Source organism: Hyperolius riggenbachi, chromosome 3, assembly GCF_040937935.1.
Source record: "Hyperolius riggenbachi isolate aHypRig1 chromosome 3, aHypRig1.pri, whole genome shotgun sequence".
Classification (NCBI taxonomy): domain Eukaryota; kingdom Metazoa; phylum Chordata; class Amphibia; order Anura; family Hyperoliidae; genus Hyperolius; species Hyperolius riggenbachi.
In genome coordinates, this window is record NC_090648.1 from 501940316 (window position 1) to 502012404 (window position 72089).

Below are 72089 nucleotides of genomic sequence, written 5' to 3' on the forward strand. Positions count from 1 at the left end.
ACTAGAGGAATGGAAGTATGAACTGAAGGTGATCCACCCCAAGGAAGCCGAGCCACTCCCAACTTCTCCTGTCGTCTTTCCCTGAGGCGCCTGTCGATTTGGATAACCAGTTGAACCAGCTCCTTGAGAGTACCGGGAAGTCCTACTCTAGCCAGCTCATCTTTAAGTTGCTCACTGAGCCCCATCCTAAATTGATATTTCAGGGCCGCGTCATTCCATTGGGAATCCTCACTCCAATGGCGGAAATCTGTAATATATTCTTCAACCGGCCGTCTCCCTTGTTGGAGAGAAGTGAGAGCTGCCTCGGCAGAAGCTGCACGACCTGGGTCATCATACAACTCGGCAAGTGCTGTGAAGAAAGACTCTACGGTATCTAGAGCAGGGTCTTGTTTATCCCGCAACTGCAATGCCCAGGATTGAGGCTCCCCTTGGAGGAGGGAAATGATGGTTCCGACCTTGATCACTTCCGACGTATAGGTACGGGGCTGTAAAGAAAAAAAAAGTAAACAGGCTCCCTTAAAAACTCGGAACTGTCGGCGATCTCCAGAGAACCGTTCAGGTAAAGGAATTTTAGGTTCTCGCTGTGGAACAGGAATAGGAGCCATAGGTGGTGCTGGAGCAGCTGGAGCCATGCCTCGTACCTGATTCTGTAGCTGGAAACAGTCCTGTTGGACTCCTTGTACTGAAATGCGTAATTCCGCAATCTGACGACATAATTGTTCCATGGGTGATTCTTCTCCAGTGGCATCCATGTTTAAGGCTGTTCGTATCTGTTATGGCGTGATTGATAGGTAACTAGTAGCGTTGGTGGTGCGTTGACCCTTCCACTAGGGAGCAAGGTTTTACCCAGATGCGGAGTCTAGGTGACCACGGGTCTTCACCAAAGAACGACCCGAGGGGGTCGCTTCTGGTCTTCGCTGCCTAGTGCCCTACCAGGTCGCAAACTGGGATCACCTTCTAGTGGTCGAGAGAACGGATCCACGATGTGGAGAAGGTTAGCTGGTCAGAGTTCAATCCGGGTAAAGAGGCAGGCGGCAAGCAGAATGATCAAGATACAGTCCGGGGTCAGAGGCAGGCGGCAGGCAAGCAGAGTTGTCAAGGTTCAATCCGGGGTCAGAGGCAGGCGGCAGGCAAGCAGAGTCGTCAAAGGTTCAATCCGGGGTCAGAGGCAGGCGGCAGGCAGGCAGAGTGGTTCAGGGTACAGTCCAAGGAACAGGGCAGGCAGCAGACAGATGCGGAGTCCAGTAAACAGGCCGAGTCAGAGCGAGTGGCAGGAGATCGAGAATAGTCAGGCGAACCGGGTCAATATCAGGCAGAACAAATCAAAGGCAGGCTTGGCCAGAGGCACCAACAGGATCGGGCGAACCCACTAGCTGTTAGAACGAACAGCACCGAGCCATGGCTGGGGGAGGCCTTTTATACCTAATTCTGGCGCCAAGTTTACCACGCATGCGTGCGCGCATGCGTACTTGCGTATCCCCGCTCTCGCGCATGCGTACATGCGTATCCCCGCTCTCGCGCATGCGTACATATCTATGCGTCCGCGTGCACCGAACCTCGCGCCTGCGCACGCAAGGTCCCATGCCGCCACGCACAAACGTGCGCCCGCCTCCTGCCCCAGTCATCAGACCACGGCCGGCGGCGCGCGCGCGCATGGAGAGAACGGGACGCCAGGACAGCGCGGACAGGTGAGTACAACAGTAGGTGTTTTCTCTAATGATATATATGGTAAATACATGAGGGTGCTTCGTCTCTGGTTCTCTTTAAAGGGATACTGTAGGGGGGTCGGGGGAAAATGAGTTGAACTTACCCGGGGCTTCTAATGGTCCCCCGCAGACATCCTGTGTTGGCGCAGCCACTCCCCAATGCTCCGGCCCCGCCTCCAGTTCACTTCTGGAATTTCTGACTTTAAAGTCAGAAAACCACTGCGCCTGCATTGCTGTGTCCTTGTTCCCGCTGATGTCACCAGGAGTGTACTGCGCAGACACAGACCATACTGGGCCTGCGCTGTGCACTTTTGGTGACATCAGCGGGATCGAGGACACGGCAACGCAGGCGCAGTGGTTTTCTGACTTTAAAGTCAGAAATTCCAGAAGTGAACTGGAGGCGGGGCCAGAGCATCGGTGAGTGGCTGCGCCAACACAGGATGTCTGCGGGGGACCATTAGAAGCCCCGGGTAAGTTCAACTCATTTTTCCCCGGCCCCCCTACAGTATCCCTTTAAGCACACTTAAAGAGAACCTGAACCAAGTGAAATTATTTAAAATACACGTGATGTACCTGCAATTGAATATTACATACTTACCTCGCCGTCAGTTCCTCTCAGAAGCTCGCCATTTTCTTCTAACAACGACTCCTTCCAATTCTGACAATATTCTGACAGGACTGAAATATATTAGTTGTCAGTTATATATCAGTTGCTGTCAGTTATAGATCAGTTGTTGTCAGTTATAACTGAAAGGACAATTGATGTACAAGGAAGTATCCATGTTTCCCTTTGGCTTAAGTGGGCAATATTACATTTTAACAGTGTCCTGACCCGGAATGGAAGCTGTTACAACTTCATCACCCTTTTTAAAATGGAGGACGGAGAATTCCATTGATCACAGTGAACAAATGGGATGCAGGAGAGGAGAAAGAGATTGAGGAGTAGACTACACGGGAGGTAAGCATAGCTCCCAACTGTCCCTCTTTTGGAGGGACAGTCCCTCTTTGGGAGCCGTCTCCCCCTGTCCCTCTTTCCTCCTCATTTGTCCCTCTTTCAGGACTTTGTCCCTCTTTCTATGTAACTATATATATTTCTCTACTAAAAAATGTGTATGATTGACTTTAGACTTTATTCCCATCCTTTAAATTGATATATTACTGATTTTAGAATGTTAATATGAAGGACAATGAACCAGGATAGAAAGGACCAATGTGGTTTGAATTATAAAACAACATTTTTCTTATGAAATCTGTATGAAATGCATGACTAGGGGTGTGACGGGGATGTGATCAGGGGGTGTGGCAGGGGCATGGCTTAATTGTCCCTCTTTCTCATCTCAAAAAGTTGGGAGGTATGGGTAAGTATGACCTGTGTATAGTTATTTTGGCTTTTAATTTTCAGTGCAGGTTAGCTTTAGCTTTAAATATACTAACACTTTAAACAGAATGATACGAAGCAGAGATCAGCAATACGAATTATAATCACGGGGCGATCATACGATACGCAGGTTCCCCTGATGCGTAATCCTTCAGTAAATATAGCAGTACATCTGAGAGGATGTTGGACATTTAGAGCACTTTGATGAGCGGATACATTGTGGAGCAGCATTATTCAGCGGCCACATGTCAGAGATATGATTCCAACGTCCTCGTCACTGAATGATGATGTGCTGGCCGGTTCCTGCAATCAGTGATACTCAGAATATCTGATGGAGGGGAGTGACTCATCAAATTCCAACCATTTATACATTATCTACCTTCATGGAGCGGTGGAAATATAGCACATGTGCTGCATGCATTATATACAGGGACAAATGGCATCGCCAGACATTATATTCATCATAGCGTGAATTTACAGTGGACCTGAACTCTTGCACAGGGCAGAAGGAAAACAGAGAGAAATACACCCTGTATGTATTTAGAGAGTTTAGCCTGGCTAATTCCCCCTCAGGGCCCATTCTCACTAAGGGCGTTTTTTCAAGCGCAGGCGATTTTTCAAAATTGCCCTAAAAACGCTTGTGCAATGATTCCCTAGCTGGGTGGTTCGTTTGCGATCCGTTCAGCAAAGCGCTGCCTGTACCATTTTTGAGGCGATTATGCCTCAATAGAAGGTTTAGGAAAACCGCAAAACGCTCACAAATTCGCTTTGTGCAGCGATCGCGTGAGCGTTTTTAAGAATAAATGTATTGTATTTATTATTTTCCCGGGTCAAAGAGTTCACTCTTCCGACTTGCGTCAGGGAGTGAATTACAAAACCACTCTGGAAAAGCGCTTAGTAAAGCATTTTTACCAGAAACGTAGCGCATAGTGGAGCGCCATGAGAGGGGGAAAAAGCGCACAAAAACGCAAAATGCTTGCGTTTGCATTTTTTTATTTTTAGGTGTGAATAAGGCCTCAGGCCTGGAACCCACTAGAGCATTTTTTTTTTAGCATTTAGGGAGCGCTTTCAATCGCTAGCGTTTCCCTTCAACGCAAGCAAGTAAAAAGAGCAGGAAAGCTGGCACTGCTGCAAGTGTTCAATTTATTGTAGCATACATAAAGTGCAGGCGTGCAACATCTTGCAAAATGGCATAAAAAGTCATCAACATATCCTTGTGAGAGGAGGCGTGGGTGGTGGTGGGTGCTGGGCAATGATGCCTGACGGCCGTTTCGCGCTGGGATAGCGCTTCTACGGAGGCTGCAAAGTTATGGGCAAAGGCTCTGGTTAAATATCCTCCAGAGCCGTCATGTAACATTTATTTCCGGTGGCAGCGCCGCCCATATTTCCGCGTCACGTGTGCGTACGTATTGACGCTTGACGTCATACATACGCTGCACGCGTACGTAATACCGCATGGCGCCAGTGATGTACGCATGTCAATTGGATGCATGCGTACTGCATTATTATGCTTATGGCGCATGCGTCAAAATGGTCACATTGGGAAGGGGAAAACTCCCCCTAGCGGCCAAATTAAGGTAGGGTCCGACTCAGTCATACCTGCACCAGGGTGAAAGAAAGAAAGAAAATGAAAAAGATAAAGGGGGAGAAAAAAAGAGGGGAAAGGAACCAGAAAAAAAATGCAAGAAAAAAACATGTGAGACGAAGTAGAGGTGGATGATCAGGAGATCCTGAAACAGTGAAACAAAGTGCATACTCAAGGTGTCAGTACGTTTGAATCGTGCCCCACAAAAACGCAAATTACTGCTATTAAAGGCACAAGGAAGCCACAAGTCTTCAAAGTGTGCAAAATCAAGAGGGGAGGGAAATGGGAGGTTATGGGAAAGTAAAATTGCCCACTACCCCTGGTGAATTTTCACCATGGGGGCAAACAAGCCATGGATCGAGAGAAGGAGAAGGAGGACCAGCCACCGGTCGTGTTGCCACTCTATACGAATTAACAGCAAAAGTGATCGTATATAGCATATAAGACAATAGACAGACATCAAATAGGACACATCGGAGGAGTCCGAATATGGGGAGGGAAGATACGGCCTCAAGGGTCAAGGAAGCATGACAGATCTGTGTGATCATTAAGGCCCAAAGGTCCCATAGCTTCCGATTGCAGAATCAACATTGCTTCTTCTCTTTTCAATCGTTTCTCCCTGTCTCCACCTCTTGATAATGGTGGGACATGGATAATTCCTGCAAATGTCAGCTTTGTGGGATCATTACTATGGCTCTCTCGCATATGTTGGATCACTCTGGGGGAGCCTTTTCCTGATTTTAGGGAGTTGTAATGTTCTCTGAATCGTTCATTAATTGATCTCGTCCCGCAATCAGGACGTAAAACAAAATAAATGACGATCATGGCAACATTGCCGCAATTTTAACCTGATTTTAATGGATGGGGTCCCCTTCCCCACAGACCTCAAACCTGCAGAGAGCAGAAAGCTTTTTCTCTCCATGCCCAGACTCCTCAAGCATCACTACAGGACACAGGACTTGGAAAGGGGTAAAAAGGCTGGGGGTATAAAAGAGCTGTACACAAGACCCTGCTGAACACTGAATAGGGATTGTCTACAAATCTTTGTCTGCAAAACTTGGTATGATTCCTTGACAGATGCAGTCATTAGAACAAATTTGCAGAGAGCAGAAAGCTTTTTCTCTCCTTGCCCTTTGTTGTCAGTCTCTCAGGGCGGGGTCCCCTGTTGCTTCTGGGCCCCCTGCATCCCTTGCAGGGCTATTGTAGTAGAGACAGATGATCAGCAGTATAGCCAGGCAACTGGTATTGCTTAAAAGGAAATAAATATGGCAGCCTCCATATACCTCTCACTACAGTTACAGTTCTAGCTACAGTTGTCCTTTTACAGCTCTAGCTACAGTTGTCCTTTTACAGCTCTAGCTACAGTTGTCCTTTAACTGTTTCCAGGCTCCAGCAGTGTGCACTGAACAGGAAAAACAGCAACAGAGTTAAGGAATTCCAGGTACTCAAATGATATGCATTTATTTCAGTCACAGAGCTGAATTCCTCTGTTATCAGCTCATTAATTCACTGGCTATCCAGACCAGAACATAGCACTCTGACAGCAGCAAATACTAGAGAATCCAGACTTCTACTCTCTGCCTCCCCCTCCCTTTCTTCCCCCACTCTTCTTTCACTCCTGATTTAAAGGATACCTGAGGTGACATGTGACATGATGAGATAGATATGTGTATATGCATGGGCGGCGCCAGTTGGTGCTTTAGGGTGCTGAAGCACCCCCTAAAATTCCCCAAGCACCCCCTGAGCACCCCCAGCTGCTCGCCGCCCCGCTCTGTCTATTCCTTCTTTAGTGCTACAAGAAAATGGCCACCGATGTCCACAAACGTGGACATCGGTGGCCATTTTCTTGTAGCACTACAGAGGAAGAGGAGGCGGGGAGACGCCTGACGCAAGCGGCGGGAACAGCCATAGAGGTAGCGGCCACCAGCTCAGAAGGTTGTACGAGCGGCAGCCGCTCTGGCTGGGGCAGCATACTACCTACGCTGGGGGCAGATCTACTACCTACACTGGGGAAGCATACTACCTATGCTGGGGGTAGATCTACTACCTACACTGGGGCAGCATATTACCTATGCTGCAGGGGCAAACCCAGGATTTTCAAGGAGGGGATTCCTGAAAGGTCTACCTCAGCCATGCACAATACAGTATAATAATATGGTAGGACATCATGCTGGGTACACATAATGCAATTTTCCATCTGGCCAAAAACAGGATAGATCAGAAGCAGTTTGTATACTGATAATAATGAGGACAGTCGACACTGGTAATGAAGGGGAAAGTGAAGCATTCACACAGCAGGGGCACAGGGCTGGGCTCATACCCAGGGCCGGGCCGAGGCATAGGCTGGAGAGGCTCCAGCCTCAGGGCGCAGTGTAGGAGGGGGGCGCAGAATTCATTCAGCTGTCATTCCTAATTGTGTTTGAAGCAGAAAGAAATAAGAAAAGGGGATACATGGCAGTGACTGCAAGCCAGATAACTAGATATTAAGGTGTTGGGGAGGTTGTGGGCCCTGTGGCGCCTCTTAGTCTAATAGCAATCAGTGTTTGATGGCTCGGGTGGCAGGGATGGAGGGGCGCACTTTGGTGTCTCAGCCTTGGGTGCTGGAGGACTTTGTCCCGGCTCTGCTCATACCTGACTCTGTTAAGTTCCTCAGGGGCGGGGCTGTGAGCTGCAGGATACGTGCAGATATTCTGGTGTCTCAACTTTTGCCTTTCCCCAGACACTGCACCGGCCCTGGTCTGGGGGGATTCTGGGCAGCTGTAATTCCCCCCCCCCCCCCTGCGTTTGCCTATGCGCTGGGGCAGCTATACTACCTACACTGGGGGCAGACCTACTACCTACACTGGGGCAGCATACTAACTACGCTGGGGCAGATCTACTACCTACACTGGGGCAGCACACTACCTACACTGGGACAGCTGTACTACCTGCACTGGGACAGCTGTACTACCTACACTGGGGCAGCTGTATTACTTACACTGGGGCAGCTGTACTACCTACACTGGGGCAGCATACTACCTACACTGGGGCAGCTGTATTACTTACACTGGGGCAGCTGTACTACCTACACTGGGGCAGCATACTACCTACACTGGGGCAGCTGTACTACCTACTCTGGGGCTACATACTACCTACACTGGGGCGGCTGTACTACCTACACTGGGGCAGCTGTACTACCTACACTGGGGCAGCTGTACTACCTACACTGGGGCAACTGTGCTACCTACACTGGGGCGGCTGTACTACCTACACTGGGGTGGCTGTACTACCTACACTGGGGCTGCATACTACCTACACTGGGACAGCTATACTACCTACACTGGGATAGCTGTACTACCGACACTGGGGCAGCTGTACTACCTACACTGGGGCAACTGTGCTACCTACACTGGGGCAGCACACTACCTACAGCTGTACTACCTGCACTGGGACAGCTGTACTACCTACACTGGGGCAGCTGTATTACCTACACTGGGGCAGCATACTACCTACACTGGGGCAGCATACTACCTACACTGGGGCAGCATACTACCTACACTGAGGCGGCTGTACTACCTACACTGGGGCAGCTGTACTACCTACACTGGGGCAACTGTGTTACCTACACTGGTGCAACTGTGCTACCTACACTGGGGGTGGCATACTACCTACACTGGGGGCAGATCTACTACCTACACTGGGGCAGCATACTACCTACACTGGGGTGGCTGTACTACCTACACTGGGGCAGCTGTACTACCTAAACTGGGGCAGCTGTACTACCTACACTGTGGCAACTGTGCTACCTACACTGGGGCGGCTGTACTACCTACACTGGGGGTGGCATACTACCTACACTGGGGGCAGATCTACTACCTACACTGGGGCAGCATACTACCTACACTGGGGTGGCTGTACTACCTACACTGGGGCAGCTGTACTACCTACACTGGGGGTTGCATACTACCTACACTGGGGGCAGATCTACTACCTACACTGGGGCAGCATACTACCTACACTGGGGTGGCTGTACTACCTACACTGGGGCAGCTGTACTACCTAAACTGGGGCAGCTGTACTACCTACACTGTGGCAACTGTGCTACCTACACTGGGGCAACTGCGCTACCCACACTGGGGCAACTGTGCTACCTACACTGGGGGTGGCATACTACCTACGCTGGGGGCAGATCTACTACCGACACTGGGGCAGCATACTACCTACATTGGGGCAGCTATACTACCTACACTGGGTCAGCATACTACCTACACTGTGACAGCTGTACTACCTACGCTGGGGCAGCTGTGCTACCTACACTGGGACTACCTACGCTAGGGGAAGCTATACAGCCTATGCTGGGGAAGCTACTACTTATACTGGGGAACTATACTACCTATAATGGAGCAACTTTTTTACCTATACGCGCTCACTTTCCAGTGCATAGACACACCCCTTTTTGCCCACCCCCCTGGTTTTTAGCCACGCCCCATTTTTTGAGCTTAGTGCGACGCAAGTTTGAAGTTACCCCTAGAAAAGATCAAACACCTGCATAGCACCCCCTAAAAAAAATTCCTGGAGCCTCCACTGTGTGTATGTATAGTGCCAAGCAACCAAATAACTATGCTGTGTTCCTTTTTTTATTTCTCTGTCTGAAAGAGTTAAACATCAGGTATGTAAGTGGCAGTTTCTGAGTCTGAGTCAGACTACAATGTGACCCTCACTGATAAGAAATTACAACTATAAAATACTTTCCTAGCAGAAAATGGCTTCTGAGAGCAGAAAAGAGTTAAAAAGGTTCAATAGTTCATAGATTTTTAGCTCTGACATACTTCAATGAAGGTGTCATTGTGCAAAAACAAAAGTAGATTTAAATATAAAATAAAACTGTGGAATATCTTAAAAAGTCATTTTTTAGGAGAAGGAGGATAGATACAATTGTTTATTTCATTAGTTTCAATAGTATTTTCATTTTGGGTGTCCTTTAACCATTTCAGCTGCCCAGACGTGATCCTCACGTCCAGGCGGCTGTTCTGCTGCAGTCCCCCGTGCTGTTCCCCGGTAGCCCTGTGATCAGTGAATGGGAACATGGTTCCCGATCACCGATCAAAGTCCCCACCGGTGGTTTTTCTGAAAATAAAAAGTTCTTCGTCCTCTTTATGCTTCCGGGAAAACGAGGAGGACATTGAAAAAAAACTCAATGTGGCCATCTTGTGGTCAAATAGTAAAACTACATCTACATGCATTTTTGAAGGCAATTTCCACACATTTTAACATTTAAAATTAACTGTTTATTTCCCACACCCAAAAATTAACCAAATAAAATTTTTAATGGAAAAGAAAAATTACAATTAAAAAAACAAAAAACAAAACATAAATAGTTACCTAACGGTCTGAACTGTTATGCATGTGAAGGGGGTATACTACGAACATTTTTAAAATTATAAGCTTGTAAATAGTGATGGACGCAAAAAGGAAAAAATATACCTTAATTTCCAAATAAAATATTGGCGCCATACATTGTGATAGAGACAAAATTTAAATGGTGTCATAACCGAGACAAACGGGCAAATAAAATACTTAGGTTTTAATTATGGTAGTATGGATTATTTTAAAGCTATAATGGCCGAAAACTGAGAAATAATGAATTGGGGGGTTCTCAGGGTTTTCTTTATTTTTAAAAGCACTTAGTGAATGGCAGTTGCTCCGTCCAACTGCTAAATTAGTGTGCAGGTAGGCTGGGCAGCATCTTTGTACAAATCATTTTCTGTAAATGTCTTTATAAAGAATAAAGGCCATGCTGAGAATCCCCTATGGAGAGATGGACTAGCCCAAAACCTGTCGGTAATGTCAGATTTCTACTACCTACTGTAAGTGGTGGCAACATAGGAGAGAAGTAATTTATGGCTCATTTTGCTCTGGGAGAAATGTACTTCTTAATTGTATGTGTTTTAAATGTTAAGATTTTCGCGACAGTTCCTCTTTAAAGAGAGTCTGAAGCCAAAACAAATTCTTGAGTAGACCTGAAATGTCTCATTCCAGCGGCAGAACAAGGTTTTATTACCCCCCAAATCCCCAGGGCAAAATGTGGGCAGTGCTTCCCGGTAGAGCCAGAGCTTAGCCCTGTAGCTCTGCCACTACTGAAGTCAATCTCCGCTGATCGCTGCCTCTCCCCGCCCCTCTCAGTCTTCTTTCACAGAGAGGGGCGGGGAGAGGCGGAGATCCGCCAGCAGATTGACTTCAGTAGAAGCAGAGCTGCAGCGCTAAGCTCCGCCCCCCCAGACAGCAAAATCCACGACTTTGAATTTAAGCCATGGATGGTTGCCCTGGGGTTTGGGGGGTATAAAGCCCTCGTTTTGCCGTAGCAATGCGACGTTTCAGGTGTACTCCTACTGCTTAAGATAAATAGAAAGTAAAAAGATGATTTTATAATGGCGTCATTATAATCTCCAACCCCCCTATTATTATTATTATTATTGTTTAATATTTATATAGCACCGACATCTTCCGCAGCGATGTACAGAGTATATATTGTCTTGTCACTAACTGTCCCGTAGAGGAGCTCACAATCTAACCCCCGTCATAGTCATATGTCTATGTATGCATCGTGTAGTGCATGTATCATGTCTAGGGCCAATTTAGGGGGAAGCCAATTAACTTTTCTGTATGTATTTGGGAGGAAACAAGAGAGCCCAGAGGAAACCCATGCAGGAAGAACATACAAACACCTTGCAGATAGTGCCCTGGCCAGGGGCGCCTCTAGGCATAGGCAGTACAGGCCATTGCCTGGAGTGCCATTGGTCCTGGGGGGCGCCATGTTGCCTGCCCTTAAATTAAGCCCCACCCAAAATTAAGCCACACCCCTGTGGGTGTTCTATTACTTGCTTCTGCTGTATCTACTTAGCGTAAGTTGCAGGCAGCTGACACCTCTGTGCCTTGTGCATCCTTCTTTCCCTCTGTGTGCCATCTCTGCCTCCTTCTGTGCCCTTTGTGCCTCCTTATGTCTATTTTGCCTTTGTCCCCTTGTGCTACCTCTGCCCTCCTGTTCCTCCTTCAGTCCCACTCTTCCTCCTTCTGTCTCCATGTGCCACTTCTGTCCCCTGTGCCTTTGTCTGTCCCCCTGTGCCTCCTTATGTGCCCCTTCGTGACTCCTTCTGTCCCCCTTTGTGCCTCCTTCTGACCCATTGTAGAGGGTGCCAGGCCGACCAGGTGGTCATGAGTGCTGTGCAGGGCGGACAGTGGTCACCCCTCCCCGCCCTAGTGGCCCCAGGTGGTGAACAGGCTTGCGTCAGTTCACTGGCCTGCAGCACGTAAGCTCACTTCTGCAGCTTTACATTACGTGTATTTTCTGGTGAAACACTGCACGCATTGCAAATTTTCTGATGAAAAACGCTGCCGCATTATGATTATTTTCTGGTGAAACGCTGCTGCATTACGATTATTTTCATGGAAGGGCGCCATGGGGGTGAGGGCGCCACAGATTTTCTCGCCTGGAGTGACAAAATGGCTAGAAGCGCTCCTGGCCCTGGCATTTGAACCAGTGACCCAGTGCTGCAAGACGAGAGTGCTAACCGCTACTCCGCCATGCTGCTGGTGTATGCCCCCATCCCCCCCGACCACCTTGCACATCGCAGTACTGCTGACTCCACATAACGGCGGCAGATGCACACAGCTCCCCCTAGAGGTGAATGAGCTAACTGCCGCAAGGCCGATCTTCATCTGACTGCTCAGAGGGAATGAATTCTCTGTGACTCTGAACGCAGGATGGACAATGAGATGTAAATAAATACACATTGATGGAAATATCTATGATAAAGGTATGGAATTGTAGTCAGCATTGAAAAAGGAACAACCAAATACCACTCTTGTGAATCTGACTGATCTGTCTTCAAGCTGCATACATTTACATTCAACTATCCTAGAAATGTGCATCGATTAGAATGATTTGCTATTTTAATCTTCAGGCCTGAATTTACCTCACAGGAGCCTACAGGCCAGGGGTGCCCACACTTTTTCAGCTTGCGAGCTAATTTAAAATTTGCAGAGTCCAGGAGATCTACCAACATTTCAAGTGTTGCAGAATCCCCCCCCCCCCCCCATTATGAACAGCCCCCAGGTACAAGTGCCTCCAATATAGGTAGCTAGGTATAGGTGCCCTCAGTATAGGTAGCTAGGTATAGGTGCCTTCAGTATAGATAGCTAGGTATAGGTGCCTTCAGTATAGGTAGCCTGGTATAGGTGCCTTCAGTATACGTAGCTAGGTATAGGTGCCCTCAGTATAGGTAGCTAGGTATAGGTGCCCTCAGTATAGGTAGCTAGGTATAGGTGCCTTCAGTATAGGTAGCCTGGTATAGGTGCCTTCAGTATACGTAGCTAGGTATAGGTGCCCTCAGTATAGGTAGCTAGGTATAGGTGCCTTCAGTATAGGTAGCAAGGTATAGGTGCCTTCAGTATAGATAGCTAGGTATAGGTGCCTTCAGTATAGGTAGCCTGGTATAGGTGCCTTCAGTATAGGTAGCTAGGTATAGGTGCCCTCAGTATAGGTAGCTAGGTATAGGTGCCCTCAGTATAGGTAGCTAGGTATAGGTGCCTTCAGTATAGGTAGCCTGGTATAGGTGCCTTCAGTATAGGTAGCTAGGTATACGTGCCCTCCGTATAGGTAGCTAGGTATAGGTGCCTCCAATATAGGTAGCTAGGTATATGTGCCTTCAGTATAGGTAGCTAGGTATAGGTGCCTTCAGTATAGGTAGCCAGGTATAGGTGCCTTCAGTATAGGTAGCTAGGTATATGTGCCTTCAGTATAGATAGCTAGGTATATGTGCCTTCAGTATAGGTAGCTAGGTATAGGTGCCTTCAGTATAGGTAGCTGTGTATAGGTCCCTTCAGTATAGGTAGCTAGGTATATGTGCCTTCAATATAGGTAGCTAGGTATAGGTGCCCTCAGTATAGGTAGCTGTGTATAGGTCCCTTCAGTATAGGTAGCTAGGTATATGTGCCTTCAGTATAGGTAGCTAGGTATAGGTGCCTTCAGTATAGGTAGCTAGGTATATGTGCCTTCAGTATAGATAGCTAGGTATATGTGCCTTCAGTATAGGTAGCTAGGTATATGTGCCTTCAGTATAGGTAGCTAGGTATTGGTCCATTCAGTATAGGTAGCTAGGTATATGTGCCTTCAGTATAGGTAGCTAGGTATATGTGCCTTCAGTATAGGTAGCTAGGTATATGTGCCTTCAGTATAGGTAGCTAGGTATTGGTCCATTCAGTATAGGTAGCTAGGTATATGTGCCTTCAGTATAGGTAGCTAGGTATATGTGCCTTCAGTATAGGTAGCTAGGTATTGGTCCATTCAGTATAGGTAGCTGGGGATAGGTCTACTTAAAGGGAACCTGAAGTGAGTAAAATTATTTAAAATAAACACATTACGCAGCTGCAAATGAACATTACATAGTAACCTTGTCATCAGTTCCTCTCAGAGGCTCACCATTTTCTTCTTACAGCGATCCCTTCTAGTTCTGACAAGATTTTGTCAGAACTGAAACATACCAGTGGCTGTCCATTATACATCAGCAGCTGTCAGTTACAACTGAATGTGCAAGGTAATGTCCATGTCTCCCTATGGCTCAAGTGGGTGATATTACAGTTTAACAGTGTGCTGACCAGGAAGCTGTTGTGGGGTAATGGCCATTTTTAAAATGGAGGATGGAGAATTCCATTGATCACAGTGGACACACAGGACGCAGGAGAGGCGAAAGAGATTGAGGAGTAGACTACACGGGAGGTAAGTATGACCTGTGTATGGTTATTTTTACTTTTTATTTTCAGTTCTCTTTAATAATCACTTACCTCCCTCCAGGTGTCTGGTCTCCCCTCTTTCAGCTGCAGGGCAGGAGCGCTCCGGCAGGCAGCGTGATTGAGTGAGTAGTGCGTGCATGTGTTGTGCCCGGCACCGCCCCCAGCCTTCACGTAGTGCAGAACCGCCCCTGGCCTCTCTTCAGCCGCACCACCTCCCCTGCTCCCTATTGGCCAGCGGCCGGCAGCAGAATTTGACAGGACAAGCAGCCGCGTTATACAGCTGCCTGCCGCAAAATGTAATGGATATGGCCGCGATCTACCAAATAGGCGGTCGCGATCTACCAGTAGATAGCGATCGACCTATTGGGCACCTATGCTATAGGCACAGATGTCCTGGCAGCTTAGACTCTGCCCTCCATGAATCTACAAACCCTACTGAACAGTACCACAAGTGTGCTGGCTGGCTCAGCTGTCACTTCTCTCTTACTTCCCTTACCCGTCATAGGTAGCTAGAGGTGCCCTCAAGCATTAGGTAGCTAGAGGAACCTCAGTATAAAGTCGCTAGAAGTGTCCCTAACTGAAGGTCCTGTCAGTGGAATGCTGAGAGCCAGATGAGTAACCTCTCAGGAGGGAGGGAGGCACTCAGGGAGGGCAGTGAGCCACCTTTCCATCATCAGGTGCCTGTAGGCATGTGCCTACAGTGCCTTATGGTAAATCTGGCCCTGTTAATGTCCAATACCTTTATGTCACACAAGTTTAGAATGACTTCAGAGTAAATGCGAAGTATCTGCTTACCTTCAAGCAGTAGGATCAGCCATACTTTGCCAGGGAAAAAAACACATATATAAGTAGATAAATACTTGATCTACTTACAAAACACATGTATTGTACTGTCCACGTTTTGATTTCAGTGAATGTTATATAGTAAATTACGAGAATTCTGTTCCTGGTGGGGGCCAGGTCTTTTGCCCACAGCTGAGGCTAACTCGTGATGTCATTTCTGCCCTTTACCTTTTTTCTTGTCTCCTCCAATCGCTGAGTCGCCTCAGCCTTGCTTGTAAACACAAGTGATCAGGGATCAGGTTTTAGATAAGAAGCTGGCAGGGAAATAAAGGGAAGAGGAGGAATATATTATAGATAAAAAGAACCCCCAGCATGCAATTCTTTGGCACGAAAATTAAAAGTCAAAATAACCATACACAAGTCATACTTACCTGCTGTGTAGTCTACTCCTCAATCTCATTTTCCTCTCCTGCGTCCTGTTTGTCCACTGTGATCAATGGAATTCGCCGTCATCCATTTTGAAAATGGCCATTACCCCATAACAGCTTCCTGGTCAGCACACAGTTAAACTGTAATATCGCCCACTTGAGCCACAGGGAAACATGGACACATCAGCTCTCCTCTCAGCTGTAACTGACAGCAACTGCTATATAATTGACAGCAACTAATATATTTCAGTTCTGACAAAATGTTGTCAGAACTGGAAGGGATCATTGTCAGAAGAAAATGGTGAGCTTCTGAAAGGAACTGATGGCACGGTAACTATGCAATGTTCATTTGAAGTTACCTCATGTGTTTAGTTTAAATAATTGTACTCAGTACAGGTTCAGTATGTGATAACTCCAAATCATAACAGCAGAAAAAGTTTTGAAAGTTTTGAATGCAGGATTAGCATCTTTATCACTTAATACACTCAGACCAGTTGCTGTTGAGATTTGATTTTTATGGTGACGATACCGCTTTCAGGGAGATGTGTGACTCTGTGGTGACACCTGCTGGTCACTGTAAGCACTAATAGTGTTATGATGAAAATGTCCAGTGCAGTCAATGTGCTCGATTCACAAAGCGGTGATAACCCAGTTATCACGCCTAAAAGACTTTAGGCATGATAACCATTGCACCACGCTGCTGAAAAGCCCCTTATCACGCCTAAACTCAGTTTAGGCGTGATAAGTTTAGCCGTGATAAGTTTAGATAAGTTTAGATCTCGCACAAAGTCCTGCGCAAAGCAGCACCATTAAACTCTATGTGACGTTTCGCGCACACCAGACTTTGCTAGCGCAAAACTTTTGATCAGCTGTGCACTGTGGTGCTAACCCAGTTGGTGCTATAGTTATCATGCCTAAACTTATCACGCCTAAAACTTATCACGCCTAAACTGAGTTTAGGCGTGATAAGGGGCTTTTCACCAGCGTTCTAACTGTTAGCACGCTTTTGTGAATGAAGCCCACTGTATTAGATCATACACGTCAAACTCAACTCAAACTCCAACCTGTCCTGCAGAGCCATACAATTTGGCCCGCAAGTCGTTTCTCCACCTCACATCATGTTTGGCCCACTCTAGACCACCAGGGGAGCGATATTGGAGGTGAAGCCCTAGATCAGGAGTCCCCAAACTTTTTCGGTCAAGGGCCGAGGTCAACATACTTCAGATTGCTTAGAGGCCGAAACATGAATACAACGATGTTGAAAAACATGACATTGAATCCAGGTATTGATTCCCCCAATCATGCCTGGAGTAGAACTCCCAGCAGCAGCCATTCAGTCATGCGGAACCCAAAGAATGTCTTTGTGCACCAGACAGTGAAGCATACCCAGGTGGCAGCCTGCCTTCCAGTTGGACAGCAGTGTCACCTGATGCAGAATTGGATTGGAAGCCAGTGAATGACTGCTCACTGGCTTCTACAGGATGTGGATGGGTGGAGCCAGCGCTGCTATTCTATATGCGGGCTGCCGATATTTAAAGGTGCAGTGGGCCTGTGAAAAAGCCTCAGGGGGCTGCATTTGGCTCGCAGGCCTTAGTTTGAGGACCACTGTCCTAGATCACCAGGAAAGCCATGTGGGAGGAGGAAAGCACTAGACACCAGGCAACTGTATAGGGAAATGAGGGGGGTCAATAGACACCAGGGAACTTTTTAGGGGTGCAAGGGGGGCCGGGACCACTAGACACTGTATAGGGGAGGGGAGGGGCTAGACACCAGGAAAATGTATAGCTCTCAACTACTCCTTTTTCGGAGGGACACACAGTCCCTCTTTGGGAACCCGATCCCTCTGCCCTCTTTCTTCCTCATTTGTCCCTTTCACATCTGGTGTACTGTACATCGATCTGTAGATCTGTGTCTATGTAAATATATGTATTTTTCTACTGAAAATGGGTTTAACTAACTAAACCTTATTCCCATCCTTTCAATTGATATAGTTCTTATTTACAATGTTAATGTAAAGGAAATGACCCAGGAGAGAAAGGACCAGTGTAGTTTGAATGAAAAAACAATATATTGTTCTTATTAAATCTTAATGGTATGTGTGATTAGGGTGTGGTGGGGTGTGATTAGGGGTGTGGCAGGGGCGTGGCCTAAGTGGCCCTCTTTCTTATATCAAAAAAGTTGGAAGGTATGGGAGGGAGGACCACCAGACACCAGGACACTGTATAAGGGAGAGAAGCCACTCGACACCAGGGAACTGTATAGGGGAGGGAAGGAGGCCACTAGACACCAGGGAACTATATAGGGTAGGGAGGACCACTAGACACCAGGGAACTGTATAGGGGAAGGAGGAACAATAGGCACCAGGGAACTGTATAGGGGAAGGAGGAACACTAGGCACTAGGGAACTGTATAGGGGAGTAAGGGGGCACTAGACACCAGGGAACTGTATAGGGGAGTAAGGGGGCACTAGACACCAGGGAACTGTATAGGGGAGGGAGGAGGCCACTGCATACCAGGGAACTGAATAGGGGAGGGGGACCACTAAACACCAGGGAACTGTATAGGGGAGGGGGACCACTAAACACCAGGGAACTATATAGGGGAGGGGGACCACTAGACACCAGGGAACTGTATAGGGTAGGGGGACCACTAGACACCAGGGAACTGTATAGAGGAGGGGGACCACTAATCTATTCTGGGGCACCTAGCTGGCTAACCTATACTGGGGCACTTATCGCTGGCTAACCTATACTGGGGCACCTATACCTGGCTATCTATACTGGGGGCACCTATACCTATCTATCTATACTGGGGACACATACCTGGCTACCTATACTGGGGCACCTATACCTATCTATCTATACTGGGGACACTTATACCTGACTACCTATACTGGGGCACCTATACCTGGCTACCTATACTGGGGCACCTATACCTGGCTACCTATACTGGGGACACCTATACCTGGCTACCTATACTGGGGCAACTATACTTATCTATGCTGGGGACACTTATACCTGGCTACCTATACTGGGGCACCTATACCTATCTATCTATACTGGGGACACCTATACCTGGCTACCTATACTGGGGCACCTATACCTGGCTACCTATACTGGGGAAACTTATACCTGGCTACCTATACTGGGGCACCTATACTTATCTATCTATACTGGGGACACTTATACCTGGCTACCTATACTGGGGCACCTTTACCTATCTATCTATACTGGGGACACCTATACCTGGCTACCTATACTGGGGCACCTATACCTATCTATCTATACTGGGGACACCTATACCTGGCTACCTATACTGGGGACACCTATACCTGGCTACCTATACTGGGGCACCAATACCTGGCTACCTATACTGGGGACACCTATACTTATCTATCTATACTGGGGACACTTAAACCTGGCTACCTATACTGGGGACACCTATACTTATCTATCTATACTGGGGACACTTAAACCTGGCTACCTATACTGGGGCACCTATACCTATCTATCTATACTGGAGACACCTATACCTGGCTACCTATACTGGGGCACCTATACCTATCTATCTATACTGGGGACACTTATACCTGACTACCTATACTGGGGCACCTATACCTGGCTACCTATACTGGGGCACGTATACCTGGCTACCTATACTGGGGACACCTATACCTGGCTACCTATACTGGGGCAACTATACTTATCTATCTATACTGGGGACACTTATACCTGGCTACCTATACTGGGGCACCTATACCTATCTATCTATACTGGGGACACCTATACCTGGCTACCTATACTGGGGCATCTATACCTGGCTACCTATACTGGGGACACCTATACCTGGCTACCTATACTGGAGCACGTATACCTGGCTACCTATACTGGGAAAACTTATACCTGGCTACCTATACTGGGGCACCTATACTTATCTATCTATACTGGGGACACTTATACCTGGCTACCTATACTGGGGCACCTTTACCTATCTATCTATACTGGGGACACCTATACCTGGCTACCTATACTGGGGCACCTATACCTATCTATCTATACTGGGGACACCTATACCTGGCTACCTATACTGGGGACACCTATACCTGGCTACCTATACTGGGGCACCAATACCTGGCTACCTATACTGGGGACACCTATACTTATCTATCTATACTGGGGACACTTAAACCTGGCTACCTATACTGGGGACACCTATACCTATCTATCTATACTGGGGACACTTAAACCTGGCTACCTATACTGGGGCACCTATACCTATCTATCTATACTGGAGACACCTATACCTGGCTACCTATACTGGGGCACCTATACCTGGCTATCTATAATGGGGATACCTATGCCTAGCTATCTATACTGGGGACACCTATACCTGGCTATCTATATTGGGGGCACATATACCTGGCTATCTATACTGGGGTTGGGGGGGGTCACAACTTTTACACCCTAGCACTGGGAGCAATTAAGCCTAGAAACTGCACTGGCTTCCAATGCGCACTCTGCATCATGCATACGAGGGAAGACATGGGGGGGGGGGGGGTCTTATACTCGAGTCGTCTTATACTCACCATTGGCGTGCTGATCCCTCGTCGTGTTCCTCCGATAGCTTCTCCAGTGTATTCATCCATATCCCTCGGCGGATTTGCTTCTCCCTTGGTGATGACATTTTGTAGGGGGAAAGCAGAAAGGGACACCGAGAGCCCAATATAGTGTAGTATAACCAGGCTATGGAGAAAGACAAAATGTGTGCAAGGATGGAACAGATGCACCAATAACAGGATAAAACCATTAAAAAACATTTAAAAGAATAGGTAGTGGTGGACTTGCCTCCTCAGTAAGTAGACACCAAATTGGCACTTGGCAGCTGCACTGACCAGTACTAGTTATTGCTCCAGTTATTGCCTGATGAAGCGGGTTTGATCCTGTGAAACGAGTTGCACTGTGGAGTGTATAAATAATTTCATTGTTGACTATTAAATCAACCAACTCTGTGATGACATGTTCCCTGGCAATCGATGTTGACGACGCCAGGGTCACGCAATGTCATCAACATCTGGCGGCAAACTAATTTTTAAAAAAAAAGTTAGTTAGAAAAAAAAAATGCTTGAAAATTATTTAATATTGACAAGACAACTTTGCTAAGAAATCCTGGGGACATTGAACTCCATAGTCATCAAGACCATAGTCATCAGGGAGAGGGAGCTGCAATTCCCGAGAATGTCAGCAGGTGGTGCACGCGACCTTGTAGAAGTGAATCCTCTGGTACCTTGACTACAGACCAGGTACAATAGTTCTGGCTGAGTGGAGGCAGCCAATCCAGACGTTAGGGAAAATAGCAGCTTGCTAGGGTCTCATCCATGACTCTTGCATCTGACTGTGCTCCTCTGATCTCAGCCTGGACTGGAACCGCAAATCATGGGGACCCAGTGAAATTATGTCTCCCCCACTGTAGGTGGCCCTCTGAGGTCATACCACAAATGCGGCCATCATAACTGCCTTCCTTCCCCTCCCCCCTTCCAAACTTGCCTCGATTCCTCATAACAAGTAAAGCCAATGGTGGCTGGATGGTGAAAGTGAACCAGAGATGAAGCACCCTCATGTATTTTACCATATATATCAGTGGGAACATTAGAGAAAACACCTACCCTGCTCTCTGTTTCATTCTTCTCTGCTAAATCTGCCTGTTATCAGCCCTGATAAGAATCCCCGACTGAGCATTCACTCTGGCTTTGCCCTGAATGATCATAGCTGAGTCAGTCTTCTGTGATGTCTTTTCAAGCCCAAGTCTGCCCCCTTGTGGCTCTGCTTTGCTGCCATTTATCCTCGAAGCAGCAAAGCAGAGCCACAAGGGGGCAGGCTTGGGCTTCAAAAGACATCACTGAAGACTGACTCAGCTATAATCATTCCGGGAAAAGGTGGACTGAATGCTCAGTCAGGTATTTTTATCAGGGCTGATAACAGGCAGATTTAGTAGAGAAGAATGAAGCAGAGAGCAGGGTGGGTGTCATGTTCCCATTGATATATATGGTAAAATACATGAGGGTGCTTTGTCTCTGGTTCCTTAAGGGCTCTGCCTCTGACACAGGAGACCAGGGTTCGAATCTCAGCTCTGCCTGTTCAGTAAGCCAGCACCTATTCAGTAGGAGACCTTTGGCAAGTCTCCCTAACACTGCTACTGCCTATAGAGCGCGCCCTAGTGGCTGCAGCTCTGACGCTTTGAGTCTGCCAGAAGAAAAGCGCGATATAAATGTTTTTTGTCTTGTCATAAACCCCCCCGCCCTACCCAGTGTGGTCAACAATCTCCCCCAATAACAAGTGCAGTTAATCGTTAACAGTGACCAGTGGCCACAGTCCTGAGTTCAAGAGGTTGACAGCAGAGGGGGATCACGTGTTTCTGTGCCTCGAGGGCTTGGTGAACATGGACAGAAATCTTCGGTCTGGCAGTAGCTGACTGAAGAAGCAGTGTCCTGGGTGTGAGGGGTCCTTAGGGATCCTCAACACTCTGGAGCACAGTCTGCTGTTGTAGAGCAGGTCAAGAGAGGGGAGGGATTTTCCCAGTATCCTCTCTGCTTATCTGATGACCCTCTGTAGTTTGTATCTGTCACTGGCAGGGGAACCGGCCTACCAGACCAGGATGGATGTGCAGAGGACAGACTCAATGGTGATGAAGGGAACGCTTGTCAGAAGCCCCTTTGCCCCACCTAATTTTTTCAGTTGCCGAAGGTAGAATTGTCTTTGCTGGTCCTTCCTCTGGGTAGAGGTGGTGTTTGCCTTCCAGCTTAGGTTGTTGTTGGAGATGGTTGTGCCCGGGAGGCGGACGCAGGATACTCTCTCAACCTCACAGGGGCATTTGGGCCAGAGGGCCCTCCCTTAACTACAGTATTAGCTCTCTATTGGTCCTGTGCTCATAATAATCACTTCTTTAGAGACCTTGAATAGTGGTAATCCTTAATAAACTGCTACCCAATACCCATCCCCTTCTTGCACCTCTGACACTGTAATTGCCAATGTTGGTGCGTCGTATCAATTGTTAGGTATAGAGTGCTTGAGGGGCCCCATTGTAAAACTTGCATCGGGGCCCACAGCTCCTTAACTACGCCACTGTCAATTGTCCCAAAATTTCACGCCGTTACTGCTGCACATCAGATCGAGCAAGTCGGCCCTACATCTTGCATTATGTGCGATTGACTTATGCAACCAATTTCGTCCTGCAATTTGTCGCATTGTCGGTCGGGTAGGCACCGAATTTCATCTGATTCAATTATAATAATGGAATCAGATGGTCGATTAGCTGCCAAGTCGCCTGATGTGTGGCTAGCTTTTTACAGATGTATGAGAACAACCTATAATGAATCTCTACACATCTCATTATGTGCACACACCTCCTCCATACACCCAGCCCAGCAGCCGAGTGTGTGCGTGGCAGTGTCCCCATCCCTCCGCAGGAGGGGCCGGGGTGGAGGAGGGAGGGGGGCCGGGGTGCGATGGGGGGAGGGCGGCAGCCAAACTTTCTCTGAGCTCCACTCAACTTTCCAGAAAGTTTTTTTGGCGCAGCTGAGCCCGGCCTCCTCCGGCCCCCATTGGTCTCCTGCAGGAGGAAGGTCTCTCCCCCTCTCTCACTGCAGCCCCGGCCGGCCAGCATTCACCATGACCAGCGCCAGGCACAGGAATAAGACCAATGCCCCGGAGAGCCATGCCCAGCCGGCGGCCAATGACGTGGCAAAGAAGAGCCACAGCAAGGGCAGCAGCAAAGGGGCGCCTCCAGCCCCGGGGGGCAGCGGGGGGACTGTGGTCAAGCTGCTCTCCCTGCTGTTCTATGGGGTGATGGTGGCCGGGCTGCTCTGCACAGGGGGCTTCCTCTATGTCCTGCACCAGGAGATGACCCTCATCGGCAGCAGACTGCAGCACCTGTCCCAGCAGAAGGGCGAGCTGGCCCAGACTGTCCACACTCTCAGCAAGCAGGTAACTCAGCTCTATCACTGGATCTTCATTCATTCTGTACTGAGCACCAGTGCTGGCCACAAAGGGTAAAGGTGGCCATACAACTACCAATCAGCCAACAGACAGATCTCTCTCTGATCGAATCTGATCAGAGAGAGATGAGTTGGCCGTCACAGTCTGATTCCCGATCAATTTCAGTATGAAATATTGCGGTAATCAGCCTTGTAACGCCACCTCGCCCCCAACCACTATCCCCCTAATGTTTTATGCCCCTCCCCCGGGGTGCTCCGTGCAGTTACGCTTTATCTGTGCGAATGCGGAAATACGAGGACAGCGGCGGCGTGACAGGTAAAGGATAACTGCATGGGGGGTAGGCGGCATAAAACATAAACCGTTTCCGTCACGTTCTTCATCTGCAGTTTCCATTGTGGATTTGATCGAGAATGTCAGCCCAATTTCCAGCATGTCCGATCAGTACATGCGACCAATTTCGCCCCATTGATCGACCATGCTTTCGGCTGCAGCAATGTTACAGTCACAGCCATACATAGGACAATACCAGATCCATGAGCAGGTCGAGGACAATTTGAGCCACACACAAGTCTTCGACAATTGTTGCCACGTGCAGGTTGATGACTGTTGTAGCGACTGGCAGGTTGTAGCCATACACAGGCCAACGACCATCAGCTATGCGCAGGTCGACAACTGTTGTACCCTCGTGTAGGTTAATAAAAAGCCACTGTGGCAAGCGATCAATCAAGTAGTAGTGATTGATAAGTTGATCGGTCCTGCATTTCGGTAGTAACAGAAAAGATACAAGGGCTTTGGAGGAGGAGCAATTTTGAATCACAGAGAACGAATCTGGTGGAGAAATCAGTATATGTATGGTCAGCCTTACTGGGGGGTCACTGGGGGTCTGCCACTGACTGAGAGGTCTGCCACTGTCTGAGGGGTCACTGGGGGTTTGCCACTAACTGAGGGGTCACTGGGGGTTTGCCACTAACTGAGGGGTCACTGGGGGTTTGCTACTGACTGAGGGGTCACTGGGGGTTTGCCACTGACTGAGGGGTCACTGGGGGTTTGCCACTGACTGAGGGGTCACTGGGGGTTTGCCACTGACTGAGGGGTCACTGGGGGTGTGCCACTGAGGGGTCACTGAGGAACTGCCACTGACTGAGGGGTCACTGGGGGTCTGCCACTGACTGAGGGGTCACTGGGGGTCTGCCACTGACTAAGGGGTCACTGGGGGTCTGCCACTGACTGAGGGGTCACTGGGGGTCTGCCACTGACTGAGGTCTCACTGGGGGTCTGCCACTGACTGAGGGGTCACTGGGGGTTTGCCACTGACTGAGGGGTCACTGGGGATCAGCCACTGGCTGGGGTGTCACTGGGGGTCTGCCACTGACTGAGGGGTCACTGGGGAACTGCCACTGACTGAGGGGTCACTGAGGAACTGCCACTGACTGAGGGGTCACTGAGGAACTGCCACTGACTGAGGGGTCACTGGGGATTTGCCACTGTCTGAGGAATCACTGGGGATCTGCCACTGACTGAGGGGTCACTGGGGAACTGCCACTGACTGAGGGGTCACTGGGGGTCTGCCACTGACTGAGGGGTCACTGAGGAACTGCCACTGACTGAGGGGTCACTGAGGAACTGCCACTGACTGAGGGGTCACTGGGGATTTGCCACTGACTGAGGAATCACTGGGGATCTGCCACTGACTGAGAGGTCACTGGGGAACTGCCACTGACTGAGGGGTCACTGGGGGTCTGCCACTGACTGAGGGGTCACTGGGGGTCTGCCACTGACTGAGGGGTCACTGGGGATCTGCAACTGACTGAGAGGTCACTGGGGTCTTCCACTGACTGAGAGGTCACTGGGGATCTGCCACTGACTGAGAGGTCACTGGGGATCTGCCACTGACTGAGAGGTCACTGGGGATCTGCCACTGACTGAGGAATCACTGGGGGTCTGCCACTGACTGAGGGGTCACTGGGGGTCTGTCACTAGGGAGAACCTACCAGAACGCCAATGCATTCAAATTAAATGCATGGTTTTATATGAAACGCATGTTAATACGCCATTGCGGTTTGTCACAAAGTCACATAGCTTCCTTGAGGTTTGTCGTGACTTGGAAAAGGTTGGGATTAAATGTCTGTGGTCCAGCTGCAGTCTTGTTACACTGTTCCTATAACAACCAATCAGAATCTGTGTATTGTAACCATCCCATGTAAGTGATTACTCTGATTGGTTGCTATAGGTTAGCACAACAAGAGGCCCTGTAGTGACATGTAGTAGAATGCAGTAAAGAGGCCCTGTAGTGACGGGAGCAGTGCTTTTCAGCGCTGCTAGATTTGGGCGCAGCCAGTGCCGCCATAGACTATACAGGGATGCAGTCTATAGCGACGCTCAGTGAGTAACGTCGGTGCCATCAGAAGACGGAGCCGAGGTTGCTTAAAAATCATAATAATTCGGCTTCCAGCAATCGCTGGAAGACAAATTATTTCATTCCCCCACTATCCATGGCGGCCTGGAGGGGGAATAGTAATTAATTCGGCCCGGACTTGTGCAGAAGCAGGATCAGCCATATAACAGCTGGATCCTGCCCCCACGTCTACCAGCGCCAAATTCAAATGTACTCCTGTAGTGACATATAGCAGGGGGCAATAAAGAGGCCCTGTAGTGATGTATAGCAGAGTGCAGTAAAGAGGCCCTGTAGTGACATACAGCAGAGTGCAGTAAAGAGGCCCTGTAGTGATGTATAGCAGAGTGCAGTAAAGAGGCCCTGTAGTGACATACAGCAGAGTGCAGTAAAGAGGCCCTGTAGTGACATATAGCAGAGTGCAGTAAAGAGGCCCTGTAGTGACATATAGCAGAATGCAGTAAAGAGGCCCTGTAGTGACATATAGCAGAATGCAGTAAAGAGGACCCATAGTGACATATAGCAGAATGCAGTAAATTATCCAGGAAACTTATATTTTAATTTTTCTGGTTTCAGCATCAGAAACACTTCCTATAGATGTATATTGGTATGTAATCCCACTCCCAGTGATACTGAGCCTAGGCTGTTTAACTGTACGGACCCTTTAGAGCATTCTGGGAGACCAGGTATATTTTCTTCTGGCTATAGAACTCTCAGAAACATCCCACAGCGCTGCACCTGCCAGCAGTAAAGAAGCCACCACCTGTGATAAATGTCGGAATGTAAATCAGGGAGAGGAAAGATTTTACAATGGGCAAACACTGACTAAATCATTTACAGATGAATATTGTAAAAAAACAAACAAAAAAAAACAAAGCAATTTTTTCATTTTTGTTTTCACTACAGTTCCTCTTAAATTGCTGCTTGTCCAAATGCTAATTTCCCCTTGAATTACTTATGGTGTCCCTGAAGGTAAAATTAGATTTAAAGTGGACCATGAACTCTTGCACAGAACAGATGGAAAGCATAGATAAATGCACCCTGTATGTATTTACAGAGCTTAGCCTGTCTAATTCCTCCTCATCTTTGTCTAATCACAGGTTGTAATTTGATCTCTCAGCTGTGTCAGCTGGCTGCCTCGGCAGAGCAGCTCTTTTGTAAACATAGGATATTAGCAATATGTCTGCTTCCATGAAAGCAGGAAGTAGACACACTGCAGATTTATCACAGGATATGTATCAGCTGCAACTAAGAAATGTTTTCTGTAAAGGTTATTATGCTGTTGCTTATCTTATACAGCCGAGAGGAAGTTCTGAGTTCAGGTCCACTTTAACCATGCTCTGGCCTGATCCAGCAACCAGCCAGAATTCAGTTGGGTAGGAGAGATGTTTGTATCCATCCCTTGCTTTCCCTCTTCCTCAATTCCAGTGTACTGCTGCACCTGATCACACGATCAATCGACAAACCATCCCAAATCAATCATAAGTTTACCAGTGGGATATGTTGGTCAGTAGGAATGGCAATGTTATGGAGAAGCATGTGAGTGAGCAGTGTGATCAGCTGATAGATTTGTAAAGTTCTGATTTGCTGTGACTACACCCTGGTTTAGCACATGATCATAACCAGCCAATCAGAGCCTTACACATCTATCAGCTGACCAAACTGATCACATGCTTCTCCATGAGTTCCTAACCATTAGAGATGGGAAGTTCGGATCTTTTCAATGATCCGGATGATTCGAATCGGATCATTGAAGAGATCCGGATCTTTGATCCGAATCTCGGATCATTTTACTACCGGAAGCATTCGGGGGTGAAATGAACAGCAGGACAGGTCTGTGGACAGGAGAAGGGGAGGGAGTGGACACACAGAAAAGGGGAGAAGATGGACAGAGGGCAGGGAGTGGACAGAGAAGGGAGGAGGGACGAGCAGAGAGCAGAAATGTTTGCACGTAATACCCATATGCTGCAAATCACATGCTTTACATATATTTCACCTATATGTTCATCTGTACACTTTGAAAGAAAAGGTCGCACAGTGAAAGAAAGCATTCCCAGAAGATAAGTGCAGCTGTTTAGTGCTGAGTGCAGTGCAATCACAGTGCCTGCAAAGTTACTGAGCTGTGCTGAGCCAAAAGCTTCCCATGTGTTCACTGTGCAGCACTACGGAACAGTCCGAACAGACAGCCTATAATGGGCAGTACGTTATAGCCAGTGTGTGTGCTCTACACATATCTGGCAGTGGCACCGATGTCCCCTCTCATCTACCTGTCTCCCTGCAAGGCTGCCTCCCATCCAACTCAGCAATCCACCCTTGCTCTGCTTCCCGAACCCCGCTGCCCGCTGAGAGGGGGCGTGTCGCTCCTGGCCCCGCCCCTTTTACGATCCGAATCACTCATTTTGATGATTCGGATTATCGACTCATAAAATAGATTCGGATCAAAGATCCGAATCGTTCATGATCCGGACAACACTACTAACCATTCCCATCCCTATTGGTCAGTAGATCCTTGGTATGTAGAGAGCTGGCACCAGCTGCATAACGAATATCTATTTCCTTCTCTGTACGGGATGAATGGCTGAGTCACTGAGGCTTACTAATGGCTGGTAGATACACCATGCAATTCTTACTCCAGATCCTATTCAATTGAGTGATGAGATCGATATTCAGATCTGACATTGATCTGTTATATAATGCCTGGTACACATCGTGCAATTGTTGGGTGCATATTCATTCGGCGCCGCTCAGTTCGGCGTTGTGAGACGGCTCTCACTGCTGCCGATAAACTCTGAGGCGGCGTTAAATACTATTCCCCCTCCGAGTTGTCGCAACTCGGAGGGAGATGTAATTCTTGCTGCCATTTGTGAAATTGTTGGAAAAACACATTTCCAAAATTAAAAAACCTCAACGAAAACACATTCGCAATGCAAGGCAAAGAAATGACGACTGCGAGTCTGAGGCTTAGCTACCACTCCACAACGCAATTGCACTCTATGGGATGCAGAGCCTTCTGTGCCCCTTCTCACTTGGGTGATTAGCAGGTGATTCCCGCTAATCGCCGAAAGCGCTAGCTTAACCTATGTCAGTGATCTCAGTGCCGCAATTGCCGTTGATCGCGGGTGTTTTGCAATGAGCGGCAAGCGCACAGTGTGTACCCTGCAGTATTTTGCCGCGATTCAGGAGCGATTGCGATACAGTTCTTTTAAAAGCGCTGATCGCGATTGCTCTGAATTGCAGGAGTATACAGTGATTTTACCACGCTAATTGCTGTAAAATCGCCCGTGCAAAACGGTAGCACTAAATGCTACCGTTTTGTGCTTTTAAGTGTGAATGGGCCCTCACTGTCCATAGGTAAGTATCTGACTTTTTTTTTTAAGGACACCGAGTACCTTTTAAAAAACACAATTTGTACTTACTTGGGGCTTCCTCCAGTCCACCACAGGCCGCAAGGTCCCCTGGCATTCTCCTGTCTTCTCTCTTGGTCCCGCAGGCTGCTCCGTTAATTGGAGACTTCCACCTGAAGTCGCCAGTAAGAGTCCCCGTTGCTCAGGCAACGAGTCGTCATGCTGCCTGGCGTGAGAGTCCTGCGCATGCGTGGTTCAGAGTTAGAGAACCGTGCATGCGCAGGACTCTCACGGCGGCCGGCGCAGTGGAGACTTGTACTGGCGCCGCCGCCTGTGGGAGCGGGAGAGGCCAGGAGGATCCCGGGGTACCTCGTGGCCTACGGTGGGCTGGAGGAAGCTCCAGTATCTCTTTAAAGAAGACCCGAGGTAAGTGTTTTAAGTCTTCAAGGAAACCTTAACTGAGAGGGATATGGATGTTTCCTTTTAAACAATACCAGTTGCCTGGCAGTCCTGCTGATCTCTTTGGCTGGAGTAGTGGCTGAATCACAGACCTGAAACAAGCATGCAGCTAATCCAGTCTGACTTCAATCAGAGCACCTGATCTGCTGCATGCTTGTTCGGGGGCTGTGGCTGAAAGTATTAGAGACATAGGATCAGCAGGAGAGTCAGGCAACTGGTATTATTTTATATCCTTCTCAGTTTAGATTCCCTTTAAAGAGAATCTGTAGCGTTAAAACGTCCCCTGGGGGGTACTCACCTCGGATGGGGGAAGCCTCAGGATCCTAATGAGGCTTCCCACGCCGTCTGCCGTCCCTCGGGGGTCTCGCTGCAGCCCTCCGTACAGCGGTGACGTAATATTTACCTTTGCAGGCTCCTGCGCAGGCGCTCTGGCTGCTTTCGCTCCGAAGGAGGCGGAAATACCCGATCTCAGTCGGGTCCGCTCTACTGCGCAGGCGCAAGTCTCCGGCGCCTGCGCAGTAGAGCGGACCCGACTGAGATCGGGTATTTCCGCCTCCTTCGGAGCGAAAGCAGCCACAGCGCCCCCGCTGGAGCCTGCAAAGGTAAATATTGAATTGAACAGTCGGCACAGTCGCCGGCTGTTCGGAGGGCTGCAGCGAGACCTCCGTGGGACAGAGGACGGCGTGGGAAGCCTCATTAGGATCCTGAGGCTTCCCCCACCCGAGGTGAGTACCCCCCAGGGGATCTTTTTGTCGTTACAGAGTCTCTTTAAGAAGACACAGAGGCATGTCCTTTGCACAATCACATGCCTCTGGGTCTCGCTATGGCTGCCTCTAGTCCCTCCCCCTCCCCTGGGGTCTGCTGTGCCCCCCTGTAAAAAGCTCCCAGCTAGCGACAATCTGCTTGTCGCTAGCCTTCTGTTTACCTGCAGCCTGTCATTCATTCTGGGCTCACCCCGCCTCTGTCCCTGCCGATGCCCGCCTCCGTGAGCTTCCTCCAATTGGAAGCTAAGCCGCGACCCAGAGGGTACCTCCCAGGTCGCAGCTTTGCTTCCGATTGGAGGAAGCTCAAGGAGACGGGCATTGGCGGGGACAGAAGCGGTGTGAGCCCAGAATGAATGACAGGCTGCAGGTAAATAGAAGGCTAGCGACAAGCAGATTGGAGCTTTTTTCAGGGGGGCACAGCAGACACCGGGGGAGGAGGAGACTAGAGGCAGCAATAGACACAGAGGCATGTGATTGTGCAAAGGACATGCCTCTTTGTCCTCCTAAGATTTAAAGCCTCGGGTTCTCTTTAAAGAGAACCCGAGGTGTGTTTAAAGAATGTTATCTGCATATAGAGGCTGGATCTGCCTATAAAGCCCAGCCTCTGTTGCTATCCCAAACCCCACTAAGGTCCCCCTGCACTCTGCAATCCCTCATAAATCACAGCCGTGCTGTGAGGCTGTATTTACATCTGTAGTGTCAGTCTCAGCTGCTCCCCCACCTCCTGCATAGCTCCGGTCCCTGCCCCCGTCCCTTCCCTCCAATTAGCAGGGAGGCAAGGGAGGCAGGCGGGGACAGGAGTTCTGCAGGAGGCGGGGAGAGCAGCAGACTGACACTATAGAGATAAACACAGCCAGCTCTGACAAGCTGTTTGTCAGCAGCACGGCTGTGATTTATGAGGGATTGCAGAGTGCAGGGGACCTTAGGGGGGTTTGGGATAGCAACAGAGGCTGGGCTGTATAGGCAGATCCAGCCTCTGTATGCAGATAATATTCTTCAAACCCACCTCGGGTTCTCTTTAAAGAGAACCCGAGGTGGGGATCGTACAAGCAAAACTATACACAGAGGCTGGGTCTGGCTATAGTGCACAGCCTCTGTTGCTAGTTGAATCCCCGCTAAGTCCCCCCTGCGCTCCGCTCTCCCCCATAAATTACAGCCACGCTGGCGACACGCAGCGTGTCGCAGCGGGCTGTATTTACCTCACTAGTTTCACTCACGGCGCTCCCACGCCTCCTGCAGAGCGCCGGTCCCCGCCCACGTCCCTTCCCTTGCCGCTGATTGGAGGGAAGGGACGCGGGGGGAGCGGCGTGAGTGACATTAGTAAGGTAAATAGCGCGGCCGTAATTTATGGGGGAGAGCAGAGCGCAGGGGGGACTTCAGGGGGATTCAACTAGCAACAGAGGCTGTACACTATAGCCAGACCCAGCCTCTGTGTATAAATTTCTTTGTACGATCCCCACCTCGGGTTCTCTTTAAAAAAAAAAGTCTGATACTTTACCTCTGGACAGGGAGCTCTGCATCCTATAGATTGCAGTTGCATTTTGGAGTGTTAACTAAGCCTCATACTCGCGGTCGACCTTTCTTTTTTGCCTTGCACTGCAAATGCGTTTTCGTTCATGTTTTTCTTAAAGGTGCTCAGTGTTCCTTTAAAGAGGAACTCCAGTGAAAATAATGTAATAAAAAAAAAGTGCTTCATTTTTACAATAATTATGTATAAATGATTTAGTCAGTGTTTGGCCATTGTAAAATCTTTTAAATCCCTGATTTACATTCTGACATTTATCACATTGAGACATTTTTACTGTTGGCAGGTGATGTAGCTGCTGCATGCTTTTTTGGCAGTTGAAAACAGCTGTAAACAGCTCTTTTCCCACAATGCAACAAGGTTCACAGACAGGAAACTGCCAGGAGTACCACGGTCCTCAGAGTTTCTTGTGGGAGGGGTTTCACTACAATATCAGTCATACAGCGCCCCCTGATGGTCTGTTTGTGAAAAGGAATAGATTTCTCATGTAAAAGGGGGTATCCACTATTGGGATAAAGTTCAATTCTTGGTCGGAGTTTCTCTTTAACCTCCTTGGCGGTATTGACGAGCTCAGCTCGTCAATGACCGCCGGAGGGCGCCGCTCAGGCCTCACTGGGCCGAGTTTGATCATTTTTTTATCGTGTTACTAACGATCGCCGCTGCTCGCCGCCGATGCGCCGCTACCCAACGCGAAAGAGCGCAGACCCCGTGCACAGCCTGGCCAATCAGTGCCAGGCGGCGCTGAGAGGTGGATCGGGACTCCCGGTGATGTCACAACGTCGATAACGTCATCACGATCGTCGCCATGGCGACAAGGGAAGCCCTAAAGGAAATCCTGTTCAGAACGGGGTTCCGGAAGGGCTTGATCGCTGGCGGCGATCGGAGGGGTGGGATGGAAGGAGCAGGGAGGGGGAATCATGTAGCTAGCGCTAGGCTAGCTACATGATTTAAAAAAAAAAAATACAAATAAAAACCGCTGCGCAGCCACCCTGGCAAAATAAATAGAACGCTAGGGTGGTTAAGTAACTAACTTCACATTTAATTAAACAGTACCAGTTGCCTGGCTGTCCTGCTGTTGTTCTTTGGCTCCAGTAGTGTCTGGTAAAGCTCTGACCCGCTGAGGTCTCTGAGCTGTGACGACAGTGGTTATTCATTTGTCTCTGCCAACCCTAAGAGAGACAATACAAGGTACAGGACATTTGACAATTTATTTTGTTTGCCTTTAGTAATGCCAAGAAATTCATCGCCGCTCAGACTGGGTCAGAGCCTTAAAGTACACCGGAATGAAGCAGGATATGGAGACTGCCATATTTATTTCCTTTTAAACAATGCACATTGCCTGGCTGTCCTGCTGATCTCTCTGGCGTCAGCAGAGTCTGAATCGCACACCTGAAACAAGCATGTGGTCATGCAGTCACATATCAGTCAGAAACATCTGATCTGCATCTATTGCTAGGTTCACACAATACAATTTTTTGTCAGATTTACTGCCAGATCGATTATTTTCAATTGGTCTGATCTGATTTCTGATCGATTCTCAATAGCATTGAACGGAAAATCTGCCAGAAAATTGTATCGTGTGTACCGAGCATTAGGCTAAAAGTACGAGGCTGACAGCACAACAGGCATGATGTGCGTTTTTATGTCTTTGCTGCGTTTTTGGTGCAGTTTTGTATGCGATTGCGCTTCCTTTTTTTTTTTTTGTGTGTGTTTCACAATTGCGTTTTTTATTTATTTCTCTAGTCAAAAGAGTACAATACAGTAACATTTTTCCCCCCAAAAAAACACATTCCTCTGTGTCTCCATTGAGATGCATTGAGGGGAATTTACGTGCCTTTTTGAAAACTATGCACGCGTTGTGCGTTTTCAAAAACGCACATATATGCATTTTTACATGTAGCCCATTGACTTTCATTGGCGGCAAAAATGCAGGCATTGCTGCCTAGTGTGCTCCTAGCCTTAAGGTGCCCATATAAGAGGCAGATCTGAACGAATATGGTCAGAGAGACATCTGTCGCCTGCCCATACACCCTGCAGACCGATCCCCAATAGATCTCCGCATCTGGAAACAACTTAGTGATTCTGCGTGCCTGACACCCCATCCCCCCCCCCCCGGTACCCACGCTCTGTAAATTTTTGCCTTTTCCACTGGCACAACTCCCAGCATCCTTTGCTGTCACCGCAAGTGCTGCACCATGTGGCACATTTCTCGTACAGGCACTCTGTAACGGGGATGACAGCGCATGCAGCCGGGAGACACGTCAGCAGGGCAGATGAGACTTTACAATGCAGCGGCAAGGGGGGGGGGGGGGGGAGGCAGGGCCGGGGGTCCGTCACGTACGACAGTTGTCATCATATATCATATCAGACACCGTTACTGCCAAGCACCTGATCAAGCACCTGCGACTGAGATTCTCCAGCGTCTCCAATCAATCCTTTCAACCAACTTCACCCCGAAATCGATCCAAAGGGTGGTCACTTTTATGGAACCAATTTTTTCCCACAATTTGATAAAACGATCAAATCGGAAGGTCCATCGGGCAGCAATATCTATGTATGGCTACCTTTTAAGACAGAGGATCAGCAAGACAGCCAGGCAATGTGCATTGTGTAAACAGAAGTTATTAATTCAGCCGACATACCCCTCTCACTTCATGGCATTGATTCATTAAGACACATAGCATGCTTTATCAGAGATAACACGCCTTATCAAAGTTAGCACGCCTTATCAGAGTAGCACAGGGAGCGCTACAAACTTATGCCTGCTAATTGGCAATGACGAGAGCTTCACTCCTCCTGCCCTGAGCCCCTGCGGGTTTGTAGCGCTCACTATGCTACTCTGATAAGGCGTGTTAACTTTGATAAGGCGTGCATGTCTTAGTGAATCAAACCCCAGATGTGCTTTTAAAAAGCAGGCTTGAACTCAGAACTTCCTCTCTGCTCTAAACGATAAGCAACAGCATAATAATCTTTTAAAGAAAAACATGTCTTTGTTACAGCTGATACACATCCTGCCATGAATCTGCAGTGTGTCTACTTCCTGCTTTCATGGAAGCAGACAAAGGGTTAACGTCCTGTGTTTACAAATTAGCTGCTCTGCTGAGGCAGCCAGCTGACACAGCTGAGAGATCAAATTACAATTGTGACTAGCCACAGATAAGGGGGAATTAGACAGGCTAAACTCTCTAAATACATACAGGGTGCATTTCTCTGTTTTCCTTCTATCCTGTGCCAGAGTTCAGGCCCAATGTCTCATTTTCCCTTGCCGTCCCCATTTGCTGTCACAGCTCTGCACATAACCTTTCAGCAAAGGTATTTTTGGATCCGACGTAAAGAAGGTTAAGTGTACAGGGGGGTGTATTTCTGTACATGCAACTAATGCTAGGAATGAATGGAAGAGGCCCCTCCCCTCAGGGCTGCTGTGTGCAGATGGCCTGTCACTTATAGGGGGGCAGAGAGCTGGCCCTCCCCAGGATTGCAGTCAGTGCAGTGCACACACCTGACCTCATACCAGGCTATAGAAAGTCAGCCCTGCCCAGGACTCCTGAGGCTCTCTGTGTTGTGTAACTTCTCACAGGAGTGTCAGGACGACACCCTGCAGCTTCTTTGTCTTATACAGGAAGTCTGAAGTGTGTAAAGTCACAGCGTTCTCACAGTGTCACAGTAAACATGTGGTCAATGGGCTGAAGTGTGCCAAATACAGTACATGGTGGCTGGGATATCACCAGGGCCCCTCTGGCAGCAGCTAAACGTGATCGCTTGGGCATCCCAGCCAATGAGGTTTCTGTTTTAAAGGATCCGCGGTGATTAAAAAACAAATCTACTCACCTGGGGCTTCCTCCAGCCCCTGTCCTGTGCCCTCGCCGCAGCTCCGCTTCCCGCTGGTGGCCTGGGGTCCTCTCCGGTGCAAGATGCCCACTGCGTCTGCGCGAGCGGCTCTCTGCGCTGACGTCATCCGGACTGTACTGCGCAGGCGTAGTACTTCTGCACCTGCTCAGTACAGTCCGGATGACGTCATTGCGACTCCGAGAGCCGCTCGCTGAGGCGCACTATATGCCAACATAGCGAGGTCGGCATCTGTACCGGAGGGGACCCGAAGCCAGCGTAGCTGCGGCGAAAGCACAGGACGGCTGCCAGGGGGCTGGAGGAAGCCCCAGGTAAGTAGATTTTTGTTTTTTTTAAAGGGAACCTAAACTGAGAGGGATATGGATGTTTCCTTTTAAACCATACCAGTTTCCTGGCAGTCCTGCTGATCTCTTTGGCTGCAGTAGTGGCTGAATCACACACCTGAAACAAGCATGCAGCTAATCCAGTCTGACTTCAGTCAGAGCACCTGATCTGCATGCTTGTTCAGGGGCTGTGGCTGAAAGTATTAGAGACACAGAGTCAGCAGGAGAGTCAGGAAACTGGCAGTGTTCTTCCCAGGCTGTTTTAGCTGGATGCTCCACCCGGCTAGTTTTGGTGAGCACCCGGCTGTCATCGGCTCACCACCTCCTATTCTGTAAGCAGAATTGTGAAGAAAGGCACCGGCCCTGCATTCTCTCATATCGCCCCACCCGGCTACTTTTTATTGCTACCCGGCTGGAAAAAAAATCTGGGGAAAACACTGAACTGGTATTATTTTAAAAGGAAAAATCCATATCCTTCTAAAGGTGGCCACACACCATACCGTTTTTTTTTAAATATCTGTTCAATTTAAGAATTGCAATCAATTTTTCTGACTGATTGTAACATTTCAAAAAATTTGACCAATGTACGACGACACACACCTATGTTCACATTGTCCCCAATTATGATAAAAATGATTGGAAACTCTGAGAAAATTGCTAGGGTGTGTATATTAATAAATTGGCAATCCAACACCCACCATACAATCTTTAGAAAGATTGAAGAAAAATATCTGGCATTCCAGATAAATAAAAATCGAAGAAAACGGGAAATCCGTTCGGATTTTTCATTTGAAGGAAAAAAAAGCTTTTGATTTTTTTTCAGGAGATCCGATCGTTTTTATCGAATTGCTGTAAAATCTGATCATTTTGTTGTATCGTGTGTGGCCACCTTCAGTTTGGGTTCCCTTCGATCCTCATCAGTGCCTGGCATGGATTAATCAGTCTGAAACAGTCTGTATGCATGTTGGATTATTGTGGCTCTGTAAGATGTTAGTCCTCTTTCCTTCCTTCCCCTGCTGAACTACTTTGACTCTTATGATGGGTACACACAATGTAATTTCCCTTTAGATCCACTGGTAATCTGACCGGAAGTTGTGTACATATCCAAACTGGATTTATTGTCTTAAGTTGTCCATACACTGGTCGATTTGTCATCAGATCGACCAACAGATACTGTAGATCCCTCTCTGATCGAATCTGATCAGAGAGGGATCGTATGGCTGCCTTTACTGCAAACAGATTGTGAATCGATTTCAGCATGAGATCAATCACAATCTGTGGAGCTGCCCCCCCCCCCCCCCCCCCCCATTCATTACCTGATCCGGCCGGCGCAAGTCACCGCTGTCATCTTCTCCATTCTGGGCTCCAGCTTCACTTCCTGTCTGGGGAAGTTTAAACAGTAGAGGGCGCTCTACTGTTTAAACTTCCTGTCGGGACAGGAAGAAGTGAAGCCTGCCGGAACCCAGCAGAGAAGGAGCACTCCCGACCCGCCAGCGATCGAGGGAAATCTTCCGCACGGATGGATCGACGGGAACGTTCGGTTTCGGGTGGAAATCGATCGTTCGGTCAGTGTTTGCGCAACGATTTCACAGAAGATTCTATCGCAGTGATCGAATCTGCTGTATATCGGCGGGAAAATCGTTAGGTGTATGGGCCTCTTAATGGTAACGTCCGAAAATCATTCCTATTTTTGGTCGGGATGCCTCTCTGACATTTTAGAAAATAATCGGTTCAATCCCGTCGGATCGGATGGAAAGTTGCATTGTGTGTAGCCAGCATAAAAAGGTATCTTTGCTGGGAAAGCTAGGTCTACATTTACTCTCTGGTCCCTCGCAGTAGTTTTGTTTCTCTCCAGAGTGCCCTCCCAAACATCGCTGACCACAGCTACAGTCTAGGGCTGCCACACATGTGCGCGTACATCCATGCGTTTTTCTCCATCGCTCTCCTATTGCCAGGAGCACTCTGCACTTTTAACCACTTGATGACCGTGGGCTTAAACCCCCTGGCTATTTTTCACTAATTAGGCCACTGCTGCTTTGAGGGCTCGCTGCAGGGCCATACAACTCAGCACACAAGTGATTTTCCCCCCCTCCCCCCCCCCCCCTTTCTGCCCACCAACAGGCTCTGATTAGTGGTGCAGTGTTTGTTTTTACAAATATTTGTGTTATATTTTTAAATCTATTTTTTTATATTTTTACTACCCACCCTCCCTCACCCCGCCAGCCAATCAGCACGATCGACTTTCTAAGCATCAGCCTATGAGAGCCGATTGCTCTCCTGCCTCCCAGGGGGGCAGCAGTGTCACACGGCTGTCCCCAGTACCTGGCCTGGTGCCCCTGTGGGTGGCAATATGTGGGTCGTACCACACGCACCCTTAAGGAGCGTATGGGGGAACACACGCGTAATGTTAAAAAAGGTTTTCAAAATCATAGTTTATCTGCACATTTTGGAGAAGAACATTCTTGTGATGCTAGTCTATTATCTTTTTGTGGCATATATAAATTGATCCCAAACTGGAGGGGATGTGATAGGTTAAAATCCATCTCCCAGGAGGAGACCAGATGGATTTATAATTTGGGTACTTTAACCCCGGGTGGGCTGAACATTGATGTGGATATTAAGTGTTTTTTGGGGGATTAGAATCCCCATATGCTAATTCCTATGCTAATTCCTATGGTCGTCAGGAAAAGTTTTAATATTTTGTATATTTTAATGTTATACTGTAAGCGGAGTTTCCTCTGTTGTGTTGGGCAAGGTTTTGTAATATTATTGACAGTTATGGGCTGTGGGGATATTGTTGTGGATGGTTTTCTTTTTCTGCCGCCTGTATATATAAACCTTTTGACACGCCGCGCTGGGATTGATCTGCGTCCCCACTCGTAGGTTGGAGTGGTGGAACGCTTCAGTGGAACGCTGCGGCGCCATGTCTACATGTGAGGGGAACGTAGGTGTAGGAGGGGCTGCCGCGTGAGGCCTGATGATTGGCTCTCGTGGCGTGGGGAGGAGGGGAGCACTTGGGAGGGTGGAGAAAGGCGCCATGACGCTAAGGGAAGGTAGATTTGCATAAAAGGATGTTTCTCCGCACAGTTCCCCAGCCTCTGATGAGTCATTATGACGAAACATGTAAGGCGGGGTTACTGATGCGGAAGAAACAGCTGATCCACGTGGGCAGAGCGGCGTCCTGAGCAGTGGGATAGCGGGAGTGCACACCGTATCGTACTCAGCAGAGGGACTACAAGTGCCAGCCGGGGCCCAACAAAACGGGGGAGAGCCCGTATCAAACAAACTCTGTGCTTTTTTTAAAAGAAGGAAAATTGTAAGTGCAATCTTTTTTATATAAAAATAAATATCGCTGATTTTACACTATGTGAGGCATTTGTTTTGAGGTAACAAGTGCATGGAAGTCGGCATCTAATGTGAAGGGGAAAGTATAGGAGAATCAGTTCCGGTGGTGACATACAGCAGATCGGTGTGGTGGGGGACGGCCCGAAGTGTCCCAAAGCGCTGATAGACCTAATTGAGGTCTGTCTTTCTGGTGAGTGTCTGCACACCGGGTGATGGTGGAGGATAGATGAAGATAAGAAGTTATTATATTGTGATCCTCAGATGCGGACTCAGCGGTTGATGCCTCTTTATGCAAATTTAATCACATGAACTTGGTTGTGTAGCGCCATACCTTCTGTTTTAAGTGTATAAAGGTGTGACCAGAAGGGGCAGCTTCAACTTTTATTGCTGGACTCTATATTTTAGAACCTTGTATGTGTGAGGTGTAGCGCTAGACTCCTTATGTGAACTGTCCCCAGTACAGCGCTGCTGTAGATCGCAGCGCTGTACAATGTAAATAGATGGTTTCACCGTCTAACAGTCTCCTAGCAGCGATCGGTGATGGGAGACTGATGGCGGAGCGGAGATGTGCGCACATTCTCCTGCAAATCCCCGCCCCAGGACTACACGCCAATTGGCGTTAGGAGGTCCTGGGGCTGCCGCCATGTCCACGCCGATTGGCGTGGAGCGGTCTTTAGGTTGTTAAATTGCGCAAGCGCAGAATGCTCCTGGCAACGGGAGCACATTTAAGAAAGTATTGTGGACATGCCCATGCATGCACAGCAGCCCGCCTGTGGTCGGCAATGGAGGGCATCTGAACTGCAGCGAGAGAAGTGATAAACCTCAGGTAAGCCCAACTCACCCCCCTCCAAAGCTCAGATATCCTTTAACCGAGTCATTAATCATATAGTGCTACCCCCTATAGTACTTACCTGAGGCTTCCTCCAGCCCCTGGCAGCTACTATGTCCCTCCCTGCATCTCCGCTCTCTGCCGCTGGCTCCCGGTCCCCGAAGGTGCGCAGGACGACCTCCAGGTCACCCTCTACTGCGTCTGAGTCTGGGGTCTACTGCACAGGCACAGTAGTTCTGCGCCTGTGCAGTACGCTCCGAACCACGTGGAGTTGATTGACAACGGCACTCATGCAGACGCAGTAGAGGACGTCTGGCGAGGCACTATTGTGAACTGGGAGCCAGTGGCGGAGATGCAGCGAAGGACATAGCGCACAGTGGGTAACTTTGGCGCCGTCAGAAGACGAAGCCGAAGTTACATTTAAAACACTGTAATTCGGCTGCAAGCAATTCGGCTGCAGCAATAGCTGGAAGCCAAATTACATCATTCCCCACCATTCACGTGGACCTGGAGGGGGAATAGTAATTAACGCCACCGGGACTTGTGCAGGAGCAACCATATAGCGGCTCTATCCTGCGCCCAAGTCTCCCGGCAACGATTTCATAGGTATGCCCGGGTAAGTAGTATGGGGGCTAGCACTATATGATTGATTGACTCCTTTAAGCCTGGTGTACACAAGTTTGATTGGCCAATCACTTAACATAATAGGGCTGCCAGTCAACTGGTATTGTTTAACCTCCCTGGCGTTCTGGGTAATGCGTACATAAGTACGCATTACCGGTTTTGTTAAATATTTTTTTTTCCTTGCTGTAGCTAGCGTATTGCTAGCTACAGCAGTACGCCATGCCGTCTGCATCCACTCTCCCAATCCCCGCCGGCCATACTTACGCGACCGAGATCCCGCGAGAAGCGTGACTTCCTATCGTCGCTTCTCCCGTCGCCGTGATGATCGGACGTCATGACATCATGGGGAGCTCCGATCCTTCCCATTGAGCAGCCTGGTGGTGATTCGCCAGGCTGCGCTAGGCGTCTCGGGGGGGGGGGGGGGGACAGCCCCTTTAGCGGCGGGTCGGCGGGTAACAGTGGCGATCGGACAGAACATGTAGCTAGCACAGTGCTAGCTACATGTTCTGAAAAAAAAAGTAAGTAAAAAGACCCTCCAGGGGCTGAGCAATCCTCCTTGCCGTACATGGATGAGCTGAGCTCGTCCATACCGCCAAGGAGGTTAAAAGGAAATAAATATGGCAGCCTCCATATTCTTCTCACTTCACGTTCCTTTAACTCTGAAATTATCGTGCAGAATGCAGATGTAAAAGAAACCATGATGAACTGGTTCATTCACAAGTTACAAAAGCAACCATGCACGAAGATTGCATATAGTTCTTTCGTGAGACGTTTGACGTCTGACGTATCGTAATTATCTGAATCTCTTACCTGCTGTTGCCTGAGGTCATTTTGTCAAGAAAATCAAACCTCCAACAATGAGATTGTTCCACCAGGGCTGGGGGTGCTTCTGAAGATCAAACAACAGTCTAGAGACAACACAAAAGACTTGTTCTCTGGTTGCTATAAGCCGTATTGATAGGTAACCATCACCAAGGTGACAGTCGTCTCCGGGCAGAATTAATTACAGACCACTTGATGGCTTGGAAAACCGAGATCCCTTATTGTTCCAACAGGACTATAGACCTTGCTATGTGCACTGGTGCGCAAAGTCATGAATGAGCGAGTTTGGTGGGGAGGATCTTGATTGGCCTGCACAGAGTCCTGACCTCAACCCAATAGAACACCTTTGAGATGAATCGGAGTGGAGACTGTAGGTGAGGCATCAGTGGCATATCTACAAATCATGGAGCCCCCCTCCCCAGCAAAACTTTGATGAGCCCTCTCATCGTTCACACCGCTTCCCTTGCCTCCCCTTGTGGCCCTCACAGCCTTGGGGCCCATCTCACGAGGTTCATAAAACAAGCGTGGCCATTACACACCCATAACAAGTGTAGCCACACAAACACCTGATCTGATGTTTAGTCCCCTGTGTTGGAGGAAGGGAAGGTTAGTAGTCGGGGCCCCCCACAACTCTGGGCCCCCCTGCGATAGCAGGGGCTCCTCCCCACTAGTTACGCCCCTACCAGGCCTTCTCTTCCAACATCAGTGCCTGACTTCCTAAATGCTCACCTGGATCAATGGTCAATCATTCCATAAACTCCCTTCTAAACCTTATGGAACATCCAGGAGAGTTAAAAATGTTACAACTGCAAAAAGTTGTCCAACTCCATATTAACGTAAATGTGAAGCAAGCTGAGAAATAAGTTAGATACCGATGCAGAGGGAAGGCTCTGTATCCCATCCCTGTCCTCTCTCCGAGGTCTCGTTCCAACAGTGTTTCCCGTTTGAAATTCCTTCTTCTGAGAGTCCTTCTGAAGACGGGTGGCTTCCTAGTGCGCAGTATGGACTCCCTGGTCTTTAGAAGAACTTGGGGAGGTGAGGACTACCGAAGCCTTCATGAGGACTCACGAAGGTGTTTTCAACCAGTTGGTTGAATAACTTGGATGGTGGGAGACAGCAGTGGAATGAGTGATCCAGGGCCTTCCCCTCTACATAGGTATTCATTTTTTGTAGGTGGCTTCAGTATTATTTCAACAGCTACAGATTAAGAACAGTATGTCATTAAAGTGTACCTGTAGTCAGATACCTTCTTCAGTAGAGGGAAGTCTCTGGAGGGTCCAGAGGCTCCCCCGATCTTCGTACGCTCTCCCTATGCTGCGCTGGAACCCACAATAATCTTCAAAGTAAATGTCAAAGTTGCTCGCAACACAAAGTGCCGCATTTCTCGGTATATGAGACACACTTTTTCTCCCCCCAAAAATGGGGAGATGAAGTCATTGCGCCTTGTATATCGAAGACAGGGAGTCCCGACTTACGAACCGCCGACCCGCCGCGATGTTGGGGACTACCTGTATTGTCCCCCATGTCTCCGCTGCCCCTTGTGTATCCTGCTCATCACCGTGTATAACTATCAGAAGCGGAAGCACAGCTCACCTCATTTATGGCTCCAGCGGCGATGACGCAATCAGCAGAAGCCGGCACTAGGGGAACAGTGAGGAAAAGGAGAGATCGCCCCTGGATGAGGTGAGCAGTGCTTCCGCTTCTGATAGTTATACACGGGGCAGAGGAGGACACTTGGGGGATGCAGGAGGACACTATAATTTGCGGAAAACGCATGCATGAGAGGCTCTGTGCTACTGTGCAGGTGCAAACCCACTGGAGCATGCGCTGTGCTTGTATGCAAAAGGGGGTGTGGCTTCGAGGATGAAGAGGGTCTTGGCCATTAGCGGAGGGGTCATGGTGGTTCAGGGAAGCCTCTGGCATGTCCAGAGTTGTCCCTCTCTTGTGGTAAGTATCCAACTTTTTGCCCCCTTGATTACAGGTGTACTATAAAGTTTGTGTGTGTAAAGGGCTGGCATCCCAAGCCCTTCAGCAGTATAGTGTAGGTGAGTATAGAGGGGGATTTTGGGTGTGAACAACCATCTTAGGTCAGTTACGGCTGCCAGTGTTTTGGGATATACAGGTGAAACTCGAAAAATTTGTGCAAAAGTTCATTTATTTCAGTAATTCAACTTAAAAGGTGAAACTAATACATGAAATAGGAATCATTTACTGGTGTTTTGGGTTAATTGGCTGATTAGAGTCTGACACTTAAGGCTCATACACACATCAGACCATAGTCTTTTGAAAATGAAAGATCACAGACCAATTTTACCCCCTTCCATGTAGTATGAGAGCCATACCTACACTGTCTATTTTATGGAGCTGAACTCCCCATCAGACAGAAATATTTGCAAGTTGCTGAACACAAAGATCCTGTACAGACACAAAAGATCAGTATCTGCAAAAGATCTGTTCCTGCAAAAGATCCGTTCCTGCAAAATGCATTCCTAGTCTATGATATCTGCAGATCATCATACACACCTTGCTTAACAGACATTCATCTGCAGATCAGATCCACCAGGATGGATTTTCAGATCTGCAGATGATTGTCTGATCCGCAGATGAATGTCAGTTAAACAAGGTGTGTATGAGGATCTGCAGATATCATAGACTATGAATGCAATTTGCAGGAATGGATCTTTGGCAGGAACAGATCTTTGGCAGGAACAGATCTTTTGTGTCTGTACAGCATCTGTGTGTGCAGCATCTTGCAAAGATTTTTTTCTGATGGGGAGTTCAGCTCCATAGAAAAGAGTGTGAAGATATGGCTCTCATACTACATGGAAGGGGGTAAGATTGGTCTGTGATCTTTCATTTTTCAAAGACTATAGTCTGATGTGTGTATGAGCCTTTAGAGCCTAGAATATTGAACATTTTCACAATATTCTAATGTGCTGAGATTTTGATTTGGAGGTTGTCTTAAAGTGGATCCGATATAAACCTTTACTCATTGCAGAATTGTGTTCCTTTCATATAGTTTATAGGTCATTCCTCAAGCCAAATACTTTTTTTGTTTTGTTTTAATACTCTAATCCCCTGTCATGCGGACCAGTGTTTGTACTCTAATTCCCTGTAAACTAAACAAGCCTCGCCCACAGCTTTTCAGAGAGCCTTGGCACTCAGTCCCAGGTAGCAGGGGCTTATGGGAGCTCAGTCTGGGCAGGAGGAGGAGGAGGTTACTAGCCATTGATTTCAGAGGCGGAGGAGAGGGGACTGAATTTACACAAAGGCAAGCTGATAGCATCTCCAGCCCTCAGCCTGTGACAATGTGACAAACAGAACATGGCTGCCCTCCTTGTATCACAGCAATAAATAATCATAAACTTTTGAAGCTATTTGCAGCTAGATTTGCTGTCTAAACTTTAGATAAGATATATAGACAAGTTATTTGTTATAGTTACTTTTTCATCTCAGATCCGCTTTAAGCTGTAAGCCATAATCATCAAAATTATAAGAAATAAAAGCTTGTAATATCTCGCATCGGTATTATTTAAAAAAAAAAAAAAACACGTGCACGCCATAGACTAACATGACTTCCGGGAAGATGCAGATCGCCTGCTAGTCGATGCATTGCTGCAGCATTAACGTAGTTCTTGACCTGCGTTGGATGCGGCGAAAACGTCACGTCCGTCGTGTTGTGCTGTAATGTCGCAGTATAAAAGTCTCCACAGACTTTCATTGCTCAGCGGTGGGTTCAGTAAAAATACCACACCGCCTCGGTGTAAAAGGGCACTCAAAGTTCATGTGTGTGTGTAAAGGGCTGGCGTCCCGATACCTTTGGCCATGTAGTGTAGGTAAGTATAGAGGAAGGGTTGTGGGTTGTAGTTATAGAGGGGGAGTTGTGGGTTTATAGAACCAGCTTAGGTCAGTTACGGCGGCAGGTGTTTTGGATATATAAAAGAAAGTGTCGTTAAATTGGGTTTTAAGGCTGTCCCAGTCGAGTGGCGCCACATTTTTTGGCGTTACTAAAGGCAAACAAACTAAATGGTAAGATGAAACAGAAAATGTCCTGTACGTTGTATTGTCTCTCTTAGGGTTGGCAGAGACCAATGTATAATTGTCACTGTTGTCACAGCTCAGAGACCTCAGCGGGTCAGAGCTTTACTTGCAGCTGTTGTTTTCCTGGCAGCGGGACTGATGTGATGCGATTCTGTCTGGCAGCATGGATGCCGGCATTGACAGTGACCTACCAGCGGCAGTAATGGGGGTGCAGAAGAACAGGCCATAGTTACTGGTAGCGTGTTGACAGTTGTAGTTACAGCAGCAGGCTGTGGCTGCTGGTAGTGTGTTGACAGTTGTAGTGACAGTGCAAGGCTGTGGCTGCTGGTAGTGTGTTGACAGTGGTAGTGGCAGTGCCAGGCTGTGGCTGCTGGTAGTGTGACAGTTGTAGTGGCAGTGCCAGGCTGTGGCTGCTGGTAGTGTGTTGACAGTTGTAGTTACAGCGCCAGGCTGTAGCTGCTGGTAGTGTGTTGACAGTTGTAGTGGCAGTGCCAGGCTGTGGCTGCTGGTAGTGTGTTGACAGTTGTAGTTACAGCACCCGGCTGTGGCTGCTGGTAGTGTGTTGACAGTTGTAGTTGCAGTGCCAGGCTGTGGCTGCTGGTAGTGTGACAGTTGTAGTGACAGTGCCAGGCTGTGGCTGCTGGTAGTGTGTTGACAGTTGTAGTTGCAGTGCCAGGCTGTGGCTGCTGGTAGTGTGACAGTTGTAGTGACAGTGCCAGGCCGTGGCTGCTGGTAGTGTGTTGACAGTTGTAGTTGCAGTGCCAGGCTGTGGCTGCTGGTAGTGTGCTGACAGTTGTAGTTGCAGTGCCAGGCTGTGGCTGCTGGTAGTGTGACAGTTGTAGTGACAGTGCCAGGCTGTGGCTGCTGGTAGTGTGTTGACAGTTGTAGTTACAGCACCCGGCTGTGGCTGCTGGTAGTGTGTTGACAGTTGTAGTTGCAGTGCCAGGCTGTGGCTGCTGGTAGTGTGACAGTTGTAGTGACAGTGCCAGGCCGTGGCTGCTGGTAGTGTGTTGACAGTTGTAGTTGCAGTGCCAGGCTGTGGCTGCTGGTAGTGTGCTGACAGTTGTAGTTTTAGCGCCAGGCTGTGGCTGCTGGTAGTGTGTTGACAGTTGTAGTTGCAGTGCCAGGCTGTGGCTGCTGGTAGTGTGCTGACAGTTGTAGTTGCAGTGCCAGGCTGTGGCTGCTGGTAGTGTGACAGTTGTAGTGACAGTGCCAGGCTGTGGCTGCTGGTAGTGTGTTGACAGTTGTAGTTACAGCACCCGGCTGTGGCTGCTGGTAGTGTGTTGACAGTTGTAGTTGCAGTGCCAGGCTGTGGCTGCTGGTAGTGTGACAGTTGTAGTGACAGTGCCAGGCCGTGGCTGCTGGTAGTGTGCTGACAGTTGTAGTTTCAGCGCCAGGCTGTGGCTGCTGGTAGTGTGTTGACAGTTGTAGTTGCAGTGCCAGGCTGTGGCTGCTGGTAGTGTGACAGTTGTAGTGACAGTGCCAGGCTGTGGCTGCTGGTAGTGTGTTGACAGTTGTAGTTACAGCACCCGGCTGTGGCTGCTGGTAGTGTGTTGACAGTTGTAGTTACAGCACCCGGCTGTAGCTGCTGGTAGTGTGTTGACAGTTGTAGTTGCAGTGCCAGGCTGTGGCTGCTGGTAGTGTGCTGACAGTTGTAGTTTTAGCGCCAGGCTGTGGCTGCTGGTAGTGTGTTGACAGTTGTAGTTGCAGTGCCAGGCTGTGGCTGCTGGTAGTGTGCTGACAGTTGTAGTTGCAGTGCCAGGCTGTGGCTGCTGGTAGTGTGACAGTTGTAGTGACAGTGCCAGGCTGTGGCTGCTGGTAGTGTGTTGACAGTTGTAGTTACAGCACCCGGCTGTGGCTGCTGGTAGTGTGTTGACAGTTGTAGTTGCAGTGCCAGGCTGTGGCTGCTGGTAGTGTGACAGTTGTAGTGACAGTGCCAGGCCGTGGCTGCTGGTAGTGTGTTGACAGTTGTAGTTGCAGTGCCAGGCTGTGGCTGCTGGTAGTGTGCTGACAGTTGTAGTTTCAGCGCCAGGCTGTGGCTGCTGGTAGTGTGTTGACAGTTGTAGTTGCAGTGCCAGGCTGTGGCTGCTGGTAGTGTGCTGACAGTTGTAGTTGCAGTGCCAGGCTGTGGCTGCTGGTAGTGTGCTGACAGTTGTAGTTGCAGTGCCAGGCTGTGGCTGCTGGTAGTGTGACAGTTGTAGTGACAGTGCCAGGCTGTGGCTGCTGGTAGTGTGTTGACAGTTGTAGTTACAGCACCCGGCTGTGGCTGCTGGTAGTGTGTTGACAGTTGTAGTTGCAGTGCCAGGCTGTGGCTGCTGGTAGTGTGACAGTTGTAGTGACAGTGCCAGGCCGTGGCTGCTGGTAGTGTGTTGACAGTTGTAGTTGCAGTGCCAGGCTGTGGCTGCTGGTAGTGTGCTGACAGTTGTAGTTTCAGCGCCAGGCTGTGGCTGCTGGTAGTGTGTTGACAGTTGTCAACACACTACCAGCAGTAGTGTAATTTTACCTTATGACGTAATGACATTTAGCAATTCTGGATTTTAGTCATGTTTTACCTCATGAGGTAAATTCTGAGGTAATTCATGAGGCAATTTGCATTCATTTTACCGAAAATAGCTATTCTCATGGAAATTCGGGGGTGTTAACACATAATTAACCGATCAGTTTAAGACCTGCCTGTACCTGGATGTAAAGTCAATTTGTATGTATTTTGCAGTTTTTAGTGGAGTTCCTATTACTGTTTTAGGCCTCTTTCACATTGGGACGTTGCGTTTGATGCGACGTTAAAGTCGCACAACGTGTCCCTAACGCAGCGCATGTAGGTTATGAAATTGGACGTTATTTTGCACTGCGTTATGTGTCTCTCGGTGCGCCGTTTTCGCTGCATACTGATGGAACGAAAACGGCGCAAGCGTTACATTTTTTTTTTAAAACAAAAAACCTTACTGAGCATGTGCCACACACACAACGCAGCAAATGTATTGCTAAACGCACAGCCTGCAGCACTTTCTAAATATTGCTGCACGTTACACACAACGCAGCGTGTGCACTGTGAATGTCGCACAGACTTTGTATTGCTGTGCGTTAGTCTGCGGTATAAAATTTTCGAACGTGCGACTTTAACGTCCCACTGTGAAATAGGCCTTAGTGTTTTTCCTATTCAGGCTGTGTAATAGAGGAGAATGGTAGAAATAAAACTCCAAATATTCACTGGATTTTTTTTTTTTTATATAAGGGATGCCTATAAATATACTTTTCATCAGTTGCTACATAATCAAATACACCTCCCCCCCCCCCCCCCCTAATAAAACATCTTCCAAAGACTATCCTAACTTATGAAAGACAATTAAGGACGATTATTATTTATTTACTGCATGCTTACTGCTGAAATACCTCACGTTTTACCTTACTTTATGTATTTAACTCATGTTTTACCTCATGTTCGGAAATGGAAAAAAATCTTTCGAAATTGCTTAAAAAGAAAGAGGAAAATACCTCATGAGGTATTTTACCTACAAAAAAATATATACCTCATATAGCTACCAGAATTGAGGCCAATGGGATCTTTTTATTGAGATGGTGAAATCACAAAGGCTGCGATGTCATTCAGAGTCTGGCCAATCGCAGAGCAGGACCTGCCGGCGGGTTCCGGAATGCTGTTTTTTAGCCACGGCTTCTCCTGTCACTTCTGATCTATTCTTGGCTCTTGTTGTCGACACAGCAGAGGTGGAATCCTGCAGATCGCTGAAGCTTCCGATAAATGGAAGCTGCGATTCTTTTGTGCTGGGATGGAATTTTTGAGCACATTTCTGATTCATTCTGGGTATTTTGTAGTCTACATTGTTGTTTTGTTTGTTTGTTTTTTTAAATGTTTATTTCTCATTTCAGGGTGGTGGGCAGAGTTGCCAAATCATCACTTTTAAATATTGACAGATCTCAGTTATGCAGGTTCTGGGGCTATATACACAATTGTTAGTCACAAAACCTGTATAATTCATACCTGTCTGCATTTATTTACAAGAGGTACATGGAGGCTTCCATATTTATTTCCGGTTAAACAATACCAGTTGCCTGGCAGTCCTGCTAATCTGCTTGGCTGCAGGAGTGTCTGAATCACACCAGAAACAAGCATGCAGCTAATCTTGTCAGATTTTACAATAATGTCAGAAACACCTGATCTGCTGCATGCTTGTTCAGGGGCTATAGCTGAAAGTATTGCAGGCAGAGGGTCAGCAGGATGGCAACACTGGCAGTGTTTTTTATTTTTTGTGCCCCTTATCGGAAGGATTATTTTTACCCTTAAGCATAGTACCTACTGCAGACTTCCCATACCACTACCTCCCCCCTTGACCCTATCCCTTCTGATCTACTTCAGCCTCACTTCACGGATCTGGCCCCAGTCCTCACTACCATGTTTAACCTCTCCCTATCCACAGGCACCTTCCCCTCAGACTTCAAGCAGGCCACTGTACTGCCTCTGCTCAAGAAACCCTCCCTCGACCCCTCGCTACCCTCCAACTACCGCCGGATCTCCCTCCTCCCCTTCGCCTCAAAACTCCTTGAGCGTCTGGTTCACAAACGCCTGACCCAGTACCTCAATGCCAACTCACTACTAGACCCACTGCAATCTGGATTTCGGCCTGCCCACTCAACCGAAACGGCTCTCACTAAAGTGGTCAATGACCTTGCCTTAGCTAAAGCTGAAGGTAAATACACCATTCTCCTCCTCCTTGACCTTTCAGCAGCTTTTGATACAGTAGATCATCCCCTACTCCTCCAGTCCCTCCAATCCATGGGCATTCACGATCTCGCCCTGACCTGGCTTTCATCCTACCTCTCCAACCGCTCCTTCACGACCTCCTTCAATGAGTCCTCGTTCACCCCCAACCACCTCTCAGTGGGAGTCCCCCAAGGCTCGGTCCTTGGCCCTCTACTGTTCTCCCTATACACATCCTCCATTGGCAAGGTTATCTCCTCCATGGGTTTTAACTATCATCTGTATGCAGATGACACCCAAATCTATCTCCACACCCCTGACATATCCACCACTACCATGGACAAGGTCTCCTCCTGCCTATCTGCCATCTCCTCCTGGATGTCCGCTAGGTTCCTAAAACTAAATCTAGACAAAACGGAATTTATGATCTTCCCACCCCGTTCATCCCTGGACCTCCCAGATGTGCAGGTCACTGTTAACCACACTACTATTCACCCTACCTCTCAAGCCCGCTGTCTGGGTGTCACCCTGGACTCCGCACTCTCCTTCACTCCCCACATCCAAAACCTCACAAAGTCCTGCAACTTCCACCTTCGTAACATCTGTAAGATTCGCCCTTTCCTGACCCCTGCCACCACCAAACTCCTCATCCATGCCCTCATAATTTCCCGCCTCGACTACTGCAATGCCCTTTTGTCTGGACTCCCTAAGACCCGAATAGCCCCACTGCAGTCCATCATGAATGCGGCTGCCAGAATTATCCACTCCTCCCATCGCTTCACCAGGGCGGCTCCCCTCCGTGAATCCCTCCACTGGCTTCCTATCCAGTCCAGAATCAGATTCAAGATATTGTGTCTGACCTACAAATCCATCCACAAAACCTGTCCAACCTACATTTCTGATCTTACTCAGAGATACACACCAAGCCGCTCACTCCGCTCCTCCAATGAACTTCGCCTGACCGTCCCCCGCATCACCCAGTCCCATGCACGCCTCCAAGACTTCTCAAGAGCCGCTCCGACACTATGGAACTCCCTACCTCCACCCATTAGGGCAGCCCCCTCCTTCAACACCTTCAAGAAGGCCCTCAAAACTCACCTTTTCACTCTTGCCTACCACCCCTCACAATTGCTCTAAACCCACAGCCGAACTCTGGTCCCCTACCTCTCGTGTCCCTACCTCTCCCTCTAGATTGTAAGCCTTTGGGCAGTGTCCTCCTCCTTTTGTGTCCTACCTGATCATGCACCTCCATTACTGTGCACCCATGCTATGCATTTGAGTGAACCTAACTTGCCTAACTCCATGCTCCCATCCAGTGACTGACTAAGCATTACCTTGTACTCATACTGTGCTGTGTGATCTGGTTTTCTTGTATTCCTGTATTGTCATATTGCTGTTTGTCACCCCTAAATATTGTCTGTAACCTAAATTAATGTCCAGCGCTGCGTAATATGTTGGCGCTTTATAAATACAACAAATAATAATAATAATAATAGTACACACATCCAATTTGGATTGGCCAATCACTAACCAATTTTGCCAATTCCATGTAGTATAAGTATTCATAGTATTCAAAATCTGTTCGCCCTCATACTACATGGGGGTGTTTAAAATTGGCCAATCAAAATTGGATGTGTGTACCAAGCTTAAAACCTGGTACACACTTTAAATTATGATTGGCCAATCACTGACCAGTTTTACCTCCTCCATGTAGTATAATGGCCAACAGATATTGAATACCATGAGCAGATTGTGTAGGTAAACCTTCATGCCAGATGGAGGTGGTAACATTAGTCAGAAATTAACCAACCGTAATTGAAGGTGGAAACCAAGCTTTAAAGAGAACCTGTACTGAAAATAAAAAATAACCATACACAGGTCATAGTTACCTCTTGTGTAGTCCACTCCTCAATCTCTTTCTCCTCTCCTGTGTCCCATTTGTCCACTGTGATCAATGGAATTCTCCGTCCTCTATTTTGAAAATGGTCATTACCCCATAACAGCTTCCTGTTCAGCACACTGTTAAACTGTAATATCACCCACTTGAGCCATAGGAAAACATGGGCATTACCTTGCACATTCAGTTGTAACTGACAGCTGCTGATATATAACTGTCAGCAACTGGTATATTTCAGTTCTGACAAAATCTTGTCAGAACTGGAAGGGATCACTGTAAGAAGAAAATGGTGAGCTTCTGAGAGGAACTGATAGTGAGGTTAGTATGTAATAATCATTTGCAGCTGTGTTTACTCACTTCAGGTTCCCTTTAAGCCTGGTACACACCAATTATTACTATTTTCCCAATTCTTTTTTATGTTTAGAGCGCGGAATTATGTGGGGTCCCCCCTCCTGAAACTTTTTAACCACTTGTCCCCCATGCAGGCTGGGGTAGCCAGAATGTGGAGCTCCGACCGATTGGGGCTTCACACCCTGACTATACCAGCTGCAAAAAAGGTCCCTTAATGCCGATTTTTGTTCCGGGGTATCTGTTGGGGGGGGGCCCCAGGTTTATTTTGCCCTGGGGCCCCATTGTTGCTTAAACCGGCCCTGATGTTGGAAACACTACGGTAGAGACCCTGCCAGAGGCCTACAATCTAAAGCTCTTATACTACATGAAGGTGGAAAAATTGGTCAGCGATTGGCCAATCAAAATTGGACGTATGTACCAGGCTTTAGAGAGGGCTTTGGCCAGAGTTCTATGTTAAAGTGGACCTGAACTCAGAACTTCCTCTCTGCTCTAAAAGATACACAACAGCATAATAACCTTTAACGATAAACATTTCTTTGTTACAGCTGATACAAATCCTACAACAAATATGCAGTGTGTCTGCTTCCTGCTTTCATGCAAGCAGGCATGTTGTTAACATCATGTGTTTACAAATTAGCTGCTCTGCCGTGGCAGTCAGGTGACACAGCTGAGTGATCACATCACAACTTGTGATTAGACACGTTATTGTGTTTGTGCACGCAAGTGGGGCAAATATATTGGTGGAACCCTACTGTGATAAACAGGGCTGTGGAGTCGGTACAAAAATCTTCCGACTCCTCAGTTTATGAAACCACGACTCCGACTCCAGGTAACCAAAATGGCCTTGACTCCGACTCCTTAGTCTAATATTTAACAGGGCTGTGGATTTTGTACAAAAATCACCCGACCCCGACTCTTCAGTTTATGAAACCACGACTGCAACTCCGACTCCGGGTGCCCAAAATTGCCTCGACTCCAACTCTGACTCCGACTCCACAGCCCTGGTGATAAACACAATTGCCATCATAAAACTAGTACTTTTGTGCAGAGGTAGACTGTTGATGTGTGTAATTTTATAGTAAGCCTGCTTTATTTTGGTTGATGTTTACAAAGATTCCATTCTTCTTCCAGGTCGACATTCTGGAGAAGACAGTCGGAAGAGTTGAATTCATCTCAAAGGACATCCAGGAGAAACAGCAGAGCCACGACATGTCCATCAAGAACAGCGAGAAGGAGCTTGACGTAGTTGGCGTTATCCTTAAGAAGCTTCAGAAGGACCTGTCCAATGTCATCGAGGATGTAAAGGATCAAGGAGAAAGAGATCTGGTCCTTTTTGAGAAAACCATGAAGGAAAAATTCACCGAATTAAATAATTCAATTAACGATGACATAGTCGAGCTTACTGAAGTACAGAAGTTGAGCCAGGAGGAGATCAGCAATGTGAAGGCCAAAATGTCTTCCCTCGGAGACGTAAATTCAGTTACTGCCGAACTGAAGACGTTAAAAGAACTCTTCTCAGAACTAAAGACATCACATAACGCTAAGGAAAAGTCTGTTGAATGGCTAATGAACAATGCAATAAATGCTGAATCTGTTACCGCCAATAGCAATGAAATTGTGGCACTCAGAAGTCAACATGACCTTCTCAAAAGAGATGTTGAGGAGCACTTGGCCACAGTGAAAGAGTTGAAAGACAAGGTAGAGGCAAAGGAACAGTCTGCTGGGCAGGAGTCGCTGGAAAGCGTTCAGAAAGACTTTGAACAACTTTCTACGTCTGTTAAAGAGATTGAAAACAATTACGTGTCTGCAAACAACGATTTGCTGAAAGAGATTGAATCTAATCGAGATAGCGTTGAACTGAGATTGGCACCTTTAGAAGGTTCGTTTGAGGCTTTGAATTCTCAAACGTCTTCTTTTGAATCTTTGAAGGCCAGTTTTGAAGAATACAGCAGGAGGTTAAATGCTGTAGAAGAAACTTTTGCAGGTTTAAAGCACTTGACTTCTGGATCTTCTAAAAGTCCTGAAGAAACAGAAACTGTGGCAAGGCTAAAAGAAGCTCAAGAAACTTTATCCCAAAAGGTTGAAGCGTTGACATCTACCATGGGTAACCTTCCAAACACCACTCCTGACCTTGAAAAATTGCAGGTTGAGGTCAGCAGTGTCCTTGAAAGTCATAAACAACAGATTGAAGACCTGAAGTATGAGTACGACCAGTGGAAGAGCAATCTAGGCAGCAGTGGGTCCTCTGACCAAGAATCTAACGTTGGAGGCTTGAAAGCCTCCATAGGGAAGCTGGAATCAGACTTGACGAGGATGAGGGAGGCCGTGGATAGCTTGGTGGCCTATTCCGTGAAAATTGAAATCCATGATAAAGAATTGGAAACCGTAAAAGAATCCCTTGAAGACCTCAAAGAAAATACTGATAAACTGTTAGTAAAATTTGAACACATCCAAGAAAGTGTATAGCTGCGCTAATTCTGTAGGTGTGGAGAACGTAGGTTCTGAACTTTCTGAACTTGTTCTGATTAAAGTTTTTTTTTTCTGTATTTTTGTTACTTTTTTGATTTGGAGTTTCCTGTAGTGTACGATTTTGTAAACTTTTTTTTTTTTTTTTGTCTCATAGGCCTAGTCACATGAGTTTCCATTAATGATCAAGATGCCCAATAATTAGTGCTGTAGTGAGTATGGCGGAAAATATGCTTAGGACAGGCACAGAGCTGAGTTAGAACCAATCTTATTACCTATCTGCCAAAGGCGGTGGATGACTCAGTTTTCCAAATGTGGTGACTGTGCACTTAAAGGGAACCTGAAGTGAGAGTGGTATGAAGGCTTCCATATTTATTTCCTTTTAAACAATACCGGTTGCCTGGCAGTCCTGCTGGTCTCTTTGGCTGCAGTAGTGTCTGAGTCACACACCTGAAACAAGCAGGTAGCTAATCTTGTCAGATTTTTGTTGCATCTGATCTGTTCAGCGGCTAAGGCTAAACAGGAGAGGCAGAAGATCAGCAGGATAGGCAACTGGTACAGTTTAAAAGGAAATAAATATGGCAGCCTCCATATCCCTCTCATTTCGGGTTTACTTTAAAGCAGTAATTGCAGTTACATAGTTATTTTGGTTGAAAAAAAAGACATTCTGGTACCCCTGGCTGGATAGTGTACTGGTTAAAGAGACACTGAAGCGGGGAAAAAAGATGATCTAATGAATTGGTTGTGTAATATGGATAATTGCTAGAACATTAGTAGCAAAGAAAATATTCTCATATTTTTATTTTCAGTTATATAGAGTTTTTTTTTTTTATAATACTGCATCATTCTCTAATATTTGCAGTTTACACACTACTCAGCATTCTTAATGATTTTACAGAGCAGGCCAGTGAACTTTTGACCTGTCCTCTGGAGAGAAAAAGAAAATACTGTGACTGACAGTTGAGATAACAAGCTTCAGAAGACGGAGCTCTCTGTGACTTTGAAAGTCATGGAGCTCAATGGCTCTTTTGCATAGATAACAACTGGAGTTTCTTAACTCTTCCTGTACTGGAAACAATATTAGACTTATGTCTCTGCTCCTAATGTTTTATTTCATAGCTGTACTACACATACAAATCATTATATCATTAAAAAAATTTGCTTCAGTGTCTCTTTAAGGGCTCTGCCAGGGCCTACACAGGAGACCAGGGTTTCAAATCTTGGCTCTACCTGTTCATTAAGCCAGCTTATTTTCAGTGAGGAGACCTTGGGCTAGACTCCCTAACACTGCTACTGCCTATAGAGTAGGATTGTTGATGGGAGCGCGGCTGCACTGCGCGGACACCTTGCGTCTGAAGTCTGTGGAGGATTTCTCCCGATGTAAATATCTAACTTTTTTTAAATGCTCTATAAATTACCCATTTCCTATGTATCTGTTGCTTACATTAGGCAGTAAAAATCTGATCTATCTGACAGGTTTTGGACTAGTCCATCTCCTCATGGTGGGATTCTGAGGGGTTTCTAAATGTTTACAATGAAGAGAGTAGAGAGTAATATGGATGCTGCAGTATTTATTTCCTTTTAGACAATACCAGTTGCCTGGCAGTCCTGTTGTTCTTTTGATTCTGAGTCACAACCCTTAACAAGTGGTTAAAGGCTCATACACACGTCCAACCTTATGCACAACCAACCGCACAACCACAACATGACCTACCACCTAACGAGTGGTAGGTACGTGCACACACTCCAACAAGTACGTGCACACACTCCAACCAATTAAACAATCAACTCACTTAAAGGACAAAGATAGTGAGAGGAACATTGGAGCTGCCATATTTATTTCCTGTTGATCAATACCAGTTGCCTGGCAGTCCTGCTGATCTATTTGGCTGCAGTAGTGTCTAAATCACACCAGAAACAAGCATGCAGCTAATCTTGTCAGATCATATCTGACAATAATGTTAGAAACACCCAATCTGCTGCATGCTTGTTCAGGGTCTATGGCTAAAAGTATAATGCTGGGTACACATGGTGCGTTCCCGCACTAGATGCGCCGCTCGATTTCCGGCCGCTCAATTATTTTCGAACATTTCTGAGCGCATTTCGATGATTGTTAGGTCGATTCACGTGCAAACTATGACAAATCAACCTAGCGATCCATCGAAACGCGAATCAGACATGTCGGAAATAATCGAGTCGACGCGAATGGACGGGCGCATCGAGTGCAGAGATGCACCGTGTGTATCCAGCATTAGAGGCGGAGGATCAGCATGACTGCCGGGTAAGTGGTATTGTTTAAAAGGAAATAAATATGGCAGTCTCCATATTCTCATTTCAGTTGCCCTTTAAATACTAGGAGTGCAAGCTAAATGACAAACTGCACAACATGTCCGCATTCAAAAACAACAAAGTTGTTCAACTTCTACACATGTAGCCAACCTGCATGATAGTTGGTCGGATTGGTCCACCGATTGGATCTGGCAAACAACAAGACGACCAACTGACAGCAGGTTGTTTGCTAGATCCACCCGGTGGACCAGTCTGGCCAACTACCATGCAGTTTGGCTACGTGTGTAGAAGTTGAACATGAAGTAGAAGCCATAAGGTGCGTACACACGCACTACTTCCGCCAATGATGGGTCCGTCAGACCCTCCTGCTGGGCGAATGTTCAGCCGACAGTAGCATGTGTGTATGCGCTGTCGGCAGACTGATAAGGCTGTTTCTGAACGTCCAGCGGGAGGGTCTGACGGACCCATCGTTGGCGGAAGTACTGCGTGTGTACGCACCTATACACACGTCCAACTGTCTTCCAACAAACCAAGTTTGAAAGATAGTTGGACAGATTGTTGGTACGTGTGTGTATGAGCCTTAACCACCTTAGCGGTATGGACGAGCTCAGCTCGTCCATTACCGCCGCGGTGGATTGCTCAGCCCCTGGTGGGTCTTTTTTTACAATTTTTTTTTAAAACACGCAGCTAGCACTTTGCTAGCTGTGTGTTTAATTTGATCGCCGCCGATCTACTGCTACGCGCTGCGAAGGAGGCCCCCGCCCCCAAACCCTCAGCGCAGCCTGGCCAATCACCGCCAGGCTGCGCTATGTGGTGGATCGGGACGCCCTCTGACGTCATGACGTCGATCATGTCAGTCCGATCGTCGCCATGGCGACGAGAAAAGCCCTAACAGGAAATCCCGTTCAGAGCAGGATTTCCTATTGGGTATGATCGCCGATGGCGATCGGAGGGGTGGGAGGGATGGCGCAGGGAGGGGGGAATTGTGTAGCTAGTGCTAGGCTAGCTACATGATAAAAAAAAAAAAAGGTTAAAAAACCCACCCGCGGCCGAGCGCTGCAAAAACATAGAATGCCAGGGTGATTCATCCAGTCAGACTTGAGTCAGAGCATCTGACCTGCATGCTTGTTCAGGGACTATGGCTAAAAGTTTTGGAGGCAGAGGATCAGCAAGACAGCCAGGCAATGTGCATTGTTTAAAAGGTAATACACATGGCAGCCTCCATATCACACTCACCTCGAGTTTCCTTTAAAAGCACTTACTGATGTTACAGTACAAGATGTGTATAACAACTATGTATATCTGTGAGTTACATATATAACTGTCTCTAGGCTGGAGTTCTATGCCGTGCTATAAAGATTTACTGTCTTTATAAAACCAATAAACATGGGCAGCATGGTGAGGTAGTGGTTGGCTCTCTCGTCTTGCAGCGCTGGGTTCCTGGTTCAAATCCCAGACAGAATCCCATACCTGTCCAGATGGCTGAATTGGCTTCTCCTCCTCTGCCAGCACAATGACGTAGTGGGCAGCGCCAGTGGCGTAGCTAAAGAGCTATGGGCCCCGATGCACGTTTTACATGGGGCCCCCTAAGCACTGCATACATAACAATTGATATAAGAAGGGGATGGGAAACAGCTTGTTAATGATTACTACTATTTAAAGCATCTATAGAAGTGGTTATTACCAGCACAGGGCCAATAGAGAGCTAATATTGTGCTTGAGGGAGGGCCCCTCGGGGCTCCTCTGACCCAAGGGCCCGATATGGTCGCTACCTCTGAAACCCCTATTGCCACGCCACTGGGCAGCACCCTTTCCTTCTTGCCTTGCAGTGCTGGGTTCCCGGTTCGCATACCAGACAAGGGCACTATCTGCATGGAGTTTGTATGTCCGTGTCTGCATGGGTTTCCTCCGGGCATTGCCGTTTCCTCCCACATTGCAAAACCATACAGATAAGTTAATTGACTCCCCCCAAAATTGGCCCCTGACTAAAACCCAATCTACACGATACGATTCTTTGTGCGATTCGATTACATTTCTATTTACGATCTGATTAAATCCGACATGTCCGATTGGGATTCGATTCAATTCGATTTGCCATTGCAAAACGATGGCACATTTCAATTGCATCGAATCCCACACAATACATAGTTACATAGTTATTTTGGTTGAAAAAAGACATACGTCCATCGAGTTCAACCATATGACTATGGTAGGGATTAGATTGTGAGCTCTTCTGAGGGACAGTTAGTGACAAAACAATATACTCTGTACAGCGCTGCGGAAGATGTTGGCGCTATATAAATACTAAATAACTGTAAAAGTGCTTATTGAACTTCAGTCGCTAAATCCAACTGCAAAATGAGTGTGCAAGAGAGTAGGCAGGCTGGCCAACATCTTTGTATAGATCTTTTCTAGGGACTGCTTTTGTAAAATAAATACTGATACTGAAAATCCCCCATGAGGAGCTGAACTAGTTCAAAATCTGTCAGATTTTTACTGCCTACTGTAAACAAAATAGAAAGAAATGATTGATATTCACCATGCAATTTGTTCATATTGTTAGATCCACAATCAGCCTGCAGGTCATCATCTTTACTGCTGGCAGACATGAAAATAACTAGATAGCACCATCTGCCACTATATATAACCACACCCACTAACAATGCGATAGGCTAAAACTTTTTTGTTTTGTTTTTATATAGATATTTCCATGCACAGAGGGGATATACTGGTTGATTGGCAGTTGGAAACAGCTGTTATTTACCACAATGCAATGAGGTTCACAGACAGGATACTGTCAGGATCATGGTCATGACATCACACTGTGGGAGGGGTTTCACCACAATATCAGCCATACAGACCCCTCTGATGATCTGTTCGAGAATAGCTAAAAATTTCTCATGGGAAAGGGGTAGGGCCGGTCTTGTCATGAAGCAAGGTGGAAACACTTGCACCAGACACAGATTACAGGGGCAGCATTTTTGTACTGTGACCGAGGTGAAGAGATCATCATTGGGGAAAAGCAGCTTGTTGTGCTGTGTGAGGACAGTGCGTGAGGAGGGGGAAGGCAGGAGAGCAGCATTGGGGAAAATCAGCTTGTTGTGCTGTGTGAGGACAGTGCGTGAGGAGGGGGAAGGCAGGAGAGCAGCATTGGGGAAAAGCAGCTTGTTGTCCTGTGTGAGGACAGTGCGTGAGGAGGGGGAAGGCAGCTTGTTGTGCTGTGTGAGGACAGTGAGTGAGGAGGGGGAAGGCAGCTTGTTGTGCTGTGTGAGGACAGTGAGTGAGGAGGGGGAAGGCAGGAGAGCAGCATTGGGGAAAAGCAGCTTGTTGTGCTGTGTGAGGACAGTGAGTGAGGAGGGGGAAGGCAGGAGAGCAGCATTGGGGAAAAGCAGCTTGTTGTGCTGTGTGAGGACAGTGAGTGAGGAGGGGGGAGGCAGGAGAGCAGCATTGGGGAAAAGCAGCTTGTTGTGCTGTGTGAGGACAGTGAGTGAGGAGGGGGGAGGCAGGAGAGCAGCATTGGGGAAAAGCAGCTTGTTGTGCTGTGTGAGGACAGTGCGTGAGGAGGGGGAAGGCAGGAGAGCAGCATTGGGGAAAAGCAGCTTGTTGTGCTGTGTGAGGACAGTGAGTGAGGAGGGGGAAGGCAGGAGAGCAGCATTGGGGAAAAGCAGCTTGTTGTGCTGTGTGAGGACAGTGAGTGAGGAGGGGGAAGGCAGGAGAGCAGCATTGGGGAAAAGCAGCTTGTTGTGCTGTGTGAGGACAGTGAGTGAGGAGGGGGAAGGCAGGAGAGCAGCATTGGGGAAAAGCAGCTTGTTGTGCTGTGTGAGGACAGTGCGTGAGGAGGGGGAAGGCAGCTTGTTGTGCTGTGTGAGGACAGTGCGTGAGGAGGGGGAAGGCAGCTTGTTGTGCTGTGTGAGGACAGTGAGTGAGGAGGGGGAAGGCAGCTTGTTGTGCTGTGTGAGGACAGTGAGTGAGGAGGGGGAAGGCAGGAGAGCAGCATTGGGGAAAAGCAGCTTGTTGTGCTGTGTGAGGACAGTGAGTGAGGAGGGGGAAGGCAGGAGAGCAGCATTGGGGAAAAGCAGCTTGTTGTGCTGTGTGAGGACAGTGCGTGAGGAGGGGGAAGGCAGCTTGTTGTGCTGTGTGAGGACAGTGCGTGAGGAGGGGGAAGGCAGCTTGTTGTGCTGTGTGAGGACAGTGAGTGAGGAGGGGGAAGGCAGCTTGTTGTGCTGTGTGAGGACAGTGAGTGAGGAGGGGGAAGGCAGGAGAGCAGCATTGGGGAAAATCAGCTTGTTGTGCTGTGTGAGGACAGTGAGTGAGGAGGGGGAAGGCAGGAGAGCAGCATTGGGGAAAAGCAGCTTGTTGTCCTGTGTGAGGACAGTGCGTGAGGAGGGGGAAGGCAGCTTGTTGTGCTGTGTGAGGACAGTGAGTGAGGAGGGGGAAGGCAGGAGAGCAGCAGTGTTTCATTTGAATTGAATGAAGCATAGTAAATTGTCAGGTGCTGTGCGATCATTCCAAATTGGGAGGGGGGGGCGCATCCTCAAAAGTTTGCCTCAGGCAGCAAAAAGTCTAGGATTAGTCCTGGATCAGCTGCTGATTGGGATGGCGTTCAATCCTGGATTAGCGCTAGTCCACACTCTGCGCTTGGGGACAAAATCTCGCAATTCAGCGTGATTTGTGCTTGCGATTAAAGTTCAATAGAACGAGTATCGCAGCGCAATTACCCCCGAAACGCGTTTGCGATTGAAATCACAAGTGCAGCAGTGTGTATCTATATACATTAGTAGCAGCGCTTTGCTGTTCGCCGGCGATCAGCAAAGCGCTGAAGAATCGCCCAGTGTGAACCAGCCCTTACAGTTCCTGTTTAATGTTTTGCTCACACATATATACAGTTCTCTGGTGCCGGCAGCCTTTCTCTGTAGGCACCAGGGGATGCGTCAGGTGTTATTAGTCCTGGAGAAGTGACATGCTGCAGATCTTGGTTATGTATTCACGTTCCCTCCTAGGTGTGGTGGCCACGCCCGCCCCGCTGCTGCCGCCTGTCTCTGGAAATCACTCTCTGTTGTTATTTGGAGGGGAAAGCAGACTTGCTGCATTTCTTGTTTAAACAACCTAAGTGCAAATCCACCCGGTTAGGCACCACTTGAGCGTTATGCCGGCGATTTCGGCAAAACGCTCAAATGCTATCGCTTTTCAAAGCGCTAGTGTAATTAAAGTCTATGGGCCCGTTCTTACTTGGTTGATTTGCACTAATCGCCGCAAATCGCCCAAAAACGCAAACGCGTCTCCTGCACCATTTTCAGGCGATTTCCCGGAAATCGCGTTTCAGTGCTATAGAAGCGCTAGACGCAATCGGCCAAAAAATCACCACGTGTGAACGGCGATTTTTTTTTTGCGTTAACCGCCAAAAATCGTCAGAGCAAAACTCTAGCAAAATCGCTAGCGTTTTGCGTTTTGTAAGTGTGTGAATGGGGCTTTAGACCAGGAGGAAGCTGCATTTCATCTCTAGTGCTGGATTTACTGGTCTCCTTTTACTACAGAGAAACCGCAAAATCCAACTAAACTCAAAGAGAACCTGTAACCCCCCCCAAAAAAAACCTCTGGGGGAGACTTACATCGGGAGAGGGAAGCCTCAGGGTCCCAATTAGGCTTCCACGGACCCCAACCTCTAAAGCAGGGGTCTCAAACTCAATTTACCTGGGGGGCCGCAGGAGGCAAAGTCAGGATGAGGCTGGGCCGCATAAGGAATTTCACAATCGCAGCGCATCGCCACCTCTGCCCGCCCCTCTTACTCTTCCTTCACAGAGAGGGGCGGGGAGAGGTGGCGATTGACGTCAGGAGGGGCAGAGCTGAAGCTGAAAGCTCTGCCCCTTCCAGGAAATGCCGGCGGATTGCCCCCTGGGCGGTTTGGGGGCTCTGCGGCCCTCGTTTAGCGGCGGGGATGCGGCGGATTACTTGGGAGCACTGAAGCGAACTATGAGGAAGCTTTTGCCAGCAAGGGCCACAAAATATTGTATCGAGGGCCGCAAATGGCCCGTGGGTCGCGAGTTTGAGACCCCTGCTCTAAAGCTTAGAGGAATCCAGCGCTGGCTCCTCCGAATCCTCCCCCGACAAGCGGTGATATACTGTATTTACCTCTCCGGGATCCAGCGCAGGCGCAGTAACGGCTCTCCTTCGTTTGGGCTGGACGGAAATAGCCAAAGCCGATCGTATCCGCTCTACTGTTCAGGCACAAAGGACTTGCACCTGCTCAGTAGATTGGATACGATCGGGTTCCGCTATTTCCGCCTTACTTGAACAAAGAGCCGCTAGTGCGCCTGCGCAGGATCGACGGTAGGTAAACCTTTACCTCGCCTCAATTCTGGGGTTCTTGGCGCTTGAACGGGGGGATAGAGGAGGATGAGGGAAGCCTTGTTATTCTCCAGAGGCTTCCCCCTCCTGAGGTAATTATCCCCCAGAGGTTTTTTTTTACATTACAGATTCTTTTTAACCACTTGACGACCAGGTGTGGTTTTCCTGATCTGTACTGCGTGGGCTCTCCAGCCCGCAGCACAGATCAGGATTATGCCAGGGCGATCAGACTCCCCCCCCCCCCCCCCCCCTTTTTTTTTTCCCCACTAGGGGGATGTCCTGCTGGGGGGGTCTGATCGCCGCCGGCTTGCTGCGCTTTGCGGGGGGGGGGGCTCTTCAAAGCCCCCCTCCGCAGCGTTTTCTGTGCTCCCTCCCTCCCTACCTCTTCCTCCCTGGGCTGCGCAGGACGGATATCCGTCCTGCGCATTGTAGGATAGGCTTCAGACTATCATATGCCGGCCAATCAGAGGCCGTGGATCGCCGATCTGCCTTACGATCTGCGCCGTGTGATGTAAACAGCGGGGATTTCTTCCCCGCGTGTTTACATTTTGCCGGTGAGCCGCGATCGGCGGCTCTCCGGCTGTTCACGGAGACACCCTCCCTCCGTGAACGCAGACGACCAGTTTACGCCAATTGGCGTTAGCTGGTCGTCAAGAGGTTAAAGCTGAGGAGCAAAATAACGTTTATGTAAATGTATGCAGGGTCATTGAGCAGTGGTAAAAAAATAAAAGCAAATCTGAACTTACCTGGGGCTTCCTTCAGCCCCAATTACCCTCTTCCTATTTATCCTGTGAGATCCCTCAACGTTCTCTGGGTACCCTCTGTGGTCCAGCTTGCGGCTCCATTAGGTGCTTGACTTTGGCTGAAGTTGTGCACAACTGTGCATGTCATCATCATCATGCCCGTTGCCTTAAGAGGAACTTCAGCCTAAACAAACATACTGTCATTAAGTTACATTAGTTATGTTAATTAAAAGAGATAGGTAATATAATCTCTTACCCACCCTGTTTTAAAAGAACAGGCAAATGTTTGATTTTATGAGGGCAGCCATCTTTTTGGTTGAAAGGAGGTGACAGGGAGCATGAGACACTGGGGGAGATTTATCAACGCATTACCGACCGTTTTTTCTTCTTAAAGTGAACCTCCGGACTAAAAGTCTACTCAGCAGAACTGAAAAGGCTTGGTGTTTCTTTAACAGTTTCACAGCATCAGAACTTTGTTTTTCTTACCAAAGCATCATTGTATGCTGTATTTTTATCTACGCTCCACCCATCAAAGAAAAAAAGCCCGGGCTTTTTTTCCCTGATGCTGTGCAGAGCATGATGGGATTTGCTATGTTGTTATTCACGTCGCTTAGCAACTGGGAGGGGTGATCAGGACACAGGACAGTTGGAACTGTGTATCATACTCCCTGTCACCTCATTACAACCAAAAAGATGTATGCCATCATGAAATCAAACATTTGCCTGTTCTTTTAAAACAGGGTGCGTAAGAGATTATATTACCTATCTATTTTAAATAACATAAGTAATGTAACGTAATGAAAGTATGTTTGTTTAGGCTGAAGTTCCTCTTTAATCTGTTCTAACCAGCAGGGAGAACAGTTCTGCATGATAAGAACCTTCTTAAATCCTAGGTAATAGTGGCAGTTTAGCATGAATTTCTAGAGCTGCACTACAGTTAAGAAAAGTGCAACTCCATCCCTAAACTGCTGCAGATTATGGTGGCCAGCCCACTAATGATTGATCCAATCTTTTTCATCCAATCTTACCATTTCTATGTAATATAAGGTAACTGCCTGAAGTATCCATTCAGTATATTCACTCAATTTACCCTTATACTGCATATATTTGGTAAGATTGGATGAAAAAGATTGGATCATTAATGTCCACCATAAGAAGTGCTTGATAGCAGTTCTACAGATGTAGAACTGCAGGCTAGACATGATTGCAGAGTGCAGGCTAGACATGATTTGTGAGGTGCTCCTCCATCCTGCTGAATTCCACCTCAGAGCCTGCTGCTATCAATACAGCAGGTGTGTTGGTTACCTCAGCAACAGCAATTCCCCTCACACATTGCACTGTCTGAGAGACCTTCCTAGCTCCTCCTATTTTACAGCAGTTTTATAAGGAATCCGCACTATCTAGTGATTTCTTAGGATGTCTGAGACAGTTCTGCATGTATTTCTAAAAAACTACTAATATTTTGTCTCAGACACTCTTGATAAATCTGGCCCACAGTTCCAACTGTCCTGTGTGCTGATCACCCCTCCCAGTTGTTAGGCAACGTGAATAACAACATAGAAAATCCCATCATGCTTTGCACAGCATCAGGGAAAAAAAAGCCTGGGCAGTTTTCTTTGATGGGTGGACCTTAGCTAAAAATGCAGCTAAAAATGATGCTTTGGTAAGAAAAACAAAGTTTTGATGCTGTGAAACTGTTAAAGAAACACCAAGCCTTTTCAGTTCTGCTGAGTAGATTTTTAGTCCGGAGGTTCACTTTAAGGGTCCTGCACATGTGCGGTACTCGAAAGACTGAACTGCGCAATGATGCGCGGGGTGCCTGGGCAGGCCGCGCATACGTGACTTCAGCCGAAGTCGCAAGGTTTACGGAGTCACCAGCGGGACCACGGAGGACACAGAGGGATCTTGCAGGCTACAGGGGGCTGGAGGAAGCCCCAGGTAAGGCTAGGTCCACACTCGTCTTTTTTTTAATGTAATTAAAGCAAATGTTTCCAGTCCGTGGAAATGTATGCCCAGCCTGTGGGAGCCGCCATGCTGGAGGGGAAAGCAGCCAGGACAGGGGGGTCCCCCGTCCCTGCTCCCCCTCCAGCTACTTTGCGCAAAAGTTGTTCAAATGTATGTAGGCAGTGAGTGGGCAGCTTACCTTCTTTGCATTACACCGCTCGCTGCTTGACTTCCTGCAACATAGCAGTGCTTTTCAGCGCAGGAGACTTGGGTGTAGCCGGCACCACCATAGACTGTAATAGGAATTACATCTATAGCGGCGCTCAGTGAGTAACGTCGGCACCGTCAGAAGACTGAGCTGAAGTTGCTTTTAAAACACAATAATTTGGCCTCTAGCAATAGCTGGAAGCCGAATTATATCATTCTCCACCATCCATGGCAGCCTGGAGGGCACAGGACGGATGCAAGGGGATGGAGGAAACCCCAGGTAAGTAGATTTTTTTATTTTTAGGTTGCTCGGACCTTCCCTTTAACGACGGTGGTCGAGCGCGTGTGTAGGTGGTTTTAAAAGACTGTAATATTCTGTATTTCTCCACAATGAACCCTGCCAGAGCCAGGCTGGCCTCGGTAATTGTGTTTTCATACATTACGGTTGCGGCGGCAGCGAATCCTGCGTATTGATCTCTCCCCTGAGAAGCGTCACGTCCTCATCAATTCAGGCCAGACTCAGGAAGTGGAAGGCGAGAAATCACAGCGGGGGACTATTCTATCGATCGCACATCATCTTATATCACAGACAGCTCATCACCAGAACGCCAACGCAACAAAGTTCCCAATCTCAGAGTTTCCATTCATCCTCTGGGCTGACTAATCAGCCCTTTCCGCACTGCTAGAAGCTCGAAGTCCGATCCTATACTATAAAACCTGTATCCCCTCCTGTCCCGGTGTCTGTGCTTTTGCGCTACTGCGCATGTGTAGCATGGACGGCTGTCAGGACAGGAGGATGGGGATAGTGGCGTGGGCGTGTGTAGGCACAATGCGCACACACCAAGCGGGGGGATGCGGCCGGCGGCGGACATGAGGGGGGGGGGTTGTGATGGTGGCCTATAGCCCGTTTTTAAACGGGCTTAGGTCTGCTAGTTCTCCTATAAAAAGGATTACAGTGAAATCTCGCTTATGGTAGATATAGACGGTACAATAAAAATGTTCGATTTTCCTGTTTTTCAACCAAAACAATCAAATCGAATGAAAGTTGAAATTTTTTTTTTATCAAGAAAAACGAACCGGTTTTTTGTAATAAAAATCTGATCAGAAATGTTGGAAAAATCTTTATGATCGCTCTAATGGAATAATCGAACTTAGGGCCTGTTCAGACTATGCGCGTTCCTAGACGTTTTCAGGGAACGTGTCTGGGTACCAAAAACGCATAGGAACGGCTCCTAATGCTTTTGAATGGGCTAGTTCACATGTATGCGTATGAGACGCATACGTTTCTCATCCGCATTGCTGCACGCAGTTCTGTGCGATACGCATAGAAACGGACGCAATGAAAGTCTATGGACGCGTATCAAAAACGCGTACTATTGCGTTTTTAGCGTCCGTTTTCCTCTGCGGTTCCCATAATTTTTTTTTTCCCCTGGGTCACGTGTGTGTGCAAAACGCAATAGAATACGCATTAGAACGCAAGAAAAACGCATGCGTTTTTCACCTTGCGTTTCTTTGATTTTAAACGCATTCTTCATACGCAGATAGTCTGAACAGGCCCTTAGGGATGGGACCCAGTACGGTGATTTTGGCAGCGTTTTGGGATCACTGACAATCGTTGACGATTCCAAAAACACACGTTGCCAATGTATTTAAATGATGGGGAACCCACTGGTGCGATTGTCATAAGGGTTCATCGCAATCGCAGGGCATGCAGCATTTTGGGCGTGTTTGTGCTCAATGCTATGTATAGTAGTGCTGCAAAATCATTTTGAAAGGCCATTTGGCAGCAATTTGGAGGCCAGCGAGTTGAACTTTAAATAAAGTTAATTATACTTACCAGGTGTCCCAATACTAGGCTTCTGCATGTAGTCCCTCCCACTAGCAGAAAAGGTCGCAGGTGCTTCTCTGGTTGGTCCTAGAGAAGCACCTCTGACCTGTTCCATTAGGGGGCGGGGCTACAGACGGTAGCCAGACATTGGGACACCTGATAAGCATAGTAAAGTTTAAAAAGAAAACAAAATGCTAATCGGAAGCCCTGTACAGTTTACTGTATAGCGCTTCAAAATCGCTGCGAAATGTGAGCGTAATCGTCCTAGGAATTGCTGAACACAGCACTGCCGCGATTTTAAATTGCTGCAGCGATTTCTTGTGGGTTCCAGTCCTTAAAGTGAACCTTAACTGGATGTTTCCTTTTAAACAACACAAGTTGCCTGGTAGCCCTGCTGATCTCTTTGGCTGCAGTAGTATCTGAATCACACACCTGAAACAAGCATGCATCTGATCCAGTCTGACTTCAGTCAGAGCACCTGATCTCCATGCTTTTTGAGGGGCTGTGGCTAAAAGTATTAGAGACTCAGGATCAGCAGGAGAGTCAGGCAACTGGTATTATTTTAAAAGGAAAAATCCATATCCTTCTCAGTTTAGGTTCCCTTTAAAGTGAACCTCAAGACTAAAAATCTACTCAGCAGCACTGAAAAGGCTCTGTGTTTCTTTAACAGTTCCGCAGCATCAGAACTTTGTTTTTTTTGCCTAAGCCTCATTTTTAGCTGCACAGAAGCTAAGCTCCACCCCATCAAAGAAATCTGCCCAGGCATTTTCTCATGATGCTGTGCAAAGCATGATGTGATTTCTGTTGTTCTGTTTTTTAAATTTTGAATTTGAGATTTGAAGCTTAGCGCACGCAGCTGGGAGGGGTGATCAGGACACAAGACAATTGGAACTGTGTCTCATGCTCCCAGTCCCTGTCACCTCCTTTCAACCAAAAAGATGGCTGCCCTCCTGAAATCACAAACACTTGCCTGTTCTTTTAACCTTCCTGGCGGTAAGCCCGAGCTGAGCTCGGGCCATGCCGCCGGAAGGCACCGCTCAGGCCCCGCTGGGCCAATTTGCATAATTTTTTTTTTGCTGCACGCAGCTAGCACTTTGCTAGCTGCGTGCAGTGCCCGATCGCCGCCGCTACCCGCCGATCCGCCGCTATCCGTCGCGCCGCAGCCGCCCCCCCCCCCCCCCCAGACCCCGTGCGCTGCCTGGCCAATCAGTGCTAGGCAGCTCTATGGGGTGGATCGGAATCCATGGCGACGGGGAAGCCCTCCAGGAGATCCCGTTCTTTGAACGGAATCTCCTGATCGCCGATCGCCGGAGGCGATCGGAGGGGCTGGGGGGATGCCGCTGAGCAGCGGCTATCATGTAGCGAGACTTTGTCTCGCTACATGAAAAAACAAAAAAAAAAATTTTAAAAAAAAGATTTGCTGCCCCCTGGCGATTTTTTAGCAAACCGCCAGGAGGGTTAAATCAGTGTGGGTAAGAGATATTACCTATCTATTTTAAATAACATAGCTAATGTAACTTAAAGACAGTATGTATGTTTAGGCTGGAGTTCTTTTTTAATGCAAATTGCATGCCACTTGAAATTCAGTCAATCCAAAATGTAAGGAAATACATTTGATAGGCTAAATTCTAAACTGCATACAATTTGCATTACATTTTCATGGAAGCCAGAATTATTAGCACCTCCTTATTACACTCCAAGTTGTCTCTTTTCCAAGTTAAAGTTCCCATAAGCAAAAAACGTGCCCCTATAGAGTACTTATCTCAGGAGGGGGAAGTTTCTGGATCCTGATGAGGCTTACCACATCCTCCACAGGTCCAGCACTGGGACCCCTGAAAGAGAGCTTGTCGGCAGCTTACGCAAGCGCACCGTCCCACTCGGCTTTCTTCAGGAAAAGCCGGATCGGGTCCACGCCACTGTGCAGGCGCAAGCTGGCTGCGCCTGTGCAGCAGAACAGACCCAATCAGGCTCAGCTATTTCCGCCAGAACCTGAGTGGGACGATGCTGGGAGGCCACTCAGAGGTGTCGCCAAGGGGGGGAGCTCCAATCCACATGCCACATATATTTCCTGTTTCTGGGCGTCCTGTATCATGGTAACCACGCCCCCAGTGGTGACATCACAGGGGACGCTGTTACCATGATATGGTACGTCCAGAAACAGGAAGTATATGCGGGGGTGTGGATTGGAGAGGTGAGTTAATGATGTAATCGCTCCAGCTGCGTGAGCTCCCCCCACCCGCTATCTGGGTACAGTGCGGCTCTCTGGCTATCTAAAGGGGTGGGGGGAAAATCATGCTTTAACTAATGGGAGGGAACTCTGGCTACTTGAAGGGAGGGGGCTCTAGTCACCTAAATGGGGGGGGGGGGGCTTTCTGGCTACTTAAAGCGGTATTGTCACCAAAAAAAAACACATTTCAACAGCAACTGGTCTGAGTGTATTCAGTGATAAAGATGCTAATCCTGTATTCAAACCTTGCAAAACTTTTTCTGCTGTTATGGTTTGTAGTTATCACATACTTTAGGAGCACTGGCCCTAGTGCCAAAGAGTTGAATGCTGGGAGTTCTTTTTACCTATAACAGGCATGGGCAAACTCGGCCCTCCAGCTGTTACGCCACTACAAGTCCCACAATGCATTTGCCTTTATGAGTCATGACTGTGGCTGTCAGACTCCTGCAATGCATTGTGGGTCTTGTAGTTCCGCAACAGCTGGAGGGCCAAGTTTGCCCATGCCTGACCTATAATATATTCCTCCTCTTCCATTTATTTCCCTGCCTAGCTTTCTTATCTGAAACACCCTCTCATTACTTGTGTTTACAAACAAGGCTGAGGTGACTCAGCGATTGGAGGATAAGACTGTGAAGTTGTTAGTATACACCTCAGTGGGAGTGTCTGAGGACTCTGGGAGGAGGGCAGCTAATGAATACACAATGAGCAAGAGAAGGGAGGGGAGGAAACAAGAGTCAGGGAGGATCTGATGTCAGCATTAGCTTGGCAAGATGGCCACTGCCTAGAATAGGATTTTCTGCTTTTCCTTTAGAAAATTCACAGGAATCGTTACGTGGTTAGCACAATACATCTGTTATGTAAGTAGAAGTAGTATTTATCTACTAATATATGTGTTTTTTATTTCTAGGTTAGCATGGGTGGCGCTTGTTCTTTAAAGAGGAACTCCAGTGAAAATAAGGTTATAAAGTGCTTAATTTTTACAATAATTATGTATGCATACACAATCAATCCAGTGTATAACAATATCGCAATCCCTCCCACTCCGGTCACCTCATACATGTCCCAGCCAGGTCTCTCGTAAGTTGAATAGCATGCGTCCTCCAAGCTCCGCCCTACGCGTTTCGT

General features: G+C 47.9%; 1 protein-coding gene across 1 annotated transcript; it reads left to right on the top strand.

Moving 5' to 3' along the window:
• Nucleotides 1-23156: 23156 nt before the first annotated feature.
• Nucleotides 23157-55461, top strand: CKAP4 (cytoskeleton associated protein 4). Its single transcript, XM_068273114.1, has 2 exons — nt 23157-23627; nt 54047-55461. Exons 1-2 carry the CDS (start codon nt 23313-23315, stop codon nt 55379-55381), a joined length of 1650 nt encoding a protein of 549 aa, XP_068129215.1. The 5' UTR covers nt 23157-23312; the 3' UTR covers nt 55382-55461.
• The last annotated feature ends 16628 nt before the right edge of the window (nt 55462-72089 follow it).

What these genes read in the sequence shown, in the direction of transcription:
- CKAP4 (XM_068273114.1), top strand. Translation starts at nt 23,313, where the DNA reads ATGACCAGCGCCAGGCACAGGAATAAGACCAATGCCCCGGAGAGCCAT. An exon ending in TCCACACTCTCAGCAAGCAG is followed by an intron (nt 23,628 to 54,046) that starts GTAACTCAGCTC and finishes TTCTTCTTCCAG; the next exon opens with GTCGACATTCTGGAGAAGAC.